We start from the raw sequence: 61,595 nt of genomic DNA on the forward strand, positions 1-61,595 counted from the left end.
AGACACTTAACTGACTGAGTCATCCAGGTGCCCCTCTAAGAAAACCGTAATATCTATTCTCTAAGGGACAAATAATGGTCTTTCAGTGATTTAATACCGTATTAGCATGAGTTATAATACCAAATTATAAATAAGATGCTATAAGAACTGAAATACTTTTTTACTGTGTACATAATTCTAAAATTCAGGAATAAACCAAGACTTTTAGCAAATTGAGAGCCAAAATATCTTGTTTATGCCCATAGAAGGCAGAAAATGGGTTCTGCTGAGGGGGGAAAATATTTAAGTGTCTCACAACCGTTTCTCTCATTTTCTCTCATTCTGCCTTGTTTAGCTTTATGAAGTTTCCCCAGAGCTCTGCCATCATTCGCTGGTGAACCAGTATTGGGTAGTTGAGGGAAGATGGGGATTTGAATCAATATACTGTTTTTTTGATAGCTTTTTGACTATGGGCAAGTTACTTAATTTCTCTAAACCTCAGTTTCCTCATTTACAAAATTAGGAAAACAATACCTCCCTCTTAGAGTGTTTGTAAAGATTAAGAAATACACCACACTAAGCAAGTAGTACAGGGCCTAGGACTTAAATATGTATAAATGATCATTATTATTCCTGTGGGATTCATAGGATGCTCTATGCTACAGGCAGGGTAGCCAGATTTGGCAAATTAAAATACAGGATATCCAGGTAAATTTGAATTTCAGGTAGATAATAATTTTTTATTATATCTAAATATATCGCAAATATTGCATGGAATATACTTATACTAAAAACATTATCCATTGTCTATCTGAAATTCAAATTTGAGTGGGCATCCTGGCAAAATAGCTTCTCTTTTAAAAGGGCAACTTTTAAAACAAACTTATACGGAATAAAGCTGTGATTAAATTTGATATTTCATCTGCTCATACTTGGTAGTCTCCTTCCTCCAATACTCTCAGTATTTTCTCTTCCAGGTAACGCTCAAGCATCATATATCAGAGAAACAAACAGTACCCGTATTTTGGAGCAGAATGTCGACTTTTCCCCCAAATTGAAATCTGTTGGATCGGTTACTCTCCTAAACTAGGCATGGGTTTTAAAACTACTTACTGAATTATATTTGCATTTAAATCTTTATTTGGAAAACCACAAAGCACTACATAGGATAGTCATATTGAGGACCGCTAAAAAATATACAAACTACAAATCCCTGACAGCGCTCAATAGCTCTGAAACACTATTTCAAATGTTCTCGTTTTCTTTGTGTGCACCATGTTTTCTTTGTGTGCACCAGGTTAATTATTTTTCAAACTGTGCTTGTGACTAGCACGGAGACCCACAAGATAAATGAAGCAGATGGGTTTTACATTTTATTCCAAGCAGACCGTACAGCTTAACCTCTTAGCTAGACTAAAAAGCCTGTTATCCTACCGGTATTTTGGCTAATTTGTAGTTAGATTTTTTAAGGAGATAAAATACAGCTTTCCTAAGCGCAGGGGTTGGGAATTACTTTGTGGTAATATATTCTTCTATCTCTTTTCCACTTGCGGGAAATGTAATCCATAATTCCTTGCTTCAACAAGCAACGTGAGGCAATGAGAGACGCCGGAATGTCTTCATCCATTTACTCCTTTAAAGCATTTGCAGGCTGTGTTTAAACTTCCAGGTAGATTATAGTGCAATTATTCCAAACGGTACTATATGTGCCACATTTATTTCCTCATTCATAATTTATTTGCCAGTACACTAGAAGCAGTGCTCCATTTGTTTTTCCTTAAAAACACGCACCTTCTGCTCAAACTCCCTATTTCCTTTCCTCCCGTCGCCAACAGTCGCAGGGCGCTGTACTCTTCAGCTCCATCTCGTGTAGAAAAATGTCGACTGCACCCTCAGCCCGGACCAAGGGGCGCATCCACTAGTGGAAAAGATGCAAAAGCAGGGAACTTTACTTAGGCGTCACCACTAAACGAAGAAATTATTTCCTTTTAAATGCTGTCTCAGAAAAAAGCAGGTCTTTAGAGCTGACAGGAACCTCAGGAAAGCATATATATTGATCTCCTTGATAAATTCAACCGAATCTGGAGAAAAGCATACTCCGTTTCATTAGTACTGACGTAGTTAGAGTGAAATTTCCATCGAGCTGCGATTCCTGGCGAAATCCTTCCGAAGAGCCAAGTAAGGGCATTCTCTGAGCGGCAGTCGTACTACACTGGATGCCTCACGGGATCCTACAGCAGAGTTTACGCACGTCAGAGAGCCCAAAGGAGAACGCCTCGAGGCGGCTTGGGAGGCCGGTCGGCGAGAGGGTGGTGAAGTCCTCTCCTCGGTGAAGACGACTCGAGCAGACGAGTCGTTTCCGCGTTTTGGCCCCACGCTGCCGCAGGCAAGGAGCTGAGGGGCCGCCGGGCCCCGGTTGCCCACAGCATCTCCCCAGAGTTCTCCTCCTGAGAAACCTGCGGGTCACGGACGCCCACCTTTTGCTTGTTAATGTAAATGTGCTTATGAAGCCCTCGTGATTTTTAAAGTTGCCATGTGTGGTTTTTGCTTCCTCGGACCAGGGCAGAGGGAGCCCCGAGCGTCCCTAAGCCTGGCGGGGAGGCGCGGGGCGAGGGGGGCGGGGCGAGGCGGGGCCGGGGCCTGGGGCGGGGCGTCCTCTCCGAAACCGGCCGCTCCGGGCGGCGGCGGCGGCAGCGGCGGCGCGGACCGAGCGGCGCGCGGATTGGTTGCGGCGGGCGGAGACGTCAGGCTCCCGCGGCCCGAGCGGCCGCCGGGCTAGCGCGGCGCAGTAGGTTCGAGTGCGTACCGCAGCGCGGAGGTGTCCTTTGCCGTCCCGCTTTCCGCCGCCGTCGCCGGGCTGTGCCGCTTGAAGCGGGACGCGCCTCCGCGCTCCTCGCCGCCTCCACCCGCGCGGCCGCCGCTCCCCTCGCCGTAGGCATACGCACCATGACGAAGAAAGAGAAGAAGTCCTTCAACCAGAGCCTAGCCGAGTGGAAGCTCTTCATCTACAACCCCACCACCGGAGAGTTCCTGGGGCGCACCGCCAAGAGCTGGGGTGAGCGGGCGGCGGTTGGGCGCCGGGACCGGCAGCGGTCCGGAGGACGCCGGGCGGGGTGGGAAAGGAAAGGCGGGAGGCGGCTCCCCGCGCGGGGGCCCCCAGAGCAGCCACAGCCTCCGCCGCCCACAGCGGTGTTCGTCCCGGACCGCCAGACTGTCGTACGGGCGGTGGCGGAGGAGGGGCAGCGCGGCCCCATTCATTTCTAGCGTGGCGGCCGGGCCGCCGCTCGCTCCCGAGGCAGCCGGGCCCGCGGGCAGCCTCGGCCGGGCCGCGCCGCGCCGGTTCCTTCCTCCCAGCTGGGAGCGGGGCGCACGTGCTGCCCAGGCCTGCGGCGCCGGAGGCTGGGGACCCCTGCCCGGAGCCGAGTCCCGAGCGTGCGGCAGCCGAGAGCCCGGGCCTCCTTTGTACGGAGCGCGCGGTCCGGGAGAGGCCCTGGCTGAGGCGGCCGGTGGCGCCGAGCGGTTCGGGGAAGCCAGACCCTGCCCCACGCCCGGGGAGAGGAAATTTCCACTCTCGCCGCTATCTTGTGACTAGTCCACGCTGCCACCCCGGTCGGAAGAGTGTGAGTGAGTGTTAAGTGTGTGGGTTGCATCTTTGTGCCGCGGTTAGTTAATCACGCAAGTACTTGGTACACGCAAATGCACTTGAATTCAGACAGGGAAAAGACCATTAAAAGGGTTGGTTCCTGCCTAATTCCTTTTTAATTAGAGACGTTTTCTTCCTGGCAGAGAGGCTTCTTTTGGGGAAAGTAAATCCCAGGGGGAACAGTTTTTGTGCCTTCAAAACATGTGATGGTTGTGTATGTTAGCAGTTTTTCTGTGTATGAGTTCTTTGTTTTAAAAGGCATATTTAAGCCATCCACCAGTGGAGTGCTGCTTTAGGGTGCGTTTTTGCTTTCCGAAAATTTATATTAATTTATAATTTATATTGAATAAGGACTAGTGTTTTGTTTTGTTTTTGCCTTTTAAAGAACACCTTGTTAGTAGGTCTTGACCTTTTTTTCCTGAGTGAGAATAAATTTCTAGAGTTGAGAACTATTTGGGCACGACATTTTTAAGAGAAACAGGGAGAGGGTAAATTAGCTATGACTCAAAAAATAAACTGTTGCTTTTGACTGAAATTGGCTCCTCCAGAGTGGAAAGGAGGCTTAAAGTCCTATCACAAGCTGAAAGGGGCCTTGGAGGTTTTTTAGCCCAACCCCCAGTTTAGAGATGAGAAAAATGAGATCTAGAGAGGTTGTGATTTTGCTTTGTGTAAAATTACATATTCCACAGAGCCAAGAAAAGAACCCAGTTGTCCTTTAATCCTAGTCCAGCAGTTTTATTATTTTACAGATGCCTTGCCTAACTAACACTCACGATTTTTATTTAGATAGCTGTCTTTTGGGAACCCACTAATGTGAAGAGGAAATAAATCTTGCATCCGGAGTTAAATGGGGGAAAAGTGGTGAACAATTATTGCTTCTAGAATGTGCTACCATTTTGCTGAAGGAATTTTTGAGTGGTGGAGAGGGATTAACTTTTGTAGACTACTTCCCTCAGTGCCTTCTTTCCAGTAATAAGTACCTTCATTTTATGTTAGAATGACATTTCTTAATGCAGGTAGTACTTCTTACCTAACCTTTGTATTTCTATGATGTTGAAGTTGAGATTTTATTGAGTATATGTATTTAAGTAAATAATAGGCACAAACTGTCAAAGTGTAAAGGCATTATATAAGAGTTATAGTACTACAGGTGAAGTTGGGATTAGTTTTAGAAGGATTAAGGGAGACTTATTCAAAATTGAAAATAAGGGTTATTCTTTTTTTTTTAATTTTTTTAACATTTATTTATTATTGAGAGACAGAGAGACACAGAGCATGAGCAGGGGAGAGGAAGAGAGAGGGGGAGACACAGAATCTGAAGCAGCTCCAGGCTCTGAGCTGTCAGCACGGAGCCCGACACGGGGATCGAACTCACCAACTGTGAGATCATGACCTGAGCCGAAGTCAGTCACCCAACCAATTGAGCCACTCACACGCTCCAAAATAAGTGTTATTCTTATCAACAAATAATACATTTCCGTGTTTATTGGAGTAATAGTAAACCAGTGCAAAATGGCATAAATTGCCATCCATAATCCTATCCCAACATAAGGGCATCTCTCTAAGGATATATGTAGATGTGGTGTGTAGAGGCTGAAGTCCATACTCCACTCTCCAGGCTGTGTACCCTTGAGCGTGGGGAGTCTGCCTAGAGAAAAGGGTATCTTGTTCTAGTTCTAATTCTTAGAAAGGCACTGTATGGGCTAGCTGCCTGATCTCACCACCACAGAGATACCCACTGTTAATATTTTTGATACATATCTGGGCAGACTTAAATGGGTATAATGTCAATTTTTTTTTTTTAAACAAAAAGAGATCCTACAATAAGTGTTGCTTTATAGTGTTTGGAATATATTGTGGGCACCTTCCCATGTTAATAAAAATCCATATCATCATTTTTAATAGCTCACTAATGTTCTGTTATATAGGTCCATGTACTACCATGATGTTTTAAAACAAACATGTTGATTAACATGTATATCTTATGGATGCATGGGAGATACCCAGGGAAATATGAGTAACTCCTGATTTTTTTTTAACCAGTACTTTATCGTATGCACTGGTCTCTCCTCCGCCCATTCCCTCCAGCCTTGCATGTACATTTCTGCAAATTTATTTCTTGATATATGTTTCTACTAGTGCAATTTCTAGGTTGTATTTAATATGTGTACCCTTTACGTTTTGGAAATAAGTTACTTTTTTTTTTTAAAGAAACTCATTTGCAAATTTTTTCTAGTTGCTTTTGAATTTCAGTGTAGGTGTAGGGGGGAGATGGTTATGTGTTTGTTTTTTGGGTTGACTTTGGTAAAGTTGCAGTGTCTGCTGGCCTATAGAAAAAAGCCTTCTCGACCTCAAAGATTTTTTTTTAAATGTTTATTTATTTGTGAGAGAGACAGAGACAGAATGCAAGTCGGTTGGGGCAGAGAGAGGGAGGCAAAGAATCTGAAGCAGGCTCCAGGCTCCGAGCTATCAGCACAGAGCCTGAAGCAGGGCTCGAACTCACGAGTTGTGAGATCATGACCTGAGCCGAAGTCGGACGCTCAACCGACTGAGCCACCCAGGCGCCCCTACCTCAAAGATTGTATAAAGGCATTCATTTAACATATTTCCTAATTTTATTTTTTACATTGAAGTCTAGTACATTTATCCCATCTAATTTGAGGTTCTTCAATGCGTGGGATATATTAAAAGCACTCATTTAAAGAGCAATTTTAGCATTTATACTTGGGATAGAGAAAATACTGGAGGTTATACCATATTGTCTTACTTTATAATATTTTTAAAAACTTCATTCATTTGTGAGAGAGACACAGTGTGATTGGGGGAGGTGCAGAGAGACCAGGAGAGAGAATCTCAAGCAGGCTCTGCACTGTCAGCACAGAGCCCGATGTGGGGCTCGAACTCACAAAACTGTGAGATCATGACCTGAACCAAAACTAAGAGTTGGACGCTTAACTGACTGAGCTACCCATGTGCCCCACATTGTCTTATTTTAAATGACCATATAAAAGGTTTTTTTTAAGATTTTATTTTTTTTAAGTAATCTCTATACCCAATGTGGGGCTCAAACCCATGACCCCAAGATCAAGAGTTGTGTATGCTGTACTGACTGAGCCAGCCAGGTGCTCCTATATGAAAGATTTTGAGCTGCTTCTTGTATGTTTGGCAGTTTCAAAATGCTCGCCGATATAAAATCACTTCAGTTGATTTTCACAACAACCTTCTAAAATGAAGTGCACTATGTAGATGATCAAAGTATACCTAGAGCTGGTTTCTTATGCTGAACAGTAATGACACATCAGGAATTAGTAGTTGCCATGTATGAAACTGTACAAAAAAATAGCATCTTGTGGCTTATGTTGCAAATACTAAAACTAAATGCATTAAATACAATTAGAGTGAAAGATAGCTTAGAAATCATCTATTATTTAAACTGTAACAGACCATGTGTTGCAATTAACATTTTTAAGAATAATGAAATAGAGGGGCGCCTGGGTGGCTCAGTTGGTTGTGCATCCAACTTCCACTCAGGTCATGATCTCGTGGTTTGTGTGTTCAAGCCCCGTGTCGGTCTCTGTGCTGATAGCTGGGAGCCTGGAGCCTGCTTCAGATTTTGTGCCTCCCTCTCTCTCTGCCCCTGCCCTGCTTGTGCTCCGTCTGTCTCTCTCTCTCAAAAATGAATAAATGTAAAAAAAAAAAAAAAATTTAAGAATAGTGAAATAAAATAGTAAAAAAATACCAGTTTATTCTGCTTGATAAGTTTATTCTAAGGAAACATGTTCCATGAAACTTTTCTGTACTTTATATATACAGATACCTTGAGTAAAATGTATTTCTTATTGTGGCTCACAGTCAAAAAAGCTTGAAAGCCACTAATGTAGCCCTATGTCCTCATTTCATAGGTGAGAAAGTTGAACTCATAGATCTGATTTGTCCAAATTTACTCAGCGATAGAATCTTGGCCTTTAAACTACCTCCAAGGCTAGAGGCTTTTTTTTTTTTTTTTTTTAACTATGCTGTGACTTGATGTCATTTAATGACATCTGCTGTGGGCTTCTTTGGAGTTCATTATCTGAGGGCTGTCAGTAGATGCTCTATATTAATATTAACTTAAAACTTGAGTTACTGATTTCCAAGCATACTCGGGATTCTGGACCAAAACTATTAACATCTACATTTTGTTCATGTGTCTTTTCTTTTATTATAGATCTACGAAGTGCCATTTTCTCAGTCACCTGCTCCCATTCTGGGTCATGCCTCAGTAAATGCTCTGCTTTGGAGATCAGACTCCATCCCATCTTGGGTGTCTGACTGTAGGGGAGAAGGCAAGTGTGTTTATTTTCCCAGTATCACATAGTTTTGTAAGATGTTGTTCTTTGTCCTGTGGAGTGTGACATACTAAAGAAACTTTACAAAAATGTGCGCTGTTGGGAAAGTAACAGGACTTGCCTTACCCTGTGTGCAGGCTATAAATGAAGGTCAGTGGTGGGTGTGGCAGCGGCAGCAGCAGAGGCATAATGAGCCATCACCCAGCAGGAGACAGCACTTCCTGGACTGGTAGTGGAAGGGAGGGGACGGGGTAAGTTTGTGTGTTATGTTCTAGATGTTGTAATTACAGTAGTATGTGCTTTACTATTGTTAAAGACCAACCTTCCTCTACCCCCAAAATTTGATTCTTTGAAACTGACTTTTGAATTTATATCTGTAGAATTAAATTAATTATATTAAAAGAAGTTTAAAAATCTTTCTATCTTTAGTCACAATATTTCCATGATTTGTCGTGTTTAAGGACCAATCGTGTAATGGAAAGAGAAACATTTAACGTTGAAAGATAAGTTTATTATTTTCTAATTATGCATTTATTGCATTAATTTTGAAGTAAAATTAATCTGTAATCTTTAACCACTTAGAATAAGCACTATTAACATTTTAATAGTCTGTTTCTTTTTTGTAAATAATTTTTTTTATGTATAAGTAAAAATTTAAGTATACACTTAGATAGCTAGTTTTATCTTAACTTTCGATGTTTGAGGGGATGGTTTTTACTCCTCTGCCACCTTGGGGGCATAACCTTGGGGTTATGTGTTGGGGATAACCTTGCCCCACTCCATCACTTCTGTGGGAAATGTTCACACTTCCTCTTAGAATTTATGTATTCTGGTGTCTTCAGTTATTCTATGTTGAGACTTCCAAATCTACATCCCTAGTTTGTATGTTTTTTTTTATTTTAATATAACCAACTGCCTGTCGGAAATCTTCAATTGGATGTTTCATAGGACTATGGAATGTTCAGTACACTTCTTGTAAATAAATCTCCATTGTCCTCAGGGGCTCCTTAGTATGACACACACACTATAATCTTGCTGACTTATTTCTCTGTCTACCATTCTCTACCCCTTCTGGGCCTGTTTCCTAGCTTCTGAATCTCTCTCTTTGACCTTGGCTTGGGTATTCAGATGTCAGCTTTGATAGCCTGATCTCTGGTACACATCTTTGAATGCCTATTTGCCTTAAGACTGCATCAAGTGCCTATGTATCCCACAATATTTTTTTCTATTATAGCATTTATGACTTTATGTAGTAGTGTTGCCTGTTTACTAGACTATACATTCTTATTTACTCGTCTTTGATTCCCTAACATTGAGCCTTTTGCGCAGCACTTAGTAGGAAGGTAATAAAAATAAGTTGAATGAGTGAGCTCTATTATGAAGTGTTCCCATGTAATTAGTCTTTTACAACATTTTAAAAACTGTTTTGGTATTGGTGTATCATAGTATAAAGGTTCCCGCATGTTTGGACGTCCCACTACCCCCCCCCCCCGTTTTGTTTATTTGTTTGTTTGTGTGTTGTAACATAGGCTTCATGCCCAGTGTGGGGCCCGGACCCATGGCCCTGGGATCAAGACCTGAGCTTAGATCAAGAGTTGAATGGGGCAGGGGCGCCTGGGTGGCGCAGTCGGTTAAGCGTCCGACTTCAGCCAGGTCATGATCTCGCGGTCCGTGAGTTTGAGCCCCGCGTCGGGGTCTGTGCTGATAGCTCAGAGCCTGGAGCCTGTTTCGGATTCTGTGTCTCCCTTTCTCTGACCCTCCTCTGTTCATGCTCTGTCTCTCTCTGTCTCAAAAATCAATAAACGTTAAAAAAAAAAAAATTAAATAAATAAATAAATAAATAAATAAAGAGTTGAATGCCCAACTCACTGAGCCAGCCAGGTGCCCCTACCACCCCCACCTTTTTTTTTTTTTTTTAATTTTTTTTTCAACCTTTATTTATTTTTGGGACAGAGAGAGTCAGAGCATGAATGGGGGAGGGGCAGAGAGAGAGGGAGACACAGAATCGGAAACAGGCTCCAGGCTCTGAGCCATCAGCCCAGAGCCTGACGCGGGGCTCGAACTCCTGGACCGCGAGATCGTGACCTGGCTGAAGTCGGACGCTTAACTGACTGCGCCACCCCAGCGCCCCCCACCCCCACCTTTTTAATAGCATTGTGAGTTTTCATAGAAGTTCAGAGGAAGCATCCACTTAACTTTTCTTGTTGAAGATTCAGCTGAGTTTGTGACTGCCTGAGTGGGGCATCTGATTAGGATAACAGAAACAAGGTGATTATCCAGGTCTCCTGCTTCCTGCTTTATTGCTCTATTTAGCCTTTTATACTGCTCTTATGAGACCTGCATAAAGGACCTGTGTGTGTGTGTGTGTGTTAACTTTTCTCAGATTTAATGGGCATTTATTTAACAGTAATGTCCTGCGTCCTGCAGGGTGCTTTACAAATAATATTTCTGAAAATAATCCTTTAACTTAGCAGCCTCCCACGTATCTGTTTAAACTTTGTTACTGATTGTGGACTGGCTCTTATTTGTGACTTCTTAGTATTTTGCTGATGCCATAGTAAGGTATGACTCACCCTCATCCAAAGGTACTTTTCTTTAAAAAAAAATTTTTTTTAAGTTAATTTATTTTGAGAGAGACAGAGAGCTAGTGGGGGAAGGGCAGAGGGAGAGAGAATCCCAAGCAGGCTCTGGGCTGCCAGTGCTGAGCTCGATGTTGGGCTTGAACCCACAAAACTGCGAGATCATGACCTGTGCAAGAGTCTGACGCTTAATGGACTGAGCCACCCAGGTGCCCCAGTATAAGGTACATTTCTGTTGGTAGATTCTGGCCCATAAATAGTTGCCCTTTGTGTGCCCTTACCACCCCCCTCCCCCAGTGTCTCTCATAATCATTTTCCTGATTCACTCCAGTCTGTTCTACCTTGTTTCCTAAACATGTATTTCTCAGGTGCTGTCTTTGGCCTTGTTTTTTCTTCATCTTCTTCCCTGGCAGTCTCATAAAACAACTGCAAAGATCACTCACACATTTTACTTACTGGTTAACATCTCTCTCAGATACAGTTGCATCCTGCATATCCCATAAACCTTGAGAGAGAGAGGCTTAGATATCTTGACTAACTCTGTAACTAAATTATCTTATATGTCACCTTGCAAACAGAGCTCTTTTTTCCTTCCTCTACTGAAGTTCTGAGTTGCTCCTGTATTTGCAATTTTTGAAAAGAAGGTCACTATCTTTTTTGTCATTTGGGCTCTAAACCTGTCCAAGTCATGCCAGTTCTATAATGTCTCTTAAGTCTGTGACCCACATCCTTATTGCTACTGCTATAGTTAATTCAGGAATTAATTTACTCTGCCCTATTCCTCTCCCATCCCCATATCTTATGAAAACCCACATTCACAGGGGGTGCAGGGTGCTCGTTTTTATAGCTTCATAATACTAACCACCTGTTTCAAATTTCATAGTCCTTAACACTTGCATCAACCCTGTCTTCACTGTATCAGGGTCTGGTAGTGCCTTTTCTTATAAATTCCCTGATGAAGGCACCTGGGTAGCTCAGTCGGTTAAGTATCTGGCTCTTGTGATTTCGGTTAGGTTATGATCTTGTGGTGGGATTGGGCTCCGCTTTGGGATTCTCTCTCTTTACTCCTGCCTCTCTCTCTCTCTCTCTCTCTCTCTCAAATATTAAAAAAACTATTAAAAAAATAAAACTTAAAGCACCAGATGAAGAGCTTTCATAACTTTTCCAAAGTTGTTCCAAGTTCAAATAGACCGTTGGCTTTCCAGCTTCTACCTGCTTCTTAAAACAAAAAAAGCTATAGTGTTATTGACTTTGGGGAAGCTCATAACTTCTGATGCATCTCCAGAAAAACCCAAGGAATCAGTTGGAATCATTGTGACCTAAACCACTGCAACTTCACTGCTGTCAGGTTATTTTTAAGGCTACAGCTTTGATCATGCTACTTCCCATACCCTAAAATTGTATTTGGATCCTCACTGTTTTCAGAAAGTTTAAATAATTTCCAGACAGCCTGGCATTCCGGGCTTATTACATACTGGGTTAGAACTAAGTTTCCAACCTTATAACCTGTCATTTCCCACCGTACTCTACATATACCACATGTCATAGCCCAAATGGGTGGATCTGAGGGCCCTTGGTCTGGAATGCTCTGCTCATTCCCTCCCCCATGCCCTTTCATCTCTGCATCGAAAATTCTTTCCTACTTCACAGATCTAGCTTGAGTATCAGCTGTCATAAGCTTTCTCTGATGTGCCCAGATGAAAATAATACCACATTTATCTCCTGTAACACCTAAAACTTTGTATCCTGGATTATAGTTGTTTATGTACATTGCTCTTACTAACTAGATGTTCTCACACATCAGGATTTCATTTGCACATCTCTGTAGCATCTGGCACATAGTAATAGTAAGCACTTAACTTTTTTTTTTTTTTTTTGATGCACAAATTGTCATTTAACCAGTTTCATCTTGAGATTCACCTATTCCTTGGGCTAAAGTTGAAAGTATTGTTGGGCTAGTATGGCTACACACTGTGAAAGTCTTATTCGTGGAGATACTTGTACATAAAGGCATAATCCCCCATAACTTACCATGATTCTGCCTCACTAAAGTAATTCATTTTGAAGTTTCCACATAGGGCACTGTAGTAAAAGTGAGCCTATGGGCATATATATTTTTTTACTTCATGAACCTTAGAAGTATATCAGTATTCTGAGATGACTAAACTAGGACTCAGAATATAGACCTAATTTTTGGTTCCACACATCCAGCTAAGCTTAGATAACCCATTTAAAATCTCTTGGCTTTAATTTCTTCTGTAGGAGAAAAGTTGAATGAGAGAGTTTCAAATGTCACTTTGAAATGAAAAAAAAAAAAATGTAAATGCTTTAGAACAAGAGGTGGCCAACTTTTCCTTTAAGGGACCAGGTAGTACTTTAGCCTTTGCCAGCCCACTGGTGTCTGTTGCAACTACTCAACTCTATTGTAGCTTGAAAGTAGCTATAGACAATGTATAAACTAATGGACCTAGCTATGGTTCAATATTTGATTTATAAAAACAGGCAGCACCTGTGGTTTGCTGACCTCTTTAGAAGTTAGTGTCAGTGTAGGCTAACTCAAGAAGTCTGGACTAGTATTAGATGTAGACTCTTGGCTTTGTTCCTTTTATATAATGAAAGTAACCCTGTTGGTTGAATTTTTACAATACAGATGTGAATAATCAGTAAGTCCACTGTCTTCTTCAGCTTCTTTCCTGGGTAACCACTGTTAACAGCAATGATTTTTAAAATGTAATACATGGTATATCCACTTTGGATAAAGGTCTGGTAGTTTTTTATAAAAGTAAATACACATCTACTCTGTGACCCAGCAGTTCTACTCCTAGGTGTTTACCCAAGAGAAATGAAAACATAAGTTCACAAAAATACTTGTACAAGAGTATTCATAGTAGCTCCAAACTGGAAACACTCCAGGCGTCCATCAGCAGGAGAGTAGGTAAACAAACTGGTATGTCCAAACAGCAGAATACTATCCAACAATAAAAAGGAACGAACTATGGACACACAAAACATGGATGAGTTTCACAGTCAGGCTGAGCAGGAAAGAAGCTTTGCCTAAGAGAACACATATTATATGATTTCATTTATGTGAATTCTAAAACAAGCAACACTTATCAATTGCTGGAAAAAAGCCCAGAATGGTGTTTACCGCTAAGCTGGTGGTTGTGGGGATTGGGAGGGGGCACAAGAGAACTTGATAGGATGGTGGTAATGTTCTGTATCTTACTAGGGATTTGGATCATACAGAATGTAGTTGTCAAACAACCCCCCCTTTTTAAAAATTTTTAAAAATTTCGTTAACATACAGTATATTAGTTGTAGGTGTACAATACAGTGATTCATCAGTTCCATACAACACCAAATGCTCATCACAAGTGCATTCCTTAATCCCCATCACTTGTTTTACCAGTCCCTCTACCCACCTCACTTCTGGTAACCATCAGTTTGTTCCCTGTAGTTAAGTCTTTTGTCTGTCTCTCTGTCTCTGTCTCTCTTTTTCCTTTGCTCATTTGTTTCTTAAATTCCACACATGAGTGAGATCATATGGTATTTGTCTTTCTCTGACTGCCTTATTTAACTTAGCATTGTATTCTCTAGCTCCATCCCTGTTGCAAATAGCAAGATTTCATTCTTTTTTATGGCTGAGTAATATTCTGTTTGTGTGTGTGTGTGTGTGTGTGTGTGTGTGTACACACGTGCACACACACACCCACACTATTTTATCCATTCATCAACTGGAGGACACTTGGGCTATTTCCATAACTTGGCTATTGTGGATAATACTATAAGCATTCTGGTGCATGTATCCCTTTGAATTAGTGTTTTTGTATTCTTTGGGTGAATACCTAGTAGCGCAATTCTGGATTGTACGGTAGTTCTTCTTTTTCTTTTTCTTTCTTTTTTTTTTTAAGATTTTACTTTTAAGTGATCTCTATGCCCAGTGTGGGGCTTGAACTCACAACCCCGAGATCAAGAGTTGCATGCTCTACTGACTGAGCCAGCCAAGCACCCCAGTAGTTCTATTTTTAACTTTTTGTGGAACCTTCATACTGTTTTCAGAGTGGCTGCACCAGTTTACATTCCCACCAACAGTGCAAGAGGGTGGTTCTTTCTCCACATCCTTGCCAACACCTGTTGTTTCTTGTGTTGTTTATTTTAGCCATTCTGGTAGGTGTGAGGTGATATCTCACTGTAGTTTTGATTTGCATTTCCCGGATAAGTGATGTTGAGCATCTTTTCATGTCTTTTGGCCACCTGTATGTCTTCTTTAGAAAAAATGTCTATTCATGTCTTCTGCCCCTTTTTGGATTATTTGTTCTTTGGCTGTGATGGTCAAAACCTGTCTAATGGCACATTAGAGACTTGTGTATTTCATTAAGTGTAATTTTTCCCCTCTGTTTTAGTTATTATGCATGATGAAGTGTTTAGGAGTGAAGTGTACATACTGACGTCTAGAACTTGAAATGCGTTTAAAAAATAAGTGGTGAATAGATACAAGATATAGTAGAATGTTAACGGTAGAATCTAGGTGAATTTCTGGATGTTCATTGACATTTGACCTTACTGTGTATGTATAAACAATGCTAATAAATACTAAAGAAAAAAATATATGAATACATTTATGTGTTTCTCCTGACTGCTTTCCACCAGTTGTGGAGTCTCTCCTATAGAGAATGATTAATGATTGTTTTATCATTTTTCCTACTAGTCCTGTTTCAGTGCATTTAGATATGTGTATATACTTATTTGTGTATGTGTATATATATGGAATATGTAGGAATAAGTAATTTTCCACTTTTACATGAGTAATAGGAAGAATGTATGTTTTTAAACTTGCTTTCTCCCTTCCCCTGTCACTTAATGTGATTTGACTATGTTTCCATGTCAGTATTTATTTCATTCCTTTGAATCATTGTATAATCCATAGTGGAGAGATATATATCCAAGACATATATTTTCTGTTATGAATATTGAGATTGTTTCCAGTATTTCTCTTAAAAATTGCTGCTCTGCATGTGTGCCACAATTTATCTGGGCTAGATACTGAATATGCCACTTTATGGTAATGGAATTACCACTTTATAGTATATGCTTTTTTTTTTTTTTTAACTCGAGAGAGCACAAGTGTGGGAGAGGGGCAGAGGGAGATAATGAGAGAGCATCTAAAGCAGGCTCCTTGCTGAGCCTGGTGTGGGGCTTGATCCCACAACTCTGGGATTATGACCTGAGCCAAAATGGAGTTGGACACTCAACTGACTGAGCCACCTAGGTGCCCTAGTATATGCTAATTTTTATATTAACATTTACTGTCCTCCAAAAAAGCTGTACCAATTTATACTTCCACCAGCAGTGGATGAATGGACCAGTTTCCCTTCAACTTTCTGAGCACTGGATATTATTACTCTTTAAAAAAATTTTTTTTGCCAGTTTGATGGGAAGGTAACATCTGGTTGGTTTATTTTGCACTCTCTCTGATAACTACACCTGAGCATATTTTTGTTTGCCCAGTTTCCTTTTTTTTTTTTTTTGACAGTCCCTCATCTCTTTGCTCCCTTTTGTCTAATTAAATAATTAATTTTGATGCAGAGACAGTGCAGGTGGGGGAGGGGCAGAGACAGAATCATAAGCAGGCTCCCAGCTGCCAGCCCAGAGCCCAGGGGAGGGCTTGAACTTGGGAAACTGTGAGATCATGACCTGAGCCCAAACCAAGAATCAGAGGCCTAACCAACTGAGCCACCAGGTGCCTCTTAATTTGTTTATTTAAAAATACTTGTTTTTCATTAACATTATCACAGATTTAACATTTTTTTATAATTTATTTAGTTTATTCACTTTGGGAGAGAGCACCTACGCAAGTTGGGGAGGGGCAGAGGGAGAGAGAATGAATACCAAGCAGGCTCTGCACCATCAGCGTAAAGCCCGGTGTGGGGCTTGAACTCACAAACTGCAAGATCGTGATCTGAGCCGAAGTCGGTCGCTTAACTGACTGAGCCACCAGAAGTTTAATAGTCTTTTAATGGGCTCTTCCTAATCACTTACCCCAAAAATATGTTGAATAATCCATCATTTCCTCGCTGATCTGAATTGCCAACTTTCTTACATACAAAACTTCGTCTTACGGATCGTTTCTTGGATTTTGTTGATTTGTGTCTCTGTTCCTGTGTCCTTATCACACTGTAGTATGTAAGCTGTATGTGAGCGTTTGTAAAATAAAATACATGTGTGAGGCATGCCTCCTCGGTGGCGCAATCAGTTGAGCATCTGACTCTTGATTCTTGAGATTCTCTCACTTCCTGTCCCTCTGCCTCTCTCCTCATGCACATGCATTCTCTGTCTCTAAAATAAAAAATAAAGTGGTGAAATTTGTGTGGATACTGAATGTCCAGTTTTGGTATCACATAGGCTGGCCTTAAAGTAGGGGTGCCTGGGTGGCTCAGTCGGTTAAGTATCTGACTGTTGATCTCAGCTCAGGTCTTGATCTCAGGGTGTTGAGTTCAAGCTCTGTGTTGGGCTCCACGCTGGGCATGAAGCCTAGTTTAAAAAACAACAACAAAACACTTAGGTAACTTACAGGGCATACTAAAAATACAGTTTATCTGTAGAAAGAGTCTATTCTCTGAAAATTGGGAGAACAGTTAAAGCCATTTGGACGTGTATGTGTTTTAGGGGTAGAGCTCTGTTTATTTTTTGTAAAAACTTCTGATTTGGAAATGTTTATTTCCTAAAACAATCGTATTTCATTTATTCTCAAGTTTGCTAATTGAAACTGGTTTTACTGATCAAGTTAAATATTTTTGCATTTCTATTTTCATCTTTATTCTTCCCTTTCCTTGAATTTATTTTAGTCTTGAATTAAAAACCTGGCTTGTTGTTGTTGTTAATCTTGTGTTTTAGTGAATGAATGTAAGGATTTTTGTTTGCTTTCTGCTCTGAATATATTATTGTTTTGAATTTTGAATATTTCAGGTTTCATTGTCTTTTTTTTAATTTTTTAAATATTTTATTTATTTTTGAGACAGAGAAAGAGAGACGGAGTACTAGCAGGGGAAGGGCAGAGAGAGACAGAGACAGAGACAGAGAGAGAGAGAGAGAGAGAGGGAGAATCCGAAGCAGGCTCCAGGCTCTGAGCTGTCAGTGCAGAGCCTGACGAGGAGCTAGAACTCATGAACCATGAGATCATGCCCTGAGCCATAGTTGGAAGGTTTAACTGACTGAACCACCCAGGCATTCTTTTTCATTTTTTTTCTTTTAACCTTTATTCATCTTTGATGATGGAGAGAGAAAGAGCGTGTCAGGGGGAGGGGCAGAGATAGAGGGAGATACAGAATCCGAAGCAGGCTCCGGGCTCTGAGCTTTTGGGACAGAGCCTGATGCAGGGCTGGAACCCCCAGATGGTGAGATCATGACATGAGCTTAAGTCAGATGCTTAACTGACTGAGCCACCCAGGCATCCCAGATTTGTCTTTTTAATCCAAGGACTAAATAGAAATCCATTTTCTAAATTTTTGTTTTAATTTCTAATATATTTACTTAAATTTTGAAGAATGTGGCTTTGATTTTTTTTAAGTTTATAAATTTGGGGTTTTTTTGTGTTTTGTAACTTGTCATGATCCCTTTAGGGACAGTGTTGCAAGTTTGTAAAGAGTTTATTTTCTGGTGGCTACAAAAGTTCTGCATATATTAGGTAACTGTTAGTTGTGTTTTAAAAATAGTTACTGTCCTTTTTGTTATTACTTACTTCATGTGTGGATTTTTGGAGAGCTATGTTAAAACCTCTATATAGGATTGAGGTAATTTTGTAATTTTGCCTTTGCTTTACATATTTTAAGCGATTTAGCATCACAAAGGCTCATGGTTGTTATGCTGCATCTTCTTGATGTGTTTGTATTTTTATTAATAAGAAACATGTTTGTACTGTTCATGCTTTTTGACTTGAATTCTAGTTTGCTTAGAGTCATAATGTTACATCTAGATTTCTTTTTGTTAGGCAAGACCTACTTTGTTTTCAACCATTAGGTGGTATAATTTTAGGTTTCTTCCATTAATAGCATTCAGTGGATTTTTTTAACTCACTTTAAGAATGTTTTTTAGGGGCGCCTGGGTGGCTCAGTTGGTTAAGTGGCCCGGGTCATGATCTCGCGGTTTGTGAGTTTGAGCCCTGGGTCGGGCTCTGTGCTGACAGCTCAGAGCCTGGAGCCTGCTTCCCATTCTGTCTTCTTCTCTCTCTGCCCCTCCCCCACTTGTGCTCTGTCTCTCTCTATCAAAAATAAAATGTAAAAAAAAAAAAATTTTTTTTTAAAGAATTTTTATTATTTGACTATTAATTTTTTGTCATATTATTTTTGGATTTTGTTATTAAATTTAAACAAATTAAAATTTTTAACTTTATATAAAATATTAATATAGTGACAAAAGGAGATCATTGCTCACCTGGCAAATGATGTGTGGATTACAGAGGGGCACAAGGGCTCTTTGGAAGTGATAGCAATGTTCTGTATCTTTCGTGGTAGTTTCACAGATTATGCAACTGTCAATACTCACTGGGATTATACAGTTAAAATTGATAAAAGTTATTCTATCTAAATTATTCCTCAAACCTGAAAAGGAAAAGAAATTAAAATCAACACTTAGATGTTGCCAGTAAGTCTTACTGGTTGCTTTGCTCACCATTGTTTCATGTATTCCTCTTAGATTTTTAAAGAAAACTTTAAAAATGGAAATACACAATTAACTTATTTTGGAATTCAGTCTATGATCTTTGTCCTCTTTTTGTGAAGTTAGATATTATGTAAATAAATTGTTTTTCAAAAAAAGAAAAGAATGATGGTGTGCTAGAACTCAAATCCTCCTTGGCTACATCCCCAGTCCCAATCCTGAACCCTTCTTCCCTTATTCAGAGGTCACCGCTGTTTATGAATTTGATTTGCAAGTTTCTGTTCCATTAACAAAGACTCTATTTTGTGTATATTTATTTATTTATTTTTTTTTAATTTTTTTTTTTAATGTTTATTTATTTTTGGGACAGAGAGAGACAGAGCATGAATGGGGGAGGGGCAGAGAGAGAGGGAGACACAGAATCTGAAACAGGCTCCAGGCTCTGAGCTGTCAGCACAGAGCCTGACGCGGGGCTCGAACTCACGGACCGTGAGATCATGACCTGAGCCGAAGTCGGACGCTTAACCGACCGAGCCACCCAGGCGCCCCTGTATTTTATGAAATTTTAAAAACATGGAATGTAGTTTATACTCTGTGTGTGCAAGAAGGGGATGACTTGTTTCATTTAGTATGATTATTTTGAGAAATAGTTTAAGAATAGTATTCCGTTGTATGGATATACCAGAATTTACTTATTAATTTATTCGTTGATGTGCATATGGATTGCTTGTACTTTTTAATAATTACAAATAAAGCATCTATGAATATCCATATACCTTACTTTCTGAACATGTGCTTTTTATTTTTCTTGGTTAAATATCTAGGAACGGATTAGCTGGATCCTATCATAGATGTATGTTGCTAATTTCAAAAAATTGTCAAACTGTTTTTATAAAATAGGGCTTTTATTTCTTTTATACTTCTACTAGCAGTGTGCGAGAGTTCAGTTGCTCCACTCCTGAGCCACCACTTGGTACTGTCAGTCTTAAAGTTTTCCAGCATTTTTGGTGGGCATGAGCTAGTGGTGTTGGTTTGCCCTTCCTTGATGACTAGTGATGTTGAGCACCTTTTCTTGAGCTTATTTTTTGCAGTCCTTACATCTTTGATGAAGTTTTGTTTCAAAACTCTTGTGCATTAAAAAAAATTTTGTTGTAAGAGTTCTTTGCTAATTCTAGGGGCAAGAAAGTCCTTTGTTGGTTACATGATTTGTAAAAGTTTTCTCCCAGTCTCTGGTTTGCTGTTTTATTTTCTTAGGTGTCTGGATTTTTCTTTAGAGTTTAACTCTTCTCCAGGTCAGCTTATCTAATGAGCTTTTTATTTTAATAATCATAATATGAAATCTGATTTTTAAAAATTGTCCTTTCACCTTCTGTATTTTAAATTCACTATTTTTTCCCCTTTATTTGCACCCACTTCTTCTGGGTATTACTTTTCTTTGTTGAGCTTGGTACTTTATCAGATTAGCTTTTTCTGAAATCTTTGGTACTTATTGGGTGTGTACTCCTGCTCTTTGTATTTAGACTTTCCTCTCTCGAGAAACGGAACTGTAGGTAGCAAATGTTAGTCGAGAGCTGGTCTAGGTATGGGAACTCTCTACTCCGTTAGGTTCTCACCAATCCTTCCGGACATTGCCAAGTTTTTCAGCCCAAGCATCCATACTCCCTGCTCCCACTCTGGAGTAGATGTTATTGCTACTATTAGTAGTTGCTTGACACTGGGAGCAAGTGTGTATTGGGGGGTAGGAGCAAAGTTGCACCCAATCTGGCTGTTCCTCCTATGGAGTCCGCTAGTCCTCTGGTCTTTGACTCAGAGCTCACTCCTCTTCTTCATCTTTGGTGAGCCAACTCACTTATTCCTGGAGGCCTTCTCTGATGAAATCCTTTTCTTTCCTCTCCCTGCTAGAGACAGTTCATTCTTTCTCTCTCTCTCTTTTTTCCTCTAGCCCTTGATGTCTATAATTTTTTGCTTATAGGTCTGTCACTTGTGATAACTGAACTCTTGGAGAGAAGGAACAGATCTTACTCTTTGTAAATTTCTATCACCTGGAGCAACACAGAATGCTTGAAAGATAGATTTTTCAGACAATGGGAGTTTTGATTATGAAAGGTAACAACTTGGAGCATGTGGCTGGCTCAGTAGAGCTTGTGCCTTTTGATCTCACGGTTGTAAGTTCACACTCCACGTTGGGTGTAGAGATTACTTAAAAATAAAATCTTGGGGTACCTGGATAGTTCAGTCATTTAGGTGTCTGACTCTTGACTGGTTCAGGTCATGATCTCATGGTTGTGAGATCTAGTCCCGCATTGGGCTCTGTGCTGAGTGCTGAGCCTGCTTGGGATTCTCTCTCCCCTTCTCTCTCTGCTCCTTCCCCACTCACGCTCTGTCTCTTTCTGTCTCTCTCTCAAATATGAGTAAACGTTAAAAACATTTTTTTAAATTAAAATCTTTAAAAAGTTAACAACTTGAGGCCCGCCAGGAAGAGCAGACCAGGTAAAGGTACCACATGGAGAGGTACTGCTCTGAATGTTTCTCTTATGGTAGGTTAATCTTCAGCAGGTTATTTAATCTTATTTAGTTATTTTATGCTACTGTGATTTTATTTTATTTTTTTTTAATTTTTTTTTCAACGTTTTATTTATTTTTGGGACAGAGAGAGACAGAGCATGAACGGGGGAGGGGCAGAGAGAGAGGGAGACACAGAATTGGAAACAGGCTCCAGGCTCTGAGCCATCAGCCCAGAGCCTGACGCGGGGCTCGAACTCACGGACCGCGAGATCGTGACCTGGCTGAAGTCGGACGCCTAACCGACTGCACCACCCAGGCGCCCCGTATGCTACCATGATTTTAATAAATTATAAAATATGAGTGCAAGTGTACATATACATTTTTTTATTATAAAGATAGTATATGCCCATTAGTTTAAGAAAACTTTTTCAGTAGGAACAAATGTTTTGTGTTTTTTTTTTGTTAAGATTTTTAAGTAATCTTGACACCCAAAACACAAACAACCAAAGAAAAAAATAGATGAATTAGACTAGTCAAGATTAAGAACTTTTCCAGGGTGCATGGGTGGCTCAGTCGGTTAAGCATCTAACTCTTGATTTTGGCTCAGGTCATCATGATTTCACCAACATTGAGCAGTGGAGAGCCTGCTTGGGATTCTCTCTGCCCCCCCTCCCACCTCCAACTTCACTTGCTTGCGATAATACATAAATATATGTATTTATATACATATAAATAACATTTCTAAGTTTTAAAAAATTTAAGAACTTTTCTGCCTTTTTTTTTTTTTTAATATTTATTTATTTATTTGTGAGAGAGAAAGACACAGTGCAAGTTGGGGAGGGGCAGAGAGAGGGAGACACAGAACATGAAGCAGGCTCCAGGCTCTGAGCTGTCTGCACAGGGCCGGTTGCGGGGCTCGAACCCACGAGACGTAGGCTCATGACCCGAAGTTGGACGCTTAACTGACTGAGCCACCCAGGCACCCCTAGAACTTTTATGCTTTTTAAAAAAGTTTCTAAAATGTTTATTTTTGAGAGAGAGAGAGAGAGACAGAGCACAAGTGGGGGAGGGGCAGAGAGAAGGGGAGACACAGAGTCTGAAGCAGGCTCCAGCCTCCAAGCTGTCAGCACAGAGCCGGTCATGGGGCTCAAACCCATGAATTGTGAGATCATGACCTGAGCCAAAGTCAGACGCTTAACCAACTGAGGCACCCCAACAATTTTTCTGCTTTAAAGGACACTATCATGAAAGCGAGAAGCAACCCATAGAATTGGAGTCAACAGTTAGATATCTGATGAGAGGCTTGTATCTGTACTATATATAAAGAACCTTAGAACTCAAATAAAAAGATAACCCAATTTAAAAATGGGTGTAATACAGGATGTAAATACACAGTTCTCCAAAGAACATACCAATGGCTGATAAGCTCATGAAAAGATACTCGACATCATTAGCCATTAGAGAAATGCCAGTTAAGCCCACAATGAGATACCACTTCACACCTACTAGTATGGCTATATAAAAAGACAAGAAGTGCTGAGGAGAATGAGGACAAATTGGAACCCTGCTGGTGAGAATGTAGAATGGTACAGCTGCCTTGGAAAACAGTCTGGTACTTAATCTAAGTTACTATAAAACCTAACAATTCCAGTCACAGGTGAATGGACTGTGAATTATACCTCAATAAAAAGCCACTTTTAAAAATTCAAATATACAAAAGATTTTGAACTTGCACTTTTCTATGCCATTGTGTTTTTTTATTATTATTATACTTGCCTCTCTTTAAAAAAATTTTTAACTGTGAACAGAATGCTAATTTATTTACAAAGAGGAAGTAGTTTCTAGTCATCAGAACTCTGAGGAGAGGAGTCTTTGTAGTAGCTGGGGTACCATCAGGTAACTAGGAAGTTTGCAGAAATTAGGGAATCAGATCACATGGTCTTAAAGTGTGTTGAGAGGATATGTATGTTCGGGCCTTGATAAAGCCTAGTAACTCCCTTGTGCCCAGGTTTTGTGTGCTGGTATTGTGGAATAAAGAATTTTTATGGTCTTTTCCCAGGTGCCTCGAGTTTTGAAAAACCCTTGGAATTCCAGACTGGAGTGTCTATGTTATGCTAGCAGAGTGACTCCTGGTGGACCCCTTAGTAGCTTCCCTGGAGGCTGGTCCTTAGAAAGACCAACCCTATGATTAGAGGGCTGGGACTTTGAGCTAACCTGACTGAAGGGAGGGAAGAAGAGGGGGCTGGAGATTGGGTTTAATTACATGGCCAGTGATTTAATCACACTCACATAATAAAACCCCAGTAAAAACTCTAGACCCTGAAGCTTAGTGGAGCTTCCAGGTTTGGGAGCAGATTAATGTGTTGGGAGGGTGATTCCCAGAACATTCCTGGAAGATTGGGTGTCAGAGACTGCATTCCATCCCAGACCCCTCTCTGTTTGTGTGGGTGTCCTTTATAACTAATCTCAAGTAGAGCCCTTTCTGGGTTCTGAGTCATTGTAGCCAATTCTGAAATCTGAGGGAGCATTGCAGATCTCCTAGATTGGTAGCCAGTTGGTTAGAAGTTCAGATGGCATCTGAAGTAAGGGCATTCTTGTGGAGGGCCATGCCCTAAGCTAGTGGAGTCTGTGCTACCCTGGGTGGTTAGTGCTGGAACTGGATTGTTGAACACCCGTCGGGGTTGAAACAAAGTGGCCGGTCAGGACCTATTTCTCCTTCCCTTGGGTGATACAGAATAAACCTCGGCCAGATTTTTTGCTGTTTAGTTTTCTTTTATAGAATCTACATTAATCTCATTTATGAAAACATTTTTTTTAGAGTAAAATGCAATTGATTAGGTTAAGACTTAAACCTTAAATTTAGCCTTAAAGCCTAGTTGCAGTATCATTCCAAAAATATTTCTAGTTTTGTTGTTGGCCTTTTTCCCCCGTGAAGTTTGCTTTTGTCAAATATCTGGACTTTTACTTGCCTTTCTATAATGTGAATAATTAGATAGGTACAACCGTCACCCCTTTTTTTCGTATGAGAATAGATACTTGCCCAGGGTCACAGCAGAAAAGTGGTCAGGCCAGGATTTGAGCCTAAGTCTGACTCTAGCATAGCCTGTGCATATACCCACCCTGCTCCATAACCTCCTGCTGCATCTGTCCTGTCACCCTTCCCCTAAACAAAATTAAAATGAGAGAGAAGAAAGGGATTTAAAAGTTGGGGCTTCTCAAGGAACAGAAATGAGAGCAGAGGAAAGTCCGTTCCTGTGTTAGTCATTGACAGTTCTGTAATGTGCCCTTAGATCTAAGAGTGTAAGTACAGAAGTAGCATTTGTTGTGCTTCTATATATGCCGTTAGAACAATGTGATAATATAAAAATACCAATTACAACACGAAGCTTTTTGGTATTTGATATTTATTTAAAAAATTTTTTAACATTTATTCAGTTTTGAGAGACAGACATAGACCGTGAGCAGGAGAGGAGAAGAGAGAGAGAGGGAGACACAGAACCTCTGTGCTGACAGCTCAGAGCCTGACACGGGGCTCGAACTCAAACTGTGAGATGATGACCTGAGCTGAAGTCAGAGGTTTAACTGACTGAGCCACCCAGGTGCCCTGATATTTATTTTGAATAAACCTCTTTGATTATAATTCTGTTGACCTCAGACTATTCAAAATGCTGATGTTTCTTCAGAATTTAGTGCATGCCAATTTCTTTTGTTCCTTAATGACTTAAGGAAATTCTTGAAGGATTTTAAGCTGGGAAATATCAGTAGTATAATAAGCACTATTTAGGCTTCATTTGCTGTTTCCTACTTACATTAAGTAAAACTGAGGCAGACGTGGCACACTGAACAGATTATGTCAGCACCATCCATTACTGACTAGGGTGCCTCCAATTTGATCCCCATCAGTATGTTTGCTAAGCCTATCAGCAAACTGCCTCTAAGGAACTATATATAAGAGCGGTAATTGACAACTTGTGTTTTTCTGGTATTTTTCTTAGTAGGAGAAAAGAGGTTAAAAGTTGATAAAGGTAGGGGTACCTGGGTGGTTCAGTTGGTTAAGTGTCAGACTTGGTTTCGGCTAAGGTCATGATCTCACAGTTCGGGAGACCAAGCCCCACGTAGGGCTCTGTGCTGACAGTGTGGATCCTGCTTCGGATTCTCTTTTTCCCTGTCTCTCTGCCCCTCTGCCACTCATACTCTCTCTCAAAATAAATAAATAAACATTAAAAAAAAAAAAGTTGATGAAGTATTGCTACCCTTGGGAGTGATCCTTCATATATGATATTCATAAGAGATTAATTTTTTTTATTTATATATGAAATTTATTGTCAAATTCGTTTCCATACAACACCCAGTGCTCATCCCAAAAGGTGCCCTCCTCAATACCCATCACCCACCCTCTCCTCCCTCCCACCCCCCATCAACCCTTAGTTTGTTCTCAGTTCTCAACAGTCTCTTATGCTTTGGCTCTCTCCCACTCTAACCTCTTTTTTTTTTTTTTCCTTCCCCTCCCCCATGGGTTCCTGTTAAGTTTCTCAGGATCCACATAAGAGTGAAACCATATGGTATCTGTCTTTCTCTGTATGGCTTATTTCACTTAGCATCACACTCTCCAGTTCCATCCACGTTGCTACAAAAGGCCATATTTCATTTTTTCTCATTGCCATGTAGTATTCCATTGCGTATATAAACCACAATTTCTTTATCCATTCATCAGTTGATGGACATTTAGGCTCTTTCCATAATTTGGCTATTGTTGAGAGTGCTGCTATGAACGTTGGGGTACAAGTGCCCCTATGCATCAGTACTCCTGTGTCCCTTGGATAAATTCCTAGCAGTGCTATTGCTGGGTCATAGGGTAGGTCTATTTTTAATTTTCTGAGGAACCTCCACACTGCTTTCCAGAGCGGCTGCACCAATTTGCATTCCCACCAACAGTGCAAGAGGGTTCCCGTTTCTCCACATCCTCTCCAGCATCTATAGTCTCCTGATTTGTTCATTTTGGCCACTCTGACTGGCGTGAGGTGATACCTGAGTGTGGTTTTGATTTGTATTTCCCTGATAAGGAGCGACGCTGAACATCTTTTCATGTGCCTGTTGGCCATCCGGATGTCTTCTTTAGAGAAGTGTCTATTCATGTTTTCTGCCCATTTCTTCACTGGGTTATTTGCTTTTCGGGTGTGGAGTTTGGTGAGCTCTTTATAGATTTTGGATACTAGCCCTTTGTCCGATATGTCATTTGCAAATATCTTTTCCCATTCCGTTGGTTGCCTTTTAGTTGTGTTGGTTGTTTCCTTTGCTGTGCAGAAGCTTTTTATCTTCATAAGGTCCCAGTAATTCACTTTTGCTTTTAATTCCCTTGCCTTTGGGGATGTGTCGAGTAAGAGATTGCTACGGCTGAGGTCAGAGAGTCTTTTCCTGCTTTCTCCTCTAAGGTTTTGATGGTTTCCTGTCTCACATTCAGGTCCTTTATCCATTTTGAGTTTATTTTTGTGAATGGTGTGAGAAAGTGGTCTAGTTTCAACCTTCTGCATGTTGCTGTTCAGTTCTCCCAGCACCATTTGTTAAAGAGACTGTCTTTTTTCCATTGGATGTTCTTTCCTGCTTTGTCAAAGATGAGTTGGCCATACGTTTGTGGGTCTAGTTCTGGGGTTTCTATTCTATTCCATTGGTCTATGTGTCTGTTTTTGTGCCAATACCATGCTGTCTTGATGATGACAGCTTTGTAGTAGAGGCTAAAGTCTGGGATTGTGATGCCTCCTGCTTTGGTCTTCTTCAAAATTCCTTTGGCTATTCGGGGCCTTTTGTGGTTCCATATGAATTTTAGGATTGCTTGTTCTAGTTTCGAGAAGAATGCTGGTGCAATTTTGATTGGGATTGCATTGAATGTGTAGATAGCTTTGGGTAGTATTGACATTTTGACAATATTTATTCTTCCAATCCATGAGCAGGGAATGTCTTTCCATTTCTTTAAATCTTCTTCAATTACCTTCATAAGCTTTCTATAGTTTTCAGCATACAGATCCTTTACATCTTTGGTTAGATTTATTCCTAGGTATTTTATGCTTCTTGGTGCAATTGTGAATGGGATCCGTTTCTTTATTTGTCTTTCTGTTGCTTCATTGTTAGTGTATAAGAATGCAACTGATTTCTGTACATTGATTTTGTATCCTGCAACTTTGCTGAATTCATGTATCAGTTCTAGCAGACTTTTGGTGGAGTTTGTCGGATTTTCCATGTATAATATCATGTCATCTGCAAAAAGCAAAAGCTTGACTTCATCTTTGCCAATTTTGATGCCTTTGATTTCCTTTTGTTGTCTGATTGCTGATGCTAGAACTTCCAGCACTATGTTAAACAACAGCGGTGAGAGTGGGCATCCCTGTCGTGTTCCTGATCTCAGGGAAAAAGCTCTCAGTTTTTCCCCGTTGAGCATGATGTTAGCTGTGGGCTTTTCATAAATGGCTTTTATGATGTTTAAGTATGTTCCTTCTATCCCGACTTTCTCAAGGGTTTTTATTAAGAAAGGGTGCTGGATTTTGTCAAAGGCCTTTTCTGCATCGATTGACAGGATCATATGGTTCTTCTCTTTTTTTTGGTTAATGTGATGTATCACGTTGATTGATTTGCGAATGTTGAACCAGCCCTGCATCCCAGGAATGAATCCCACTTGAGCGTGGTGAAGAATTCTTTTTATATGCTGTTTAATTCGATTTGCTAGTATCTTATTGAGAATTTTTGCATCCATATTCATCAGGGATATTGGCCTGTAGTTCTCTTTTTTTACTGGGTCTCTGTCTGGTTTAGGAATCAAAGTAATACTGGCTTCATAGAATGAGTCTGGAAGTTTTCCTTCCCTTTCTATTTCTTGGAATAGCTTGAGAAGGATAGGTATTATCTCTGCTTTAAACGTCTGGTAGAACTCCCCTGGGAAGCCATCTGGTCCTGGACTCTTATTTGTTGGGAGATTTTTGATAACCGATTCAATTTCTTCGCTGGTGATGGGTCTGTTCAAGCTTTCTATTTCCTCCTGATTGAGTTTTGGAAGAGTGTGGGTGTTCAGGAATTTGTCCATTTCTTCCAGGTTGTCCAATTTGTTGGCATATAATTTTTCATAGTATTCCCTGATAATTGTTTGTATCTCTGAGGGATTGGTTGTAATAATTCCATTTTCATTCATGATTTTATAGAGATTAATTTTAAATATTAGGTGTGCGTCTTGGCAAAAGGAACAGATTCAAGTAGAGAAAACTCATTTTAGTGCTGGAAACCACGTCTATATTCTTGTTTCTACACTCCCTACATTCAAAATTGACTTAATAGCCACTAGTATATGGCATCAGATTTGGGACATGGTTCTTAATTTGTGTATTTTATGAACATAACTCTTTATAGGAACTTTCAACACTCTTTTTCATTGTGTAGTGGTTCTTTCGAAAGCCTGTTTGGGTATAGCTTGTTAATGTCTGTTTTATGTTTATTTGCTTTGTAACTTTTTATAAATTTCATTTACATTATTTTTCCTGGAAATTGAAAATCAGATTTTGAAAATGGTATAATATTTTGGGATGACTTAAAAACACAGCTAAATAATTAAACTCTTACCACTTTTGTTTTAAACTTCTCCAGTTTCATACTTACTGCATCAGTCAACATACTACTATGGCCTCATTCCACCTGTTTTTGTAGTTTTATTGAGTGTGGAACAGTCTACACTTGTTACATTTTATATATTTTTTAAATATTTTAATATAGTATTTTATATATTATTTTATAATGTATAAATATATATGTGTAAATATATATTTATATAAATATTAATAACATAACCCTGGTCTGTTGAATGCAGGATTTTATCTGTTCCTATAAACATCGAGATCTGAAAGAATCCTTTCTCCTATATCTTATTAAATTAGCTTTTGGACTCTGCATGTGTTTCATTTCCCTGTATAGTAAATTGAGCACTACTTTGATATTGGTCTTCCTTTTCTTTTTCTGCAACAGGATTGCTGTATGTGGTAGGATAGTGATGCTATCTGAAGGTCCTCCTGCTGTCCTATCTTCCTTCTGTTCTCTCGCTCCCTATTTTGGCCTGCTGGTAATTGGGGCAAGGGAGGATGGGTGGATTAAGATGAAATTGCTTTAACTATTTCCCCTTTACTTGAAGGGAGGGGGGCAGTCTCCTGCCGACATTTAAGAAATAAAAATTATCTAGTTTTCGGCACAATCTGTTTTGGGGTTGTGGAGTCTTTTAAAAATCAGAAAAACATTGTAGAGCATTTTTCCGGGAGGAGGAAAATGGATATATTAAGAAATATATTATTATAAGAATCTCAAACTCTGAAGGTAATCCTTGCCTGGGGGTGGTGGGAGTCCATAAATTATAGGTCAGGAACCTCTGCTGTAGCCCCTTTGCTGGTGATAGAGTCAGGCAAACAAACAAGTAGGTTATTAAGACTAGGAAGTAAAGCTGATGTTAATTCAACTCTGGGGAATTAGTGTTTCTCACTATTGCTGTATCTGGGGATTTATTATCTTTTGATCAATTTTTAAACACTTAAATGTAAATGTGTGGCTTTAACAACATATCCTAATATGTAATCTTCATGGTGAACTCTTCTGATGTTGGAACTTTGAATGTGGACATTTGAGAAAAGTAATTGATTTTAGATGTTCCTAAAATAAATCACTGGCTTAGGATAGATCTGTTTTAGTGTTTCCAGATTTGAAGGAAAAAAAGACTAAGCCCCAAGTTGAAACTTGGGTATGCCAACTCTTGCTTTGTGCTTAGCAGTAGAATTGTGAAGTCCCATTGGTTGGGTCACTTGTCCTATCACTGCTTTTGCATGAGCCTTCCACTTGACTAGTGTTTCCTAAACATCATTTATTGAATACCATCTTCATGATTTGCCTTCTGTGCACATTTCCTGGCTGTTAAGTCCATTCACTTTATAAAACTTAAATTTATGCAAATAACTATTGTGAAATATGGGATTGAAGTGCTAATTCCTTTCTGTTTGCTACTTAAAGGAATATTTGCATATAGGGGTTTTATTCCACTGAAATCATCTTTTATCTTCCTAGAGGACAGCAAGTCCATCTTGGGAGACATTCCCCATGTGCTAGAATTTTAAAGCTCTGACCTTGAACCAGAGTATGATCTGTAGAAGCTATCTGTACTTGAAAGTATCAGTGGAGATGAGGGGTCATGGGATGGGTGGGTCCTGCCTGCTGAAATACCCTTTGCTTGGGCAAATGTGTATTGTTCTGAATATGGAGATATTTGGCTGTGTGCATGGCAAAGCTTGGAATCCTAGCTTTACAACAGTTGGTTTGTTTCTTTAACGTGTCTGCCCTCCCATTACCCCCACACATATGCACTGTGTGTGTGTGTATCTAAATTTCCTAAGTTTTATTTTCTTTTGCAGGTTTGATCTTGCTCTTCTACCTAGTCTTTTATGGGTTCCTGGCTGCACTCTTCTCATTTACAATGTGGGCTATGCTTCAGACTCTGAATGATGAGGTTCCAAAATACCGTGACCAGATTCCTAGTCCAGGTAATTATATTGCAGTTATTGTGGCTTTTAACAAAATTTGGTTATATTTTTTCTTCACTGTAAATTTTTTACATAGGTAAAAAGTTAAGCCTTAGGGTTAGGTAATGTGAAAATTTTGATTTTTGTTGTTAAATATTTACATACTGATAAAAAGACCTTTTATATTTACATACTGATTTGAAAACCTATTCTATTTACGTAGTGATATAAAGACCTGAGCTGATAAATCTCGAGTCCTTTGCCAGGAATAAGCAGAAATGAATATTGACAATTATAGTGAAGCCAAATTTGATCAGTATGGTCAATGGATGGCTTTTGCGAATACTGTATAACATTTTCACTTGGCCTTGAGTAATTTACTTACAAAGTAAACATTTTAGCTCTAGCTTGGGCTAGAGCATCAGTCTTACAAAGCTTCATAGTTTTAATGGCTTAATATGGAAGTGGTAAGAAAAATAATGATACATCAGAGAATAAAATGAGTATACTGTTACTGTGTTCAATTCTTCTCTGTTGTCTTAAAGAAAAAATATTCTCCAGGGTTGTCCACTACAGAAGAAAATCTCAACTGAAACACTAATTTGAATGCCAGCTTTAGCTTCGTTATTGGACATGGCCGTTCAAGGTGCTGGCACTTTCTATAGAGGAATATAACAACGTGCAGAACTCCAGTATAAATAATTCCCAAAAATGTGAACAACCTTTAGAGATACTAGAGAAGGGCAGGCTTCTCATGGAGGACTGGGATTTGGACAGCAGGCAGGGTGGGCAGGCAGGCCAGTGAAGGGACGAGTGTAGTAGAATGTTTCCTTTTGGAGCAGTGGTTCTCATCCAGCAGTGATTTGCTCCCCAAGGGCCTTGTGGTTGTATCTGGAGACAGTTTGTATTGTTACACCTCGAGAGATGCTGCTAATGAGCAGAGGTCAGGGATGTTGCTTAACATCCTACAAGGCACAGGACAGCCCCCTGCAACAAAGAGTTGTCCAGCCCAAAAGGTCAGTAGTGCTAAGGTTGACAAACTCTGAACTAGATCTTGGCTCATTGTATGGATTTATGAGCCATATCAACAGCCAGACTACACCACTTTCCCCAGCCATCTTTTCTTGAACATTTTGTTCTAAAGACTTTTCCTTGGTTTGCTGTTAACATTTGTGTAAACATCAGGAATCACTCTTTTCTCTTTTTTAGTTTATTTGACCAAGTATCGGAGACTAACTCCATATTCATTTTTCCCTCACCTCTCATTGTAGCATTTTCTTCTACCTAGACTAATCCTAAGGTAACTATTTTTCTTGCTAAGTTGTGTGACTTTATTACCAGTGAACATGATCTGATCTATTTCAGAAATAAACTGTTTACAATTGCATGAATAATATAAGCAATAAGATGTGTTCCATATATTCAAGTTTCAAACCAAGTTCCTTAAAATTATTTATAAGTATATTATAGTACTTAAAGTCTTATCATTACCTTAAATAAATATATATGTACACACATACATATGTATATATAACACTGGATGAATATACATTAGTTTGTTAAAATATTCTCTTTACAAAGGGATTAAGGATAATATTTTTTCTTCCTACTTGTACGTTCTGCATTATATGCAGTATTTAATACACTTTTTTTTGCATTGACCATATTTTATTTTTATTAAAAAAAATTTTTTTTTAACGTTTATTTATTATTGAGAGACAGACAGAGACAGAGCGTGAGCATGGGAGGGGCAGAGAGAGGAGGAGACACAGAATCTGAAGCAGGCTCCAGGCCCTGAGCTGTCAACACAGAGCCCAACGCGGGGCTCGAACTCAAAAACCGCAAGATCACGACCTGAGCTGAAGTCGGATGCCCAACTGACTGAGCCACCCAGGAGCTCCTTAATTTTATTTTTAAATAACATTATTCCCATAATATTGTTTCTACCCAGTAAAATAAATGCTGGTTTGAAATTGGTACATAAAATATACATACATATAACATAAACCCTGCCCATCACACCCCAACAAACATGCACATTGTATGCACACATTCTCATATTCCAGTGGTTTAAATTGTAAGGTGATAGAGGAGTTATTATAGTTTTTGCATTCCGTTGATGATCTTCATTTTGAGTAAGATAAGACTTTATTTGGAGGACTTCAGCATACCGTGTATAAAATCCACCTGTACTGTACATGCCTGCTTTGGTTTTTTACTTAAGAGTTTCAAACACGTTGTTAAATAGCAAGTTACTAGGGCTCCAAGAGCGTTATTAGGCAAGGTCTAAGAAGTAATGGGTATCAGAAGTTCAGTTTTAGGGGCACCTAGCTGGCTCAGTTGGTAGAATATGTAAGTCTTCATTTTGGGGTTGTAAGGTCAAGCCCCACTTTGGGTGTAGAAATTACTTAAAATAAAATCTTGGGGCACCTGGATGGCTCAGTCAGTTGAGCATCCGACTTCGGTTCAGGTCATGATCTCACAGTTCATGAGTTCGAGCCCCACATCAGGCTTTGTGCTGACAGCTCACAGCCTGGAGCCTGCTTTGGATTCTGTCTCCCTCTCTTTCTGCCCCTTCCTGGCTCATGCTCTGTGTCTCTCTCTGTCCTTCAAAAATAAACATTAAAAAAAAATTTGCTGGAGAGAGTGTTTAAAAAAATAATAAAATAAAAATCTTTATTATTTAAAAAAAATTTTTTTTTCAACGTTTATTTATTTTTGGGACAGAGAGAGACAGAGCATGAACGGGCGAGGGGCAGAGAGAGAGGGAGACACAGAATTGGAAACAGGCTCCAGGCTCTGAGCCATCAGCGCAGAGCCCGACGTGGGGCTCAAACTCACGGACCGCGAGATCGTGACCTGGCTGAAGTTGGACGCTTAACCGACTGCGCCACCCAGGCGCCCCTAAAAATCTTTTTTAAAAATTCAGTTTTAGACTTTCATGTCTTAAAGTTTTTGCAAATTGAATCATTGAAAAATCCCTTAGGAGCACCTGGGTGGCTTAGCCATTAAGCGTTTGACTCTTGATTTTCGACTTAGGTTATGATCTCATGGTTCATGAGATCAAGCCCAAACATTGGGCTCCCTGCTGAACAGCACAGGGCCTGCTTGGGATTTTCTCTCTCCCCTCTCTCAAAATAAATACAATCAGTCATGTAGGGGTGCCTGGTTGGCTCAGTCAGTGGAGCATCCAGGCTCTTGATTTTGGCTCAGGTCATGATCCCAGGGTGGTGGGATCGAGCTCTGTTGGGCTCTGCACCAAGTGTGGCACCTACTTAAGATTCCCTCTTTCTCTCTTTTCCTCTGCCCCTCTTCCCTGCTCATGTGTGTGCTCTCTCTCACTATCAAAAAAAAACCCATTAGTCATGTAAAGGAATGTAATCTTTTGTATAAAACACAGATATCTTCATGTGTTTCTTTAAAATTTCTTTAGTTTAGGGACATCTGGGTGGCTTCAGTCGGTTAAGCATCCAACTCTTGATTTTGGCTCAGGTCATGATCTCACGGTTTGTGAGTTCGAGCTCCATGTGGGGCTCTGCCCTGACTGTGGAGCCTGCTTGGGATTCTCTCTCTCTCCCTTTCTACCCCTTTCTCACTTGTGCTGTCTCTCAAATAAACTTTAAAATATATATGCCTACATATAAAATAAATACTTAAAAAATTAAAGTAAAATTTCTTTAGCAATCTGAATATTTTATGTTGGGTTTTTCTTAAAATTAGGGGTTTTTAATACAGTTGTTTGCAAGCTGCCTTGATTCTCTTACTTTTTTACTTGCAGGATATTATATCCTATTCCTGCTATAAAACCTTAAAAATAAAAGCAAACAATTTCAGACATATAGAGATGGTCATTTAATATACTGGACTGTAAGATGTATTATTCATTAAATACTTTTATAATAAGTCATAAAGTTTTTGCCCAGAGATGTTGCAGTGGATGGAAAATCAGGCATAGGGGATTATCTAAATCCAAGTGATCTCTGGTTTGTTTATGTAAGTGAATAGGGAGTTTAATTGGGAGGTCTTTTGTGTTGAATATAGAAGATTTGCTCTGCTATTTAGGAACATTGTTTCATCATATTTGGGTAGCACTGCATCTAGTTTAACTCAAGATCAATGCAAACCAATACAGGCAAGGATTTAAAAGAAACTGGATCTGATCTAAAAGTTAACACTATTTAAAAAAAACAAAAAAGAACAAAAAAAGAACTAGAGATCTGTGAGCAGCAGTTTTAATGGAAATTAAAACAACCCTTGTCATTTGTATATTTTCAGATTCAGTGCAAGGCATAGCATCTCTAGTAACTTTGGTATGGGAAATGTTTAGAGGCTAGTGAAAATGTTAGGATTGTTCTTAAGCCTGGGTGCAAGGCTGAATTAATAATCTAGATCGGATGCTTTTAAAACAAAGAAAGCGTACATTAAAGTTGGGAGCCTGATTATGTTTCCTTACAGATAAATATGCTTACATTTTCTTTTCATAAACTCATGCAACATGTTCTGTATACATGGGTGTTGACTTGATATGAAATTGTTGGTTATATGCCAAATTCAATATGTGAAAACCACATTTGAATTATAGAGCAGTGTTTATTATTGAAGGAAGAATATTCAACCAGAGTTAAAATTTTATAGGCCTCTTCCACGGAAAAAGTTTTATGTATGTTTCCATACAGTTGTAATTTGAATGACTAAAGTGCTGAGACTGATTTGCTAAAACTTTTCTGATTAATAGCAAATTGACAAAACCTAAAAATATTTGATAGAAAAATGAGTGTAGGAAGTAAAAAGTAAAATTTGCATCTTTTAAAATCAGGAACAGAGCAATTATAATTTAACTGTAGATTATCAGATTTCAGGGAGGTTTTTAATTGGTAATGCCTGAGATGATTTTGCAGATTTCCAATTCTCTTCATTTTAGATGTCTGTACCTTCATAATCAACTGAGAAGTTCTTGATAATTTCAGCATACCTATGAACACAGTTTTCCATGTAATTTACTGAGATCTGCCCCTTAGGTATAAGAATAAGCAGAAAGAAGGGAATTTGTTGCAGTTAATCTTCCCCCTTTTCTTTTGTCTCTGTATAGGACTTATGGTTTTTCCAAAACCAGTAACTGCATTGGAATATTCATTCAGTGCGTCTGATCCAGAGTCCTATCAAAGGTACACTGAAGACCTTAGGAACTTTCTAAAACGTAAGTATTTTTCTTAGAGTGAGGTAAAAGATTTTAGGTACTGAGAAACTGGTACCAAATAATGATTACTTTTAGAACCCTCTTTCTTAGAGTCTGTTTTACCTTTTGTTTTGTTTTGGTTTTCTCTTAAACTCAGTCAACTGAGAGGACTGGCAAGTACATTTTATAATTAGTCATGAGAATATTCTAACTTATGAAAAGACATAGGGGTCTAAGCTCAATGGGCAGTTGAATTTGACTTTTCTGTATTAAGTATATGAATAAATCTATTGAGACATGACATTTATATCTGCATTAAAAAGCATTTGACTAATAAAGCAAACTGAATTATACAAAATAATGCCTCTAAGCATTTGGATCTTTTGAATCCAATGTAGTACTTACTTGTGGAGGGAACAAGGAATGATGTTTGTTATTTAAAAACAAAACAGGGGCGCCTGGGTGGCGCAGTCGGTTAAGCGTCCGACTTCAGCCAGGTCACGATCTCGCGGTCCGTGAGTTCGAGCCCCGCGTCGGGCTCTGGGCTGATGGCTCAGAGCCTGGAGCCTGTTTCCGATTCTGTGTCTCCCTCTCTCTCTGCCCCTCGCCCGTTCATGCTCTGTCTCTCTCTCTGTCCCAAAAGTAAATAAACGTTGAAAAAAAATTTTTAAAAATAAAAATAAAAACAAAACAAAACCAGGGGTGCCTGGGTCGCTCAATTGGTTAAGCATCCAATTCTTGATTTTGGCTAAGGTCATGATCTCCCGGTTTGTGGGTTCAAGCCCTGTGCTAACTGCACTGAGCCTGCTTAGGATTCTCTGTGTCTGTCTCTCTCTCACACACACCAAAATAAATAAGTAAACGTAAAAACAGAACAAAACCAGGGGTGCCTGGGTGGCTTAGTCGGTTGAGCATCTGAATCGTTATTTTGTCTCAGGTCATGATCCCAGGGTTGTGGGATTGAGCCCCACAGCAGTGTGGAGCCTACTAAGATTCTCTCTCTCTCTTCTTTTGCCTCTCTCCCCCACTCATGTTCTAATTTAAAATAAATAAATAAATAGGGGTGCCTGGGTGGCTCAGTCACTTGAGCATCCGACTTCAGCTCAGGTCATGATGTCACAGCTGGTGGGTTCCAGCCCCACGTCGGGCTCTGTGCTGACAGCTCAGAGCCCGGAGCCTGCTTCAGATTCTTTGCTTCCCTCTCTCTCTCTGTCCCTAACCCACTCACATTCTATCTCTGTCTCTCTCAAAAATAAACATTTTTTTTAAAAATGAAAATAAATAACCCATCCAAATACATATCTGCTGTGGGTTTTGGAGTTGCCAGTCTGTAATGCTTTCTAATAGTTGTCCTAGCCCAGTTTTCCTCCTGTTTGGTTTAGCCTACCTCTTTGGTGTTACCATTCACATGAATAATCATCACATGCCCTGGCCTGTTGGTTCATGATCACCTCACCTCTTCCAGATCTACATTCATTCCTTAGAACACGTAGGACCCCATTGCCAAAATCACTGAGGCTTTCCTGACACAACCTTGTAGTTTAATTGTTTAACTTTCCCTCACTATTCTACCTCATTGGGACTTCCACTTCACTGACCCTTTTATTTTGTCCCATCCTCTTCTCCCTAACTTCCCTTTTTACTAAGCTTATTAATTCCATGGTTTTTCATTTCACTTTCAGTTTTGCCAGTACTCTAAAATCCTTTGCCTGTCAGTCTGTCATAAAATGCACATGGGTGAAGCCACATAGTTCTCCTAGATGAAACCATACAATTCCTGAATGAAGGCCCTTCCTTTGAGCCTGCCCCGAGCAGGCTGCTGAAGGCTTTCCATGGGACTATTTAGCACTGCGAATACTTGACCACCTCCCTCAAATATTTCCTGGCAATCCTGCTGAATTTCTCTGGATAATTCTTAGAGGATTATTTCCAATTTCTATTCAAACCTCTAACCCTTTTCTTCTATATAGAACTCACTTCATATAACTTGCTTCCCTGCTTCAAAAAGTAATGGAAGGACTCAGATGGGAACTCCTGCAGTTTCCTCATTACTAGAAAAGCCAACCTACAGTTACAGCCATTTTGTGTGTGATATTTCTCTTGCTCTGAGGCCCTTCCTTGCATAGGCCACCTGTACCGGTCCTGCTTTGGATCTCTTCCTCTTCCATGGTCTTGGAAGCATTGTTTACTCTCCTTTTCCTGTATATTGAGCCTCTCTTTATTGGATCCTTCTTGTCAGCATGCAGAATTCCTCAACTTCCTATCTTAAATCAAAAACCTCAATCCTACACCATCACGTGACTTTCTAAATCTTTCCTTGATAGTTCTTTAAGGATGTTTTTGTGAGCATATAATCCATGGCTTAAAAATCAAATAGTAAAGAAAGTTCTGTAATGAAAACAGTTTCCTGCCCTACTCTTTTCTAGCTGCAGTCCTTTTAATTTCCTCGACAAATATTTTTTCAAGGCTGTCTTTATGTCACGCACTCTTTGAAGTTTAATCAGTGAACACAGGAAAAAAATGTGTGTTCATGGAGCTTGTAGTCCAGTGGTGTACAGGAAGGTGATGAGTGCTGGGGAGAAACATGAAGCAGAGAACGGAGATGGGAAGGGTTGTAGTTTTGAACAGGGAGGTCCAGGAGGCCTCATGGAAGGGGGCCCTTAAGGAGGATATCAAGATGAGGGAACTGACCTGAAGCTTATTTATAATGCCCAGCACATTCAGGGTTTATCAGGAAAGCTGGAGGAGCTGGATGGAGTAAGCCAGGGCAAGAGTTTTAGGAAGTTAGGGAAGTAAAGGATGGGTTGTGTGGGTCCTTAGAGGCCATCACTAAGTTCTTTGGTTTTTACACTGACCAAGTGGGAGGTTTTTAAGCAGGGAATAACATCATCTCACTCCCAACTTTTAAAGGATCACTCAGGCTGCTTTTTTGAGACTGTGGGTTGAAGGGTACAGGGAAGCTAGTCAGGAGGCCATTACACTAACCAGATGAGTAGAATGGTGGCTTGGCAAGAAAGGAAGCAATGGAGGCTGTAAATGTTTTTTTTAACCTTTATTTATTTTTAAGACACAGAGAGCAGGAGAGGGGCAGAGAGACAGACAGACAGACAGAATTGGAAGTAGGCTTCAGGCTCTGAGCTGTCACCACAGAGCCCAACTCAGGGCTCGAACTCACCAATTGTGAGATCGTGACCTGAGCTGAAGTCGGACTCTCAACCGACTGAGCCACCCAGGCCCCCCCCCCTTTTTTTTTTAAACCTTTATAGGTTGTGAGTAATTTGATTCTGGATACATGTTCAACAGGAAAGAACTTCATGCTCTTGAAATTTCTCTTATGGTATTTTTTCTGTATTTCTGTTATACTTTCCTTCTAGCTGTTGATTTATCACTTTTATATATTGTCTTTACTTCCTGCCATGACAGATGAGCATTTACTTCACATGCCTCAGACACTCCACCCTACAACCCAGTTTAGTAATTATTATTTTTAGTTTTGCTAGTGGTTGCCTTTCTATACTTAATCTTTATGTCTTATTCCATCATCTATAGACACTCTTCTTGCTCCCTTATTTGCACACTGTTATTTGAGGTATCCTCTTAAGTCCTTTTTTTTTTTTTTTTTCCTGGAAAACTCTTTAGAGCTTTTCCCTTCCTGCCATAGTCTGTACTAGTAACTGTTTAGAACTTTACTATACAGCTGTCATTTTGGGACCCTTTTTTTTTTTTTTTAATCACTTTAGCTGGATCCACTGTTTCTTGGCTCCTGCCTTTTTTCTTAATTTACTGCCTACTTTTGGTGGAGTATATTTATTCTCAAATAACTTCATAAGAAAAGATACATGAAATGTAAATTTTGAGTCCTTTCATTTCTGAAAATGACCTCAGTCTGCATTTATAGGTGGTAGTTTAGCTGCATCTAGAATTTTAGTTACTTTGTATTGCCTTTTTCTCCTCCACAAGGCTGGGTTTTTACTTTGTTTTTATATGTATTTCCTTGGGGTTCTAAAATTTACTTTAGTTTCAGTGTTTAAAATACCACTTTACTGGGGGGCACCTGGGGTGGCTCAGTGTTAAACATCTGACTCTGGATTTCACTGTCTCACAGTTCATGGGTTTGAGCCCTACATGTGGCTGTGTGCTGACAGTGTGGAGCCTGCTTGGGATTCTCTGTCTCCCTCTCTCTAAACTTAAAAAATAAAATAGAACTTTACTGGGAACTTGATGGAGATCTTTCAGGATTAAGGCTTAGGTTAATAACTTACTATCTTTCAAAAATAATTTCACAGAAATTACCTTCTATTAATTACTTTGATCATTTCCACAACTCAGTTTTCTGGTTCTTTCTAGAACTGTTCTCTTAGTTGGCTCTTACATCTCTTGTTTTTCTCTCATTTTCTACTTTTTCAGTTGTCATTGCTGAGTTTTAGGAAAGCCTTTCTGCTGTTAAAGTGTACCATCTCTGGTTAAAAGATACATTGTCTTCTTTTTTCTAATAGATACTGCTTACAATTTGAAGTTTCATTCTGTTCAAATTACCTCTTTACTTTTAGGTCTTTATAGACACACCCACTCATTGACCTTTTTCTTATTTTAGACTTTGCTCGGGTGTATAGGGCTCTTTGGTTACTCTGTCTGGGGTCAGTGACCTGTCTGTGTCCCCATGATACCTTGGACTTGGGGGTAGGGGGCTCTTCATAACGTGCCCATCATACAACCCCCTGCATTGTGGTTTTCTATGGAAGTAGAACATGGCACAATTAATACAAAAGTGGTCACTGAACAAATGGATATATTACCAAAAAGTGTATGCAGTAAAAGCCCGTGGGGAAAATTGGTGAAAGCCTTGAATATCTCTTGCAAAATGATCTTTATGATTGTGCCACCAGAGTCAAAAAGTGATGAATGTCATATGATAGGTACCTCTTGTGTTATAAAAGTTTACCCCACCTCCCAAATATTTGAATCATTCTTTTAAATGAGTACATAATTCCAATTATCATCTAATTTTTTATATATATAAGATGAAACTAAAGATTTTCGACAATTTTTCCCCCAAAGTAAAGATCTGCACTTTCTTGTAAATACATTTACTTTGCAATTTTTGTTCCTGTTTTGATTGAATTCATTTTAAGGGACCTTTTTCTGGTACCAGTTGTACCCACACACCAACAGTTCTTATTGAGGCACTGTGGTAGATCTTAACTATTTATTAGTATCTTTCAATAAACACACTCATTGAGGACAGGGACCACATCAGGTTTGCTCACTGTTGTGCCACTTTTGCCTAATACTGTGCCAGTGTGGAGCAAACAGCAGAAAAACCATCGTGTGTCTCTCCCTCTCCTTTCTTCCCCATCTCCAAATTGTAACCATTTTACCCCTTTATCACTGAGTTTATCTAAGATGTTACCTCTAACTTAATATTAACTCACAGGTACCTTTGATGCTCAGCTTTGTTGTAGTCCCTGCTGAAGAGCGTTCCATAGCACTCTGTCTGTAGGCCCTTCACTTAAAATTGTGTGTTTTCCCTGTTACATTGTAAATTCCATAGGGGGAGAAGTGGCAATGCCTTTTTATGTTCTCACCTTTCTTTTTAAATTGGTGTATAGTTTACACATAATGTTACATTAGTTTCAGGTGTACAGCATAGTGATTGGACAAGTTTATAGGTTGTCATTATCTTTTTGCGCCATGAGCTTTCAGATAATGCAATAGTCATGGCTGGCGCCACCTGATGGTAACAGAAGACATTGATCTGTAATCCAGTTTGTTATTGTTGAATGCAGTAAACATCTGAAGTGTTACAGCTTAGTAAATCTGTTAAAAGTTGGACAAACTTAACATTCTTTACCTGGAATAATAATATGGTAATTAGCATGTTCTTTTTGTTTTTGAAGAGTGTTGTCCAAAGGATGATGTGTTCCTAGTTGTATTTAAGATCTATTTCTAGCTGATCTATATACGCATATATGTTTTCTTTTTAGCATATGACTTAGAAGAACAGAAGAATCTCACAGCTTGTCCTGACCGAGTGCTTTTTGTACAGAAGGGTCCAATTTATCATGCATGTCAGTTTCCTCTTGCCTTACTTGAAGCGTGCAGTGGTGTGGATGATCCAGAGTTTGGCTACTCCAGAGGAAATCCTTGTATTCTTGTGAAAATGAACAGAGTATGTACCTATATTGCTGCTGCTTTTTTTCTAATATCCTCTATTGAGTATCTTGGAACTGTTTTTTTCTCATTTAGAGGTAACTTGCATAAAAGGTTAGCAGTGATATTAATTGACCTTTAGAAAGTGAATACAGCAAAAACCAAGACTGGTTTATTAAATCAATCATGGATTAGGGAAGTAAAACAACTTAAGCTTTTCCCTTTTTAGTTACATGCATTTAGGCATGGGTTAATGCGTCAAGGGGCAGGTATTCTGGTTGTCATACATAAAGCATGGTTTTATTAACGTGCAGTGCTCATCTTTGAATCATCTTTGAATTCGGTTATAAATTTAAAATTCCATTGAGAATCTATTAGGCTTTAGTTTAAACTTTGAATATTTAGTAGCAAAGCATAGTTTTATAGTGTATGTACATATAATTAAAAAGTAGAGATACAAATAAAATTGCATTATAATGAGCTCAGTGGGGTGTTACACTTGTAACCAAAGTAGTAGCATTTTGCTTTGGTGTCCAGAAGATGTTCCTGAATTATATAGCCATTAGAAAATTTTGAAGCTCATTAGCTTCCCTGTGTGTTAGTAAGTATGACCTGGGAGTCATTGTGCAAAAGAAGATGCTTTTCTTATGTAATAAGTGATCTCTAACCCCTGTACCTTTCTGCTCTATAAATATTGTATTGCAGAGCTGTGTTCTGACACAGTTACCCTATTGAGGCCTGCAAGGTCTCCCTTGAAGAATGAGGTTATTCCTGATCATTTACTCCAAGAAAAGGCAGTTTCTTAAACAGGTGGAGACCTCTCAAGATCATGAGTTTATCACTAAAGTTACCCTTGATAAGCCAATTGCTACCATCTCTTGGCACTGCTAAATAAAGAGTTTCCTATAGGAAGAGCCAACTAGACCCTGACGTACCCAGACTGACACCCCTCCGGTCTCTCCTCCTTTCCCCACATGGACAACAACAAGTTCCTAATTATCCCATTGTACTCTAGAGATCGTTCTGAAACATTGCCTGACACATAGTAGGTACTCAAGAATAATTATAGTCGGATGTTTCAGCAAGACTTCATTAAATTAAAGTTAACCAAATAAGCCAAGAGTAATGGGAAACTTGACAGTCTAGCTTGTAAGATGAAGTAAATGTATTTACCTTAACAGAAATGCCTTTTAGAATCCCAGCCTTCCAGAAGTGAATATCTTCATAAAGTCTAGATTCCTGGAAAATCTATTCCGAGTATAAAGCCAAGAGAAGTTCCAGTTCCTTCTCCTACAGGACCAACCTTCCAAGCTTGTTTTTCTCTTTCAGTATGTCCTCTTTGAATGCAGAGGGTCTGAGATTATACTTGGCTGATGGGACATGGCTTTACAGGGCATGACAAGATGACAACATCAAGCTCAAGTATGGATCATTCATGAGCTATGCATGCTGAGTGTAGCAGGGGATTTAATCCCAGTAGAGTTTGTTCCAAAGTCCTCACATAGGCAACGATAAAGATGTTGATATTATTTAGGTTCCATAATACTTACCTCTTGGGAGGAATATTTACATTTATAGGCATTCGCATGTAAAATGAATATAACTTCAAAACATAAAAAGATCCTCCCACAAAATAAATATCTATTGCCATTCAGAGTTAGTTATATCAGCTACATACATGAAAGTAGCTTTATTACGTGGAACTGAATGGTACTGTGTCTTAAAATGGGATTCATCCCAGTGTATGCATTTTTGTGGAATAGATCGATGGGAAATACGGTAAGGCTCCATGCAAGCTTTATGGAAACAAATGTTGAGGGTTTGACCTAATACAGTTTCGTGAAAAACAGTTTTATTGTGCTTCTGCAATTCTTACATTTGCATTAAAAGTTTCTGTTTGCTTCTTGGTTTAAGGGTAGCAAAGTGCAATACCGTGTTTTATTCAGGAACTGATTTATTTTCTGCACTGCCCCAATACAATAAGACAGCAAATTGGTAAGATTATTATATTAAAAAGTCCATTGTAATCCTCTACACAAGAGTAAAAGGCAGATGTAATAGGGTTTTAATACCTAGAGTTGATATGCATCTCAACCCTTCCATCTCTGGGTCCCTAGCAACAATGCAGGAGGTTCTTTCATATACATTTGTGATGTTTCAATTAGTTTTTCTTTTCCTTAGATAATTGGATTAAAGCCTCAAGGAGAACCAAGGATAGAATGTATTTCAAAGGTTAGTATTCAAAAAGCTTTAGTATATCTGAATATTTTAAAAGTCTGTGAGTCTTAGTCATTGTTTTTTCTTCCTGTCCCTTTTTGAAAGTCCTCTGTAGTGCCAATCTTAGAAGAATAAAATTCCACCGAACTTTGGGTGTAGAGCCTTCTCTACTTGCAAATGATAATTCCTAAAGACGTGTTTTCCATGAGCATTGATTTCACAGACACTGCCTTTGCATATACCATCTTTCATTGATTCTGAGATCACTTTTTTCTAGCTTAATAACACTGAAATCGGGGATGGCCTTATAGTTAATTGCATCTTAATACTGTATCATAAGAGTTTTTTCTATCTTAATAGTACATAAATCGGTGTACATCAATGGCATCTGAGATTTCAGGAAACAGGATACATTTTCCTTAAGGTGGAGGCAGTATTTTTCTCTCCTACCCCTACTTTATTTTCTTCCAGAGTGCTGTGAAATTTTCATCTCATAACTTCTTTTGTTTTCTCTCCATGCTGCAAGTGCAACTAAGACAAATATGTAAATTGATGGGTAAGAGTTCTAAGGAGAAATGTAAAGTTCTACATTTTATTGTTGTGCAAAATATTAGCATTCCAGCTCTAAATCTATGTCAAAGGTATTTTACTTGAAATGTTACTTTGAAATCACTTCTCAAGTTGTTTGTGAAGAAAATTATATTCCTTTTCGCCTTGAATGGATTTCTTATGTGGGCAGAAATCTCTTGCTCCGTGGTTCTCAAATTCATTCATGCATCAGAATCACTTGGAGGACGTTTTGGGTCCCATTCCCAAAGTTTCTGACTCCCTAGTTTTGGGGTGAGGCCCAAACTTGGCATTTCTAACTCAAGTTTCCAGGTGATGGTGATGCCGATGGTCTGGGGCTCATGCTTTGAGAATTTCTGCTTTAGAGTATCCTTACTTCTTTTGAGTATTCACTATTTAGACTAGAATAAAAAGCCAGAAAGTTTGTGGCTTCTCATCTGGGTTGAAGTATAAGTGTGTGAATCCTCGGCAGTTCCCTTTACCTCCTTATACTAACATAGCTCAGTCAGTATGCTGCTTACAACCAGATGCTACATCTAAGCTGAGCTTTTCTTGATAAATCCTGCTGAAAATGAAGTAAGCATATGCTAGTATCTCTTAAGATGAAAAGGAAGCATTATGGCTATGAGATACATTTAGAAAAAGCAACTATTCTGTTCTTGCTTGCAAGCTTTCCAAGTAGGAAGTTTCTGAGGCTCAGGTGCCAGGCTCCGGCCAGGTTAGATGTGCTACTTTCGTGACCACATAGGACTGTGTATCTGGACGCAGGAGCTTTTGCCTTTGTGTGTGAGTGGACCACACTGATAAGCTTGGAGCAGGGGCTCTACGGGGCCAACGCTACTAAGAAAGGAAAGCACATTTTGGCCAGAAGGCCAAAAGCTTTAGTAAACTTCTTTCCTAAGATTTCAATTTTGTGAACCTTTGGGCAGTATAAACAACTCCATGTAACTGTTCCCTTAGGGTTTAAACTGGACTTCTATCTATTGGATATCCTTTGCTTCTAGAATAGTTGGTGGAAATGTTAATGAAAAATCCTGGTCTAATGACTCAGATTTCAGTTTGTTGTCCCTTTTGCTTTCAAGAGTCATGTGTAAAGTACATAAACTAGATGGGGATTTTGTTAATTGAGTTGTGGAAGATTTTTGTTTTTAGAAAGCTTGTAAAATTTTGCCTAGTACTCCTAGGTTAGTCACAAAGGAGTAATAGGTGGGGTGCGTACATTTTAGAGGTGGTTCTGTAGGGCAGATGGCCGCATTTATTGCACATCATCATAGTTGCTGTTTTCCATTATATTTGTCTTGTATCTTGTACTCTTAAATTTGATCTGCTTTAATTGCATTTATGTAAGAGTTCTGAAAATACTGAAATATTGAGGACAACATGCTCTTGAGCATTTAAAAGATGGTTCCTACAAAAGATGGAATATTCCTTTTGTCATTTTTTCAATTTTTTCTATAAAAATAAATCCTATTAATATAGAAAAATGCAGAAGAAAAAGGTAAATGCCTACCCATTTCCAATTTGTGTTCTTCAAGTCTTTTAAGGGTGGCGACTGTATAAAAAAATGTGATTTTAATACTTTGTTTTCAGTGGAACTTAGTGACTGTCAGTTGCTCCTAGTTTCTAATATGATGTCATTTGTATACTTAGAAAACTGTGACATGTATGCTTCACCCTAAAGTATCTCAGTATTCAGATATGCATAATTTCTAAATGTTTATTTTAACAGAAGGTATAAAAAGTACAAGTTTAAGTAAAAGCCTGCCAATGTTACGTTTTTGGTACAAACCAAGAGAACAATGAAGAGTCACCCTGGGTGATCTTGAGCATGTCCTCTTAACTGAGCCTCAGTTCCCCTCTTTGTAACTGATCCTGCCCACTTAAGGGTGTCGGACCTAAATGAGGTCAGTGTAAGTTAAGTGTGGTGTCTGGCTGGAATTTCCAGCTCAGTAAACTATAACCCAAAGAAAACCTCCTTTATGTGTTGGGGAACATCTCTGTTTCTGTGAAGTAGGCTCATGTATTAAGAGAAAATAGGTTAAACAAAAGCAATTAGTACAGAAGGGCACTCATCACAGTGATTATTTTTTAATTATAGAGTAAAAATGTGGTGACTAAACATGGTTTTTACTGTTTCTCTTAGCCTTGTCAGCTTCTGTGGAGTAGCATCACTCTGTGCTTTGTGCCGTCTTGCTTTGTCACTTGTTCCTCACACGTGCTACTCGTGATAGAGAAGCAGAGTAGGACTTCTCCTTAGAGGAGATTCTTAGTTTTGCTATAGTGTTTCCTGTGTGCTTTACAAAATAGAAATTAGGATGCAAGCATTTTCTAATATTTTAATTAGCGTTTAGTAAACTTCCACTGATTTTAGTCCACGTCATCTACTCATTGTGTGTTAAAGTTACTCATTAAAATTAGTCCTATTCAGAATGTGTTACTTGAGAATTCTCTATCAAGAAGAGATAATAGAGATATCATCATGAGTTGGATTGTGAAGGATTAACTTGTATATTGTATGTCATGTTTATTAGTTTAAGTACATGGAATATAATTCCAGTAATTTCAGTACTTTGATTTACACGTGCTCAGAAATTCAAAGGTATTTAAATTGGTTGAGAAGACTTTTGTCACTTACGTCATAGTTTACCCTTCTGGTTACCATTACTAAGCACAGAAAGCTTTCGGACCTGCTGCCTCCTAGGCCAGCCACACATTGTACAGTGTGGAAGCACAGTATTTTAAGTCATTTCAGGAATACACTGGTCCATACAGACTGGTGCCTTCCTGCTGTCAGTGGCTGGAGAAGTGGCATTTTAGTAGTTAGAGGCAGGTAAGATTTTAAGACAGTGTATGAATAGATGTTGGGCTGTGAGTTAGAAGGGACTCTCATGGAACAGCATGTAGGGTCTATCAGGTAATGTAAAAAGAATCAGGATAGTTTATGTCCAAGGATTTAAATCAAGATTAGCACATCTGTTCTCAAAAATACACTTGTAATTAACGCAGTTGGGATAGCATTGTAACATCATCATACTGTTTATAATTGATACTGCCTTAATATACATTTTGGTTTTTGTGACCTAAAAAGGGGTTTCTTTTGTTTTCTACTTTAGAGTGAAAACACAGCAGCTCTATCAACTTATCCTCCCAATGGAGCTATAGATTTAAAATACTTTCCATATTATGGGAAGAAACTGCATGTAAGTACTTAAAAGTTCATAAGTGGTTGTGACTCTTGGGAAATTGGTACATCTGTACTAAAATATCACTTGTCGGCAGACACATGTTCTGTGTGATTTGTGTATCTTCTATTCTGGTCTTCAAATGGTGATGCCAAGTAGAGGTTCCCCACCGCCAAGCTACAGTTCAAAACGTAAGACTTACGATAAATTTTCAAAATATCATTTTCTCTTTCGTTAAGAATTTGCTTAGAGAGTATACAGAGGTGAAAAAACAAAACGGATAGAATAGTACAAAGAATTTCTGTAGACCGTTTACCTAGATTTCCCACGTGTTAGTATTTTACCTCATTTGTCTTTCCAGTCTCTGTAATTTTTTTCCTAAACCATTTGGGACTAATGAAACATGTGCCTCTTGCCCTAAATGCTTAAGTTTTATTTTCCTAAAGACAAGAGGACTGTCATCCAATCTACAGACCTAGTCAATATTTTACTAGTTGTTCCAGTAGTGCCCTTTATTGCAAAAGAAAAAATGTTTTCCCAGTGCGGGATACCTCACTGTTACATTTTTGGTCACCTGTAACCTGGAACAGTTCCTCAGTCTGTTTCATGCCCTTGTACTCTTAAATGAACACAGGCCTTTTGGGGCCTGTTTTGTTTACATTCCTCAACTTGAGTTTGTCTGATGTTTTTCATGATTAAATGTCAGTTTGCATCAAAATGTAAAATGTACATTTTTTTGCAAGAATGCCTCAGAAGAAATGTTTTTGGAATTAGCATATCAGGAGGGATGTGGTATTGATTGGTCACATTAGTGTTGATAGTAGATTAAAGTGTTATCAGCCAGGTGTTTTTTTGCTTTTTTTTTTGTAATCAGTAAATATTATGTGGAGAGAGTAATTGGAGAGTCTACACAGTTCTGTTTCTCCCTTCACTTGAAGCATGTATTGATTCTTGCCTGGGTTCCCAGATGTTTTCTAATTCCATCTTTTCCTTTCTCCATTTACAGGGTGGCATTCTGTTCTGAGAAAGAGCTTTGCCTTCTTGCCACCATTTATTTCCATCTGTATATTGTCATGGACTCATTATCTGTTCTGTTTATTTTGATGCTAAAATTGTCCCAGATTTGGCCAGTGAGAGACCTTCAGGCTGGTTCCTATGTCCTTTAGACATGCTTCCATGATTGTTTCTAGCACTGTAAGACATTCCAGATTCATCTTGTAGTTTCTCTGCCCCAGTCCTGAAATCAGCCCCCTAGTTCCTTTTAGTGAAGAAATGTATCTAGAAACCACAGTGATGGCAATATAGTTAGGAATATATTTGCATCAGATTATACAGCAACCGTAGTAAGGATATAGGAGATCTGGGTAATCAGTAGAGTAGTCCTTGGGTGAAAGAGGAAACTCAAACCAAGATTATAGAGAATGTCTAAAAAATGATCATGATTGACACAACCAAATTACAACCTATGGGATACATCTAAAGCCTGATAAAAGGCACAGAACGTACATGAAGTTACTGTAGCATTTGAATTAATGTGTTTTCCTTTATTTGCCAGGTGAGTTATCTTCAGCCATTAGTTGCTGTCCAGGTGTCCTTTAATGCTAGCAGCAGTGCCGTAAAAGAAGTAACAGTCGAATGCAAGATTGATGGATCACCCAACCTAAAAAACCAGGATGATCGTGACAAGTTTTTAGGACGAGTTGTGTTCAAAATCACAGCACGTGCATAGTAGGAGTTAGGATCTCCACAGAGTAAATGTGTTGTCTGTCTTCGTTTTGTATCAGCTGGACCTGCCATTCTAGAATTTTGAGACCACCTTGGAGAAAGGTGGGGTGGTGCATGACACTGGGGTAACATCCTAACATGCTTCCAGATCATAGTGTTCGGTGTCCTCTGAAGTAACTGCCTGTTGCCTCTGCTGCCTCTTGAACCAGTGTACAGTCGCCAGATAGGGACCATGAACACCGATTCTGAACATGTAGTACAGGGGGCTTATTTTTATGTGGTTTAATTGCCAAGTGTCTAAAGCTTAATGTGCTGTGCTATGTAAATATTTTATAGATTTAACACTGGTTAACTTCCTATTTTGATGCCAGCAAAGTTGTAGGGATAAAATGGTACCTGAACAACATCAAGTGACTTTCATAGCTGCAAGAAATGTGGTGTGAGGAAAACTTCTGTATGTGAGGAGGAAAAAAGAAAATAAAAGTGGATTTGAAAGGTTGACTTGGATGTTTTGTAAAATTATTTTTTACATGCTGAATTAGTCTGTGGGTCTTTTTGATTAAGAGCACAAACTTTCTGTTGTAAAACATGTAAAAAATATATATATACTGATGGGTTTATTTTTAGTGCTGGAACTAAAATCTCTTATCAAGTATTGTAGACCATAGATGAAACAGCATTTTTAAGTTAGCCACTATGAATATGCACCTAATTTTTTATGGAGTTAAATTCATATGATTTAAATTGTACAATAGTTTGTGAAATATATTGTGACTGCTTTTATTTAGCAGACTGTGGACTCTAATAAAAAATATAAATTGTGAAATTTAAAAACTTGGAACTTATTCAAAGCTTCAAACCAGCTTTATTTCAGCATGCTTTAGTGTCGTGAAATATCTTCTCCTTCAGTCAATGTTTGTAATGGTATGATTGTCATAATGTGAGCTATTTTCTCCTCTGTTGAAAGGTATGCTTCCTGTATCATCTCTGGGTTTTGTTTTTTTTTTTAAAGCCAGTTTTGATTTTTATCCTTAATGCTAAAGCTGATAATCTTGAGGTTTTCTTTGTGTTGGTACAAGCCAGGATGACACTGGTTTGTGACACAACCCAGCTGGTTCAGGAACAGCTATCTGGAGAGAACATCAATGCTCCAAGTGGTCTTGGCTAGCCAAATGACCTTGTTGACCCAGTGGCAGCCTCTCTGCCACTAAGATCTTCGTGATAACAGATTTTTGTTTTAGAAGTCTTCTTTGCAACTAAAGAAAATGATTCTTGGAGCTGTTAATGACGGAAACAACTTCTGGGCTTTGATTTTCCATTCTGCCCTCTTTTAAGAGTGGAAAACAATTTCAAAAACGCTACAGTGCTAAAGCAATGCCATGGGCTACAGCTAGAGCATCACTTTAGTTGGTCCCGTGTGAACAGGTCTTCAGTTGTTGGTTGTGGAATTCATATTATTATGTATTCAGTTAAATTTGTATTTTTGTGTCTTTGGAGTATAACACAGATTGAAGTTGTGTTCTAATGAGCTTAGATAAAAACAAACTAGTTCTCAGAACATGAAACAAGAATGGAGATAACAAAAATGGGGAAGTGGGTTTTGTAGAGAATACAAATAGGATATTCACAGAAGTGACTAAATCATATTTGTGCCTCCCTGGTTCAGGAGTTTGGGCATGGCTCAGCCCCTGATTGCTGCATGAGTTCAGCTGACCTCCCCAACTCTTCCTAGCTCTCTTCTACTGAAATTAGGGGTTTTTAACAATGATCACAGGCCTGCTCTGTGCCAGGTTAGTGATGTGCCAAACTGAGGATATAGAGATGAAGACATGGTCTGGAAAATGAGAGGGAACTAGAACAGGCCCTGGGACAAGATGTGGTGTAATTACAGTAATGGGCAATTTATGTGCAAGGGTCCAAGGAGGTGGGTTATGACTCCTCTACAAAGGTCCCTCTAGAGATGTGTTTTGTGGAGGGGAGGGTTGGAAGGAGCTGGGCCTATATGATGAAGATGAAGAGTTTGGGAATGAAAGGGACTCTGGACACCATCTGAGCCTGCATTTCTGCTTCATTTCACGTTTTCCTGAGAACTTCACCAGACCTCTTACATGCAGATTGATTCCATAAGAGACTCTATATGCAACAATTTCTTAAGTCATGGCTATTCTGCTTATTCATAGATCACAGTTTGAATAACAAGGGACCAAAGGAATAAAGACAACCAGATTTGCATCCTTGGTGATTGGATCCAGCACTGGTTTGACTAGTGGATGGAGAAAAATTCAACTGTCAGCTGACTTTAGCTAATACTTAAAAATCCAGCAGGTTAGGGGCTCAGGGTCCAAGATGGCAAGGTAAAAGACCCTGAACTCCCTTCCATGGACACAACCAAATTTATACCTATTTATAGAGCAATTTCTCCTGAAGACAGCTAACTGAATAGCTGTAGAACAAGACAGACCACATAGAGAATGGTAAGAGAGACAAGACTGTAACAAAGGGAAACCCCAACCCTGATGCTTGCCATGGGGTGGAATAGTACTACAAAACTGAACACGTATGTCTGAGGGCACAGGGGAAAAAAAAAAAAAAAAGAAAGCTGTGATTTAAAAGGGCTTTGAGAGTATAAAAATTAACAGCACTAGAACTCTACCAAATGGATGGGACCTGTTGGAACTCTCAGGGTTGGACGGACTGGTGATTGCTACCATCTACATTCACCCTTCACCTTGATATCAGATGGGAGCAGGGTCCAGGCACTGTCATCAGCCTACTGTCAGCCCGACTACTTGGCACCCCTTAGCCCAAGGCAGGCCGGTGTGGTGCACACCAGAACACTCCTGATCAATGCTCACAACAGCACCTGTCTCAACAAGGTGACCAGTCTGAAGCATCCTGGAACACTCTAGACCCACACCACTTAGGCTCCAGACAGCTTGCTAGGACACTCCAGTGGGGAGTCCCAGGACCTCCATGCTCCTGCTCATTTTGGCCCCTGCAACCCCATAAATGTGCCCCTAGCCCATGGCACACAATGACTCCAAGCTCCCCACCAGGACACCCTGGTGTGCACTCACTTTAGCTCTAGCTGTCCTGCCAGGGTGCCTTCTAGAGAGTCCCAGGACTGCCATGGCCTGTGCCAACATCAGCTGTCAGGACACTCTGGATGGAAACACAGGACCACCCCACCCTGTGCCCACTTCAGCTTCAACATCCCAAGGGCAACCCCATCATGGAATACCCCCAAAAACCCAGCCCATGCCACCACAATTCTAGGCAAACAACCAAAGTTGCCAGAAATTCAGCCTGCACAAGGGGACAAGTATACACGAGACCAGTCCTTCAGTCCTTCAAATTTAGGAGAAGTAGCTATTCTAATTCAGAGAAAAACAAAGTCAACCAAAATGATAGGAATATGCTCCATATTAAAGCGCAAGACAAAACCAGAGGGAGAAAATGAAATCAAAAGGAGATAACCAGTCTACCTGATACAGTGTTCAAAGTAATGGCCATAAAGATGCTCACTGGACTGGAGAGAAGAATGGACATGACATATTCACAATTTCAAAAAGAGTATTAAAAAGAGCCAATCATGGTTGAAGAAATGAGAAATGCACTAGAAGGAATCAACAGATTAGAGGATACAGAAGAAAGGACTAGTGATCTGGAGAACAATCAAAAGTAAACACCCCTCAAAATAAGAAAAAGGGGGAGGAGTTAAGATGATATAGTAGTAGAGGGACCCTATACTTGCCTCATTCCTCAAACACAGCTAGAGAAGTACCAAATTCTTAACATCCAATAATCAATCTGAGGACTAAGAGACAAACTGCATAACCAGAGAGAAAAAATAGGCCACATCGTGTAAGATAGGAGATGTGGAGACAGGACTTGGGAGAGAAAAGAATTTCAGGTACTGTGGACAGGAAGGAGCCCTGACCATGGAGAGCAGAGAGCAAGCGAGCACAGCATGCAGGGCACTGCACGCAAAAGACAATTCCCCAAAACCATTGACAGGGAAAATTAGAGGGGCTGATTATCAAATTTTTACAAGCAGCTGAACTAAAAGTCTGAAGTTATAGAAGTCTGCACCATTGCTGGGGTATAGCCTGGTTGGCATAGCACTGCTCCTGTAGCGAAGGAGGGCAGAGGCCCAAGAGCAGACAGTGTGGTCTGAGGATCCCCTGGGTCACACTTGGAGAGACCATTCCCCTTGGAGTGCTTTTGGAAGAGATGGCACTGGTTCTTGGGACAAAAGAGGTGGTGGATGCCACTGAGCTGCCCTGTTCATTCGTGTATGAGTAGAGGCACCTACTGAGGGCAGTGAACCTGGGCACCTGCTTTTTGCTGCACTTTACCATAAACTCTAAGCCCCTGTGCATTCCTGCAACTACCTTTGTAAGACAAACCAGCACCAGCCGCAGCATACCAAGACCCTTTCCCAGAGGATCAGTGCTGGTGTGCACCATGCCAGGTCCTAAATTTGACTTTTGAAACCCAGCCAGTGTGCCTGAGATGAAACACAGGAGCACTGTGCTGCTGGGTGGGCAGATGGCTCAGATGCAGACAGGGTGAAGGCAGCGATCTGAGGGATGCCTGGGACACATGAGGGAAGACTGTTCACTCTTCCATGAGCACTTCCTGAATAGTAGAGAGCACAAACTCCCCTCTAGGGTTCCAGAGAGCCAGCTGACACCATTTTTATCCCTGCCCATCAACATGGACTGACTTTAGTGAGCAGCACAGCATCTACAGTGGAAGCTTGAGTCACTTACACAAACGTTCCCCTGAACTCTACTGGTTCTTCTGGACTAGGGCAAGTGTACCTGAGAATCAGAGCAGCAGCAGGCCTCTCCCTCAAGAAGACCAGCACAAACTGCCCCCCAAACCCTCACATGCACCAAGTCCACTGACCACAGAGTGCTCAGCTCTAGGGGAAATAGGATCTAGTTTCTTGTAACAAACAGACCAAAATACACCTAGCTAAAACTTCCTACACGGTGGACAACGTCCAAACAGTCCCCACTGCAGGCAAGAAGCTCTGCAGAAGACTGATCTGAGAGAAAGAGTAGCAAAAACCTAATAGCCAAGTGCGCACAGCATACACCAGAAACACTTCTGATGCGTCAGCCCCTGGACAGAATATGACTTTTTTTTTTTAATGTATTTTAGTGTTTATTTTTGAGAGAGAGAAAGAGAAAGGGAAAGCAGGGCATAGAGAGAGGGAGATAGAGATCCAAAGCAGGCTCCAGGTTCTGGGCTGTCAGCACAGAGCCGAACACAGGGCTCAAACTCACAAACCATGAGATCATGACCTGAGGCGAAGTCAGATGCTTAACTGACCGAGCCACCGAGGCGCCCTTTTTCTTAATGTAGTCATTACTCTCAGGAGCAGGAAACATAACTGGCATTCCTAACACACAAGAGACAGAGACCTAGACAAAATGCCAAGATGGAGGAATTCATTCCAAAAGAAAGAACAAGAGGTCTTGGCCAGGGCTCTAATCAAAACAGATATAATATGCCTGAACCAAAATTTAAAATGACAATCATACGGATACTAGCTGGGTTTGAGAAAAGCATAGAAGATACCAGGGAGTCCCTTACCACAGAGATAAAAGACCTAAAAACTAGTCATGCCAAAATAAGAAAATGTTGTAACTGAGATGCAAAACCAACTGGATATAATAACCACAAGGATGGAAGAAGCAGATGAACAGACAAGTGATAGACAAGATAAAATTATGGAAAATAATAAACTGAAAACAAGAGGGAAAGAAAAATAATTGGATCACAAATGTAGACTGGGAACCCAGCAACTCCATAAAGCATAGTAACATTCCTATCATAGGAGTCCCAGAAGAAGAGAGGAGAAAAAGGGACAGAAGGTTTCTTTTAGCAAATTACAGCTGAAAACTTCCCTAATCTGGGGAAGGAAACAGACATCCAAATCCAGGAGGCACAGAGAACACCCATGAAAATCAACAAAAGCAGGCCAACACCAAGACCTATCATAGTAAAATTTGAAAAATACAGAAATAAGGAAAGAATGCTGAAAGCATCAAGGGAAAAGAAATCCCTAACTTACAAAGGAAGAAAAGGTTAGCAGCCAATCTCTCCACAGAAACTTGGCAGGCCAGAAGGGAGTGGCATGGTATTTTCAACATGCTGAATTGGAAAAATATGCAGCCAAGACTACTGTATCTAGAAAGGCTGTAATTCACAATAGAAAGATAAAGAATTTCCCAAACAAAAACTAAAGGAGTTTGTGACCATTAAACCAGCCCTGAAAGATATATTAAAGGGGACTCTTTAAATGGGAAAGAAAGAACAAAAGCAACAAAGATTAGATGGGAACAAAGAAAATCTAAGGAAACAGACTTTACAGGTACTACAATGGCACTAAATGTGTATTTATCAATAATTTTTCTGAATGCAAATAGACTAAATGCTCCAATCAAAAGACATAGGGTATAGAATGGTTAAAAAAAAAAATCTATACGCTGCTGCCTACAAGAGATTCATTTTAGACCTAAAAAGACCTCCAAATTGAAAGTGAGGGGATGGAGAACCATTTATTATGCTAATGGACATCAAAAGAAAGCCAGAGTAACCACACTAATGTCAGACAACTAGATTTTAAAACAAAGACTGTAACAAGAGATGAAGAAGGGGCACTATATCATAGTAAAGGGATCTATTCAACAAAAAGATCTAACAATTGTAAATATTTATGTCCCTACCTGCAGGGAACCCAAATATATAAATCAATAACAAATATAAACTCATAGATAACAATACAGTAATAGCAGGGGACTTTAACACACCACTTACAACAATGGACAGATCATCTAAGCAGAAAATCAACAAGGAAACAATGGCTTTGAATGACACACTGGACCAGATGGACTTAACAGATCTATTCAGACAATTTCATCCTAAAACAGAATACACATTCTTTTTTGGGTGCACATGCAACATTCTCCAGAACAGATCACATACTGGGTCACACATCAGGCCTCAACAAGTACAAAAAGATTGATATCATACCACGTATATTTTCAGACCACAACACTATGAAACTTGAAGACAACTACAAGAAAAAATTAGCAAAGGCTGCAAATATATGGAGGTTAAAGAACATCTGACTAAAGAATGAATAGGTTAACCAGGAAGAGAGAGAAGAAATAAAAAATATACAAGGAAGCAAATGAAAATGAAAACATGACAATTCAAAACCTTCGGGAGACAGCAAAAGTGCTAAGAGGGAAATATGGAGCAATACAAGCCTACCTCAAAACCAAGAAAATTCTCAAATACACAACCTAACTTTACACCTAAAAGAGCTAGAAAAGGAACAGCAAATAAAGCCAAGAGCCAGCAGCAGAAGAGAAATAAAGATTAGAGCAAAAATAAATGATATAGAAACAACAACAACAACAATCGCTTCTCGGCCTTTTGGCTAAGATCAAGTATAGAAACAACAGCAAAACCAGAAGAACAGATCAATGAAACTAGGAGCTGGTTCTTTGAAGAATTAATAGAATTGATAAACCTCTAGCCAGGCTTATCAAAAAGAGAAGGGACCAAATAAAATCACAAACGAAAGAGGGGAGATCACAACCAACAGCTCAGAAATACAATTATAAGAGATTATGAAAAATATGCCAACAAATTGGGCAATCTGGAAGGAATTAATCAATTCCTAGAAACATATAACTAACAAAACTGAAACAGGAAAAAACAGAACATTTGAACAGATCCATAGCCAGCAAAGAAATTGAATCAGTCATCAAAAATCTCCCAAGAAACAAAAGTCCAGGGCCAGATGCTTCCCAGAGAAATTCTCCCAAACACTTAAAGCAGAGTTAATACCTGCTCTTCTCAAACTGTTCCAAAAATAGAAATGTAAAGAAAACTTCAAAACTCATTATACGAGGCCAGCATTACCTTAATTCCAAAACCAAAGACCCCACTAAAAAGGAGAATTATAGATCAATGTTCCTGATGAATATGGATGCAAAAATTATCCACAAAGTACAAGCAAATCAAACCCAACAGTACATTAGAAGAGTTATTCACCATAATCAAATGGGATTTATTCCTGGGTTGTAAGAGTGGTTCAATATCTGCAAATCAATGTGACACACCAAATTTAAAAAAAAAAAAAAAAAAAGGAACAAACACATGATCCTAATAGATGCAGAAAAAGCATTTGTATTTGACAAAATACAGCATCTATTCTTGATAAAAGCCCTCAAGAAAGTAGGGATAGAGGGAACATACTTCCACATCATAAAGGCTACATATGAAAGATCCACAGCTAATACCATCCTCAGTGGGGAAAAACTGAGAGCTTTTCTTCTATGGTCAGGAACAAAACAGGGATGTCCACTCTCACCACTGTTATTTAACATAGTACTTGAAGTTCTAGGCTCAGAAATCAGACAAGAAAGAAATAAAAGGTATCCAAATTGGCAAGGAAGAAGTCAAACTTCCACTATTCTCAGGTGACATGATACTCTATGTTAAAAAAAAAAAAAAAAAAACCCAAAGACTCCACCAAAAAATTGCTAGGACTGATACACAAATTCAGCAAAGCCGCAGGATACAAAAATCAATGTACAGAAATCTTACATTTCTATACACCAATAATGAAGCAGCAGAAAGAGAAATCAAGGAGTCAATCCCATTTACAATTGCACCAAAACCATGCAAGATACCTAGGAATAAACCTAATCGAAGAGGTAAAAGATCTGTACTTTGAAAACTATAGAACACTTATGAAAGAAATTGAAGATGACACAGAAATGGAAAACCATTCCATGCTAATGGACTGGAAGAATAAATATTGTTAAAATGTCTCTACTACCCAAAGTAATCTACACATTTAATGCCATCCCTATCAAAATGCCAACAGTATTTTTCACAGAGCTAAAACAAATAATCCTAACATTTGTATGGAACCACAAAAGACCCTGAATAGGCAAAGCAATCCTGAAAAAGAAAAGCAAAGCTGGAGGCTTAATTACAGATTTCAAGCTGTATTATACAAAGTTGTAGTCATCAAGACAGTATGGTAGTGGCACAAAAACAGGACACATAGATCAATGGAACAGAATAGAAAACCCAGAAATGGACCCACAACTTTGTGGTCAACTAATCTTTGACAAAGCAGGAAAGAATATCGAATGGAAAGTCTCTTCAGCAAATGGTGCTGGGAAAACTTGACAGTAAAATGCAGAATGAAACTTGACCACTTTCTTAAACCATACACAAAAATAACTTCAAAATGTATGAAAGACCTAAATGTGAGACAGGAAACCATCAAAATCTTAGAACTAACATAGGCAGCCACCTCTTAAAAATTTTTTTTAATGTTTATTTTTGAGATATAGAGAGACAGAGCATGAGCATGAGTGGTAGAGGGGCAGAGAGGGAGACACAGAATCTGAAGCAGGCTCCAGGCTCTGAGCTTCAGCACAGAGCCCTGTGCAGCGCTCCAACTCATGAGCTATGAGATCATGACCTGAGCTGAAGTCAGACGCTTAACCAACTGAGCCACCCAGGCACCCCATGGCAGCAACCTCTTTGACCTTGGCCATAGCAACTTCTTACCAGACACATCTTTGGAGACAAGGAAAACTAAAACAAAAATGAACTATTAGGATTTCACTATGATAAAAAGCTTCTGAACAGCAAAGGAAACAACGAAAAAAACTAAAAGGCAACCTACAGAATGGGAGAAGATATTGGCAAATGATATAGCTGATAAAGGGTTAGTATCCAAAATCTATAGAGAACTTATCAATCTCAACACCCAAAAAACCAAATAATCCAGTGAAGAAACAGGCAAGACATGAATAGACATTTTTCCGAAGAAGACATACAGATGGCTAACAGATACATGAAAAGATGCTCAATATTACTTATCATCAGGGAAATATAAAAACCATGAGATACTACCTCACATCTGTCAGAATGGCTAAAATGAACAACACAAGAAACAACAGATGGGGAGGAGCTTGAAAACTCAGCTGACTCAGCACTGGGCTAGCCAGGAAGTCCAGTGATAGCTTGACTGCTGCCCTTAAAGAGATAGCAGCCTGCACAGAGGGGCAACATAAAAACAGCAGTTTACCCAATGTCAGGCACAAATGAGAGGTCTATTCATTCTGATTTTGGAGTGTGTTGGGGGACTGCTTTGAAAACAGGGGACCTGGCATCCACCATTTCCTCCCCTGCCTCTCAGCTTCAATACAACCACCTGTGGGAGGTGGGGCTGCACAGACACTTGTAGCCTAGGCCCAGGGCTCAGGGAAAATTTCGTTAAAGCTGCACATGCACCATGTCAAGACACTGGCTACACAGCCATTTCTGCACACCAGGTCCAGCTGCACCCAGCCAGTGCACGGCATCCAGCCATGTGCCTGCAGCCACCATGGTGCACTGGGTCTAGCTACACCCAGCCTCATAGACCCCAGAAACTGCACTACTTTGTGGGATTCAGCATACGACTAGTGGCCCAATGCAGATTTTGCTAACACTGCTGCGCAGCTCCCAAATTATCCAACAGGCACACCCCCTCAGCACTGGCCTAAGTCCCACTACCACCAAAGAGAGGAAGCACAACCCAAAACAGGCAGAAAGGAAAAGTGACTCAGACTCAACAGCAGGGTAAAAGCAACACACATAGAATATTCTCCTAAAGCACCAGGTTCTGGTGTGAACAGAGGATACTTCACTGCAGGGCACTCCAGGACTTCCTCTTCATACAGTCACTACTTTCTAGAACGAAGACACAGCTGACTTTCTTAACACATGGAAACGGACACAGAGAGGCAGAGACAGATTTATCCCAAGTGAAAGTACAGGACAAGGTCACATCCAGAGATCTAAGCAAAACAGATCGAAGTAACATGCCTGATAGAGAATTTAAAGCAATGAGCATAAGCATATTCACTGCATTTGAGAAAGGAGTGGAAGACACAAGTGAGATCCTTAAGACAGAGATAAGGAATAATATAGCAGACATAAAGGGATCAATAAACAAAATAAGAAACACACCTGATGGAATGAATAGCAGATGGAAGAATCAGAGAAATGAATGAGTGACCTAGAAGACAGAGTAAAAGAAAGTAATTAAGCTGAGCAAAAAAAGAATTGCAGAAAACGAGAAGAGACTTAGGGAACTCAGTGACTCCACCAAATATAATAACATACATATTATAGGAGGAGGAGAAGGAGAAGAAGAAAGAAGAAAGAAGGAAGAAGGAAGAAGAAAGAAGAAATCAGGAAGAAGAAGAAGAAATCAGGAAGAAGAAGAAGAAGAAGAAGAAGAAGAAGAAGAAGAAGA

At 39.6% G+C, this 61,595-nt stretch overlaps 1 protein-coding gene across 1 annotated transcript; it reads left to right on the plus strand.

Annotated features, from left to right (window-relative positions):
• Nucleotides 1–2,723: 2,723 nt before the first annotated feature.
• On the plus strand, nt 2,724–51,073 carry ATP1B3 (ATPase Na+/K+ transporting subunit beta 3). The gene is made up of 7 exons (XM_040480366.1): nt 2,724–3,034; nt 31,115–31,243; nt 36,312–36,419; nt 42,383–42,567; nt 44,730–44,780; nt 48,446–48,532; nt 50,070–51,073. Exons 1-7 carry the CDS (start codon nt 2,926–2,928, stop codon nt 50,241–50,243), a joined length of 843 nt encoding a protein of 280 aa, XP_040336300.1. The 5' UTR covers nt 2,724–2,925; the 3' UTR covers nt 50,244–51,073.
• Nucleotides 51,074–61,595: the final 10,522 nt, after the last annotated feature.

This window comes from Herpailurus yagouaroundi, unplaced genomic scaffold (assembly GCF_014898765.1).
Source record: "Herpailurus yagouaroundi ecotype Mexico unplaced genomic scaffold, PumYag 159, whole genome shotgun sequence".
Lineage (NCBI taxonomy): Eukaryota > Metazoa > Chordata > Mammalia > Carnivora > Felidae > Herpailurus > Herpailurus yagouaroundi.

Bases quoted from the DNA above. Each gene is read 5' to 3' on its own strand.
- ATP1B3 (XM_040480366.1), top strand. From the start codon at position 2,926: ATGACGAAGAAAGAGAAGAAGTCCTTCAACCAGAGCCTAGCCGAGTGG. The intron at 36,420-42,382 runs GTAAGTATTTTT...TTTTCTTTTTAG, and splicing joins CCTTAGGAACTTTCTAAAAC to CATATGACTTAGAAGAACAG. The intron at 44,781-48,445 runs GTTAGTATTCAA...TTTCTACTTTAG, and splicing joins GGATAGAATGTATTTCAAAG to AGTGAAAACACAGCAGCTCT.